General features: G+C 47.9%; 3 protein-coding genes and 1 pseudogene across 5 annotated transcripts; all 4 read left to right on the top strand.

Moving 5' to 3' along the window:
• Nucleotides 1–1316: 1316 nt before the first annotated feature.
• Nucleotides 1317–14947, top strand: DVL3 (dishevelled segment polarity protein 3). The gene is made up of 15 exons (XM_037839502.1): nucleotides 1317–1477; nucleotides 6551–6620; nucleotides 7142–7263; nucleotides 7384–7493; nucleotides 7687–7822; nucleotides 7996–8089; nucleotides 8303–8372; nucleotides 9014–9153; nucleotides 9332–9408; nucleotides 9498–9565; nucleotides 9719–9868; nucleotides 10464–10595; nucleotides 10779–10946; nucleotides 14090–14305; nucleotides 14394–14947. Exons 1-15 carry the CDS (start codon nucleotides 1317–1319, stop codon nucleotides 14828–14830), a joined length of 2151 nt encoding a protein of 716 aa, XP_037695430.1. The 3' UTR covers nucleotides 14831–14947.
• A 3532-nt stretch (nucleotides 14948–18479) lies between these two features.
• On the top strand, nucleotides 18480–27511 carry AP2M1 (adaptor related protein complex 2 subunit mu 1). 2 transcript variants are annotated; one of them, XM_037839495.1, is made up of 12 exons: nucleotides 18480–18605; nucleotides 20646–20762; nucleotides 22553–22818; nucleotides 23536–23618; nucleotides 24006–24011; nucleotides 24208–24343; nucleotides 24440–24581; nucleotides 25086–25205; nucleotides 25308–25443; nucleotides 25545–25642; nucleotides 26115–26226; nucleotides 26891–27511. In XM_037839495.1, the coding sequence occupies exons 2-12, from the start codon at nucleotides 20689–20691 to the stop codon at nucleotides 27023–27025; spliced, it is 1308 nt and encodes a 435-aa protein (XP_037695423.1). In that variant the 5' UTR covers nucleotides 18480–18605; nucleotides 20646–20688; the 3' UTR covers nucleotides 27026–27511. The 2 variants fall into 2 exon arrangements, with proteins under 2 accessions (XP_037695423.1, XP_037695426.1); XM_037839498.1 differs by lacking the exon at nucleotides 24006–24011.
• Nucleotides 27512–29499: 1988 nt separating this feature from the next.
• On the top strand, nucleotides 29500–37142 carry ABCF3 (ATP binding cassette subfamily F member 3). Of its 2 annotated transcripts, XM_037839485.1 has the most exons (21): nucleotides 29500–29572; nucleotides 29788–29935; nucleotides 30072–30151; nucleotides 30594–30640; nucleotides 30851–30948; nucleotides 31056–31178; nucleotides 31341–31607; nucleotides 31838–31918; nucleotides 32013–32072; nucleotides 32172–32228; nucleotides 32341–32363; nucleotides 32465–32520; nucleotides 32628–32828; nucleotides 32923–32999; nucleotides 34543–34587; nucleotides 34668–34800; nucleotides 35282–35370; nucleotides 35488–35579; nucleotides 35765–35897; nucleotides 36044–36131; nucleotides 36221–37142. In XM_037839485.1, exons 1-21 carry the CDS (start codon nucleotides 29500–29502, stop codon nucleotides 36377–36379), a joined length of 2130 nt encoding a protein of 709 aa, XP_037695413.1. In that variant the 3' UTR covers nucleotides 36380–37142. The 2 variants fall into 2 exon arrangements, with proteins under 2 accessions (XP_037695413.1, XP_037695418.1); XM_037839490.1 differs by lacking the exons at nucleotides 29500–29572; nucleotides 29788–29935; nucleotides 30072–30151; ... (1 more) ...; nucleotides 30851–30948; nucleotides 31056–31178 and having other exon boundaries at nucleotides 31508–31620.
• Nucleotides 37143–60369: 23227 nt separating this feature from the next.
• LOC119520447 overlaps nucleotides 60370–60948 on the top strand; it is a 757-nt pseudogene continuing 178 nt past the window's right edge.

Raw genomic sequence — 60948 nt, 5'->3', positions numbered from 1 at the left:
TAGAAAGTCCTATATGATCTATCCCTGACCTACCTTTTCAACCTCATCTACCACTGTTCCTCCAGTCACAATGGCATTCTCCCTGTTCCTCAAATTTGGCAAGCTTATTCCTGTCATGAGCCTTTATATTTGGCTGGGCCCTCTTTCCCCAAATCTTCTGATCTGTTCCTCCTCATCAGTTAGGTCTTAGCTCAGATGGAAGAGGTCTTCTCTGATCAACTTATCTTGAATAGTCCTCTTTTCCCCATAACAATCATCACTTCGTTTTATCTTCTTGGTAGTGTTTATCACTCTCCAAAATTATTTACAAGCCTGTGTGCTTCCTTGAAGGTCCTGAAGGCACCCTTAACTGTCCTTATTACTGCTATATCTCATGCATGGCACCCTTGCCTTGCACATAGTAGGCACTCAATATTTATTAAACGAATTAAAAGCCAAGGGTGAAGCGATTTATTAGGAAACAGTTTAGACTTAACCTTCCCAATCATGCATGCATCCAGTCATTTGTCATTCAATCTATTTATGACACGACCGCTAAGCCCCTGACCCTGGCTAGGCCGACTGAGGTTATCAGGAAAAATAAGAACTGTCCAACCCTCAAGGAGCTCAACTTGGTGAGCTCAATGACAGCAGCTGTGCTTCTCAACTGATCCTAAAGAGCAAAGTTGAGGTCACTTTCCTCCAGCGATGCATCGTCAGAATAAACCCCCTCCCCCCGGATCATCTCCAGGGACCAAAGCGTCTCCTCCTTTCCACCCCTCCTTGACTGTAAAGGAGGCGTGGATCCCACTTGGGTCCAGAGACAGAACCTTGTAGGGTCCATAAACGCGGCCATCCTGGTCAGCTCTCCCCTTTCATTTCTGTGGGCCCCGGCCGGGCCTGGGACCAGAGCAAAGGAGCTGAAGCGGCGCCGGGAGGTCGGCGGGCGGGTGTCAGCGGGGCCCGGGCTGAAGGCCCGGCCATCTGCCGCCAGTCGAGCGTTTCTCGGCCGCCGCCGGGGGTGTGGCTGCGCCTGGGCGGGGCGGCGCCGGGGCCGGGGGAGGGGAGCGGGCCTGGCTGCAGCCCAGAGCCGGGAGGGCCGCGGCCACCGGAAGAGTCGCGGTCGCCAGCCGAGCCGGGAGAGTGGGGAGCGGAAGCGGCAGCGGCAGGCGGCGCTGGGACCCGGGAGCGGCCGGAGAACAAGGGAGCTGGCGCCGCGGCCGGCCGCGCAGCTGGGCTGAGCCGCTGGGCCGCCCCGAGCGCCGCCGCTGCCCAAGAGGCCCGGCCCGGCCGCCCGAGCAGGCCGCACACGGGCCGCCGGGCCCGAGGCCGGAGCCATGGGCGAGACCAAGATCATTTACCACCTAGACGGGCAGGAGACGCCGTACCTGGTGAAGCTGCCCCTGCCCGCTGAGCGCGTCACCCTGGCGGACTTTAAGGGCGTTCTGCAGCGACCCAGCTATAAGTTTTTCTTCAAGTCTATGGACGACGATTTCGGGTGAGGATGGCCCCCGCCCCGCCTCCTGGGACCCCACTGTGGCTTCTAGGGGTTTCTAGGGGACGACTCGGCCCGTTTGGACCGCCTTGGCTTTTTCAGAGCCTTGAAGTTACAGTCCCTCTAAGGACTCCCTGTTCACCTCTTGTGAGGGGGGCATTAGGGGGATGTCCAACTCCCCAAATGCATTCAGAGTTCCTACTAGTCAGCACCTTCACCTCCTCGGAGACCAGAGGCCCCCATACACAGAAACACACATCCCTCCACCCAATTCCACAGCCAGAGTCCCAGCCCTCCTCCTGCCAAGGGAGCCACCTCTTTAACATAGGCTTGAGATGTTTGGCACTTAACCTTTTCCTTCTCCATCTTTTCAGCTTCACAGCTCAGAACCATATTTGGAGTATCCCACATCTAAAGGCTATGCTGGGGGACTTTGAACTGGGGGGTGGGGGAACATGCTCCAGCGCCAGGCTGTATGCTGGGGCCTGCAGACCTGATGTTTATTTAGCTGCCTCTCCTCTCCCTTGTGGAGTGTTTAAGATGCTGTCAAGGGATTGGAGCACCTGACCCCTGTGGAGGACTCATCACTAAACCAGGTGCTGATCTCCCCTCAGAATTGGGGCCTGTTTCCTCCAAATGGTGGCTAAGGGGGAGACCTTGGGAAGGGCCTCTGAGTCTGGATGGGAAGGTCAGGAAGAATCTCTTGGTGTTCATCATCTTCCCCTCCCTAGCCGGGTCTTCCCCTCCACCCAGCTGCAGGGCTTTGGACGGGCGGAGTTTGGAAGCAGTGACTTCCCCTTTAAGAAGAGATGGAATGTTGGAGCCTGAAGGTTCTGTAGCAGCTGGCCTTGGAAGGGTAGCCTGGTGGATCCTCTCACCCCCACCTCCCCAACTCCCAGGGGACTAGGGGAGGGGGAGGCCCCACACCAGCCAGCCTCAAGGAGTCCAGTGCTGGGCCTGGAGGCCCATGGGGGAGGCCTCACCCCGCTGTCCAGGCCTGAAGGGTGCTTCTCCAGCCCTCACCCGGGGCCTGCTCTGTGCACTGGAACTGAGGCCCCAGAACTGAGTGAAGGGAGACATTCTTCTCCTAGGTGGTCATCAGTCTAGCTTCTCTCCCAGAGCCTCAGCCCTCCTTGCCCAGGAAGCACGCACCTTCTATCTTCTGCTTGGCATTTTTTTGCTGTCACTTTCCACCCTGGAACTCAGGGCTTGAAGAGCCCATGAGATCATGTGTGTGAAAGTGCTTTGTACAGAGGGAAGCACTATGTAGCTTCTAATTATTCTTGCTTCTGTTGTTGTTCCTATCCTGGGATGAGATATTCCTGCCGTGATGATGATTCTCTGGCTTCAGTTCAGAGACAGACACCCTGATTGGATGATTCTGAAGAGAGATTGATCTGGAAAAGGTGGGGTGGATAGTCTGGCCTGGCTTGGTAAGAAGAGGGTTAGAAGAGACTGATACTGCCTTGGGATATGGGATGTGGGAAAACCAGCCAGTATGCAGGGGCTACCCTGGGGCCACCCAGATGCCCTGAGGGGCTGGCATAGTTAAAATACATTAAAATAAATATATAACTATTGAACTAAGCAGTGTTCACCCAGGTACCATGTGAAGTCATGTTGCATACATCATTAATACCCTTTGTAAAATATCAGACTAGGCCATTTTAGCAGGGTTGAGAATAATGCTAAAAATGAAGTGGAAAAATTGATTTTGTTTTTATCCCCAGAAGGATAAATGAGCAGGAGACCTGGTAGAGCTATCTTGTCAGACACACACACACACACACACACATACACTAATAGTTGAGGAATATATATATATAATTTCATTTATTTAACAAACCATTTTGTAGTGCTTACAGAATGCCGGGCACTGATCTAAATGCTTTTCAAATCTTTCCTCTTTTTAACCTCATACAGCCCTGTGAAATGAGTAATACTATCCCCAGTTTACAGATCAGGAAACTAAAGCACAGAAAACTTAAGTGATTTGTCCAAGGTCACACAGTGAGTAAATGGCAGCGTTTGATTCGACGTCTGGCATCTGGTTGCAGGCTCCCCAAGGCATCTGGCTCCCCAAAGTCTATGGCCTTATCCACACAATTGTAAGCATGTATTATCCATATTTTACAGATGCATCCTCTCTGAGGGAGATGTTCTGCCTTGGCAAACTGTAGAGTTGATAGGGTTGCCACTTACCCAAGCCCCTTGAAAGGAGCGTGAGCAGAGGCTAGAGGCCCCTGCTGACAGATGGGAAAGTGGGGCAGCGGAGAAGGCTGCCATCTCTCCAGTCTCAACATGTGTGTGCAAGGTTCACCCTCTGAAGCTCCAGTTTGTGAGGCATCAGGACTCCCCAAGCCTTATCTGGGTTCCAGAAGTATTTGTCAAGCTCAGGGTAGGAGGAAGGATAAACAATTTTCAGCCCTGAGTTGATGGTGGATGGAAGAACAAGGTACCCACTAGGAGTCTGGCTTTGAGCTGTGAGAGGGAGCAGCATGGGAAGTTTGGTCACTTAACTGTGTTGCTCCCTCCTCCAAGTCACACACTATCCTGTCTCTGGGCCTTCTACCTGGAACACTCTTCCCTTATATCCCCCAGGTTCAAATTCTCCTGTCCTGGTTGAACTTTTCCATGGGAAGACTCATGGCACTTTATCCTATTTATCCTTACACCCCTACACAGCTCCTAGCCAGGACCTGACACATAAATAACACTCAGCAGATTCTGTCCAGTGAACAAATCTGCTGCTCTTACAGCCATTCCCACTTCCTGCTTGCAATTACTTACGTGAAGTATCCCCTGGACCGTAACATCTCTGAGGAAAAGTCAGGCTCTTGGCCTGATCTTGAGGACCATCCAATGGCAAGCACAGGACCTAAAACCCACTGGGCTCTCAGCAGAGGCTTCTGGATTGAATGAATGAATGACGAGCAGAAGATGTGTTTGGTCCCTGCCCTAAGAAACTTACACCTAGTTAGAAAGAGAATATGGACCCTGCTAAAAAAATGAGGAAGTTAATAACTAACTTTTAATAACTGGCATAGGCCATGCATTTATGAATTCCATTTACCAAGAGGAGACAAAGATTCGGAAAAGTTAAGTAATTTCTCTAAGATGGGAGGGCTTAACTGGCAGAATTGGAATTTGAACCCAGATTTGTCCAATTCCCCTTGGTGTGTGTGTGTGTGTGTGTGTGTGTGTGTGTGTGTGTGTGACGGGGGGGGGAGGGGGGGGGGACTATGGAACCCGGAGACATTCAGCTCTGCTGTAGGAGGTAGAGGCCTATCCGAGGTCCCCCAAGACTGCCGAAGATCAGCTGATCTTTGTGACTCAGCAGAGCCTTGGCAACCTGTTGGTGACCCCCAGAAAGAGAGGAAACATCTGTAGCATGGAGCTGTGTGGTGGGGCCTACTGGTGAAAGGGGAGGTGGGGACTCAGCAGTGGTTTCCCATTTCAGGGAGACCCTCCCTAAAGCAGGTCACAGAGTCCCTGCCATGCAACTTACACAAACCCTTTTTCCTTTGAGCACCCATTCCCACAGGGGGACTGCATGCTTGGGGGTACCCAGTTGCCAGACTGGCCAGTGAGTCTGAGCTACCTTTCTGTCCCTTCTTCCCAGCCTATTCTGTCTCCAGGCTTTCTGCCATGGTGGGCTGAGCAGGATGATGTGGGCTGCTTTTTGGGGTCGCTGTGGGACTAGAAATAGTGGAGGAGTCAGAGCTGGGTGGGAGGGAGGAGGGCAGGCTCAGCCTGCAAACTTGGCTGCAAGTCCAAGAATGTGAGCATCACAAGGAGCCAAGCACGTCCCCGGCTCTGGGAAGAAGCTGCTCCAAGAACAAGGGAGGACTGGGCTTCCCAGCCTCCTTCTTTGTTGTCTGCCCTTTCTGCTCAGAACTCCAGGCATGTGTCATCTTGCTCCTGACCACGTCTCCGCAGCTCTATACTACGGGGTGTTTGACACAGTCTGAGGGTCTTAAAGCTTTTCCATTTCCTTCCCTGGCCCCAAACCACAGTCTGTGTCTGACTTCTTGCCTCATGGCATGCCAGACTACAGGGCTTGACTGCTTCCCACCCCCCATTCCCCACATCACTGTCCCCCCACCTCCCATCCTCCACACAGAAACACATCAGCTGTATTCTTCCAGAAAAGAATGTGAAATACAGTGGAAAGAGTATGGGTTGGGGGTCAGACAAGCCTGGAGTCAAATTACAGCTCTGATGTCTTCTAGCTTTGTGACTTTGAACAAGTTATTGAATGTTTCTCAGTTTCCTTATTCAAAAATAAAGATCATATCCTTTACCTCATGAGGCTGATGTGAAGATCGTGTGTTATAACTATAGGAAGATAAAATGGTATAGTCGGTAAGAATTCAGGCTGGCCAGAATTCAAATTCCAACTCTTCACTTAGTTAAGTGGTGTCACCTCCTGACCCTTAATTTCCCTATCTATACCTACCTTTTGGCATTGTTGTGAATATTAGGTGAAATGATACAAGTGCTCAGCATAGTGCTCAGTCCATAATACGTACTCAGTAAGTGAGAGCAATTGTTAATTATAATGGCACATGGAGGATGCTTGGCAAATGCCTTCTCCCTATCCCTTCCCTAATTTCCCTGAATCCTTCAAGTCCATATCTTCCAGAAGAATGTCAGGATTCCTGTCCAATTGAGAAGGGAAGGGCAGTCATAACTGCATGCTTTTCCCTATTTGGGGAACAGAGGAAAAGAGAAAACCCGCCCAGGAGAGATTTGGAGATGGGTAAAGCACCCTCGAAAGTCTAGGGAGTGGGTGCCCCCAGGCAGAACAGCAATTTGTCAGGTGTAATTTACAGTTGCCTGTTGACAGAGAAGATGCCCCAGGAAGGTAGCTGGCCTGGGCAGGGTTGAGGTCTTCCTGATGGTGCTAAAGAGCTGTCCCTGGATCATCCCCCACCCCTGCTCCCATTTGAACAGGCTTGTACTGGTGATTTGTTTCCCAGTTTGGGGTGGAGGAGCCCCTGAGAGTTGGAATTGTGAGAACACCATTTCTACCCCGCAGACTCATTCTGTTACCACCACCCCCTTTTCCTGCAGAGTGGTGAAGGAAGAGATCTCGGATGACAATGCCAAGCTACCCTGCTTCAACGGCCGGGTGGTATCCTGGGTAAGGAGCCCTCCTTGGCCCCTTTCCACCTGCATTCCTCTGATGGGTTGGAGGGAGGAAAGGCATTGCTGAGACTATAGTCGGGCCCCTGGTAGTATTATACTTGAATATCTAACTCTTCCTTTCATTTTCTAACTGAGCCATTTCTCACTCCCCAGATGCTATAGCCCTGATGAAAGGGGGATAATAGTGTGGGGGTGGATGGGGGGGAAGAGACAGAAACACACACAGTAGGGGCAAAGTGTCTCCTTTGCCCTGTAAGAGACTTTGCCTCAGGTTCCCTCTTGACACCTGCTGACCTCTGCTTTGGGCCACTGACCCTTGTTTCCATCCCCACTTCTCCATCCGATGCCTCCCAGCTCCTCATCTCAGCTGCCCTTGTACAGTCCTGTCTTATCTCCCTCAGTGTTCCCTGTTTCATTCTTCTAAGGTGACCCCTTCACATCCTGACAGAAGTCAACTATCCCCCTTCTCCCTGCTGCCTCCTGTATCATACTACCCACCCACTTTGTCCCCATCAGCTGGTGTCAGCTGAGGGCTCACACCCAGAGCCAGCTCCTTTCTGTACTGACAACCCATCAGAGCTGCCACCTCCCATGGAGCGCATAGGAGGCATTGGGGACTCCCGGCCTCCATCCTTCCAGTGAGTATGACCTTAGGGTGCAAAGGGCTCTTGGGGGAGGGACACATTGACTCAGCCCAGGGCTGGGGGAGGGAGCCTCCAGCCTGCTCCACCCTGCATCAAGTCCTCTCTTCCCTGCAGCCCTCATGCCAGTGGGGGCAGCCAGGAGAACCTGGACAATGACACAGAGACAGACTCCTTGGTTTCTGCCCAGCGAGAGCGACCACGCCGGAGGGATGGCCCAGAGCACAGTATGTCTCCCCTGAATCTAGGCCCTCTCCACCCCCATGCCCTCTCCACAGCTTCCACTCAGCCTACTGCCTCTTTGCCGTACTGCCTGAGCTCTGGATTTGCCCAGCCCCAGTGCAGCCCCTGGCCTGCCCTTTTCTCCTTTCCTTTGTGCATCAGGCACTGTGTCAAAACAGCTGCCTCTGTCCCCTGCAGCAACCCGAATAAATGGAACTACTAAGGGGGAACGTCGGCGAGAACCAGGGGGATATGATAGCTCATCTACCCTTATGAGCAGCGAGTTGGAGACCACCAGCTTCTTTGACTCAGATGAAGATGACTCCACCAGCAGGTGGGGCTTTACTTTTATGTGTACTGTGGGGCAGGTGACCCCTGAGGAGCTCTGAACCCTGAGGCTGCAGGGCCCCTGGGAGGGATGTGGGCTTTGAGTTGGAGATCTGGGCCCTGCAGTGCCTCTGGGCAGGGCTGGGCCAGCCTGGTGAGGAACAACTATGGGCTCCACAGGTTCAGCAGCTCCACGGAGCAGAGCAGTGCCTCACGCCTGATGAGAAGACATAAGCGGCGGCGGCGGAAGCAGAAGGTTTCGCGGATCGAACGGGTATGGGGCATGGGATGCTAGGGATGGGTGGGGACAGACTGTGAGCCCTGCCCAGGCAGCACCAGAGCATCTCCTTCCCTTGGTTCTTTCCTTTTGGTTCAGTATTAAAACCTTGGAGGGTAGGTGCTGAGGGCTCACCTTGAAGAGGAGTTGGGTGGGAGCAGTGAGTTCCTGCCACCCCTACCTGCTACTTAAGGCCTCTGTCTATTCCAGTCCTCGTCCTTCAGCAGCATCACGGACTCTACCATGTCACTCAACATCATCACAGTCACTCTCAATATGGGTGAGTCTGTTGAAACAACACTCTTGAGCACCTGCTATATGTCAGATGCTGGGCAGACTCAAGGAGTTCAGAGAGGTGCAAGATATGTTCCCTGCCCTCAAGGAGCTCTCTTTGCATAAACTGATATACAAACTGATCATTTCAGTATCTCTTAATGAAAGCTATGACAGAGATGAACACAGAGAGCTGTGGAAGCAGAGAATGGTATCAGGGAAGGCTTCTGGAGATGGTGATTTCTGAAAATGTTAACCCCCCCCCTTCCCCTCTTTCAACCATTGTATCTTTGCTCTGTGATTTCAGTCCTTGGAACTATCCCTTAGGAGATAGTTAGACATGGCAGAAAGAGCCCTGACTTTGACATTTACAGCTGAGTTTGAATCCTAGTCCTGCCACTTACTGGCTTAGAAAAGCCACTTAAATTCTCTGAACCTCAGTTACCTGCTCTGTAAAATGGGACTTAAGGTCCTTACCTCACAACCAGAGAGGATTAAATAAAAGCATGTTTGATCATGCTAGACATAGTACCTGATTCATGTTCAGTAAATGTCAATCCTAGTTTCTTTCTACTCATTTTCTAATAAGGGACTGGGAATTTGGGTAGGAACCTTGCTTCCCTTTCAAGATCTTGTTACTCTCTCCAGAAAAGTATAACTTCTTGGGCATATCCATTGTGGGCCAAAGCAACGAGCGTGGTGATGGAGGCATCTACATTGGCTCCATCATGAAGGGTGGGGCTGTGGCTGCTGACGGACGCATTGAGCCAGGAGATATGCTGTTACAGGTACCATTGCCCACCACGGGTGGTGGTGTTGATAGGATTGGGGAGATGTCCTCACCATCTATACCCTGCTAATTCAGAGATCCCTCCTTGGTGGGAGGAAGGGTCCTGACCCACCAAGTTCAGTCCCCCACCCCCCAAGTCCAGCTGCTTATCCCCCTCCTCCCACCTTCTTTCCCAGGTAAACGAGATCAACTTTGAGAATATGAGTAACGACGATGCAGTCCGGGTATTGCGAGAGATTGTGCACAAACCGGGGTATGGATAGGATGGGGCACTGGGGAGGAGGGGCAGTCATTTCTAGCCATCAGGCATCCTGCCTTCACTAGGGATACCCTTGCTTTCAGGCCCATCACCCTGACTGTAGCCAAGTGCTGGGACCCAAGCCCACGTGGTTGCTTCACACTGCCCAGGAGTAAGTGGATGGGGGATTCGGCCCTAAAGCTGGTGCCTGGCATACATGAGCCTTGTCTCTTCTTTCTTCTAGTCACCCTGAAGCCCCATACCCACTCTATTGGGTCCAGCATTCGGCAGGGTGAGCACCTATGACTCCTTATCCTCCTTGCAGGTGAGCCCATCCGGCCCATTGACCCTGCAGCCTGGGTTTCCCACACTGCAGCCATGACCGGCACCTTCCCTGCCTATGGCATGAGCCCCTCCCTGAGCACCATCACCTCTACCAGCTCCTCTATCACCAGCTCCATCCCTGACACAGAACGTGAGTGTTTACCTCTGTCCCCAGCAGGCAGGGCCAGGTGGGAGGAACTGATGAGGGCCCACGTGGGGACTTTTGCTTAAGCAGCAGAGGGACTGGGAAGGGGACTCAGCTCATTCCAGTTACCAGGCACTGCATCTTCTTCTCCCATTGGACACCCTGACCCTCACCAAGCAGTGTTCACTTCTGAACTTGTATGAAATACCAAGTAAGCCTCAATTTCTTCTTATAAAATGGGACTAACAATATGCACTTTACCAGGTTTCTTTGAGGTTTAATGAGGATATAAGTGAAGCATCAATCAGTGTGTTGCATAAAGTAAGCACTCAATAAGTGGCTGCTGTTTTTATCATCGTAATATGCACATTGTATACTGCACTAAGCACCTTCATTTATACTATTTAATCTGCAAACATTGTAAAGTAGATACTAAATCCCTATTTTTATGGAAGGGGAAACTGAGTGTCCAAGAACTTAGTAATTTGCTTAGCATTGGTCCCATAATCATTAGGTGGTAGAGCTGGAATGCAAACTCCTATCTATTGAACCCTATAGCCCCCTTCTGTTTCAATATTCTTCCTCCCTCACCCTCCCCCAGGCCTAGATGACTTCCACCTGTCCATCCACAGTGACATGGCTGCTATTGTAAAAGCTATGGCCTCCCCTGAATCCGGGCTGGAGGTCCGTGACCGCATGTGGCTCAAGATTACCATCCCTAATGCTTTCATTGGTGAGAGTGGCCCCTTGGTGGGATGAGGGACAGGTGTTGGGGACTGATGAGTGGGGCAGCCCAGGGCCCAAGAACTCCCTTGGACCACTCCTTTGAGCTGAAATCAGTCCCAGCCTCATGGCTTCTGTGAGGTCAGGTGAGCCCAAGTCAGATGGGCCTCTCAAGTGGCAGCCTTGCCCCCAGGCTCGGATGTGGTGGACTGGCTATACCACAATGTGGAAGGCTTCACAGACCGGCGGGAGGCCCGCAAGTATGCCAGCAACCTGCTGAAAGCCGGCTTCATCCGCCACACTGTCAACAAGATCACCTTCTCTGAGCAGTGCTACTACATCTTCGGCGACCTTTGTGGCAGTAAGTGCCTCTCCTACCTCCTTGCCCTGTCTTTTGTCTGGGAGTGGAGAGGTGCCTGGGGATGTGGCAGCAGACTTCAGGGAACCCAGAGAGGGGAGCAGCAGAGCTAGTGGCCCAGCTTGAGGCCTGAGAAATCTGCAGGCAGGGCAGAATCAGTCCAGCCGCTTCACCTGCCCTGTGTCCCCCTCTTGGGGCTGGCATTTTCTAAGCACCTGCTCTGTGCCTAGCACTGGCCTGGTTATTTCTAAAGCATTATCTCTCTCAGTCCTCACAACTTCCTCCCCGCCTACAGGTGGGAGAGGAGTTGGGAGGTGGGGAATAGGGTGTGTGATTACTATCCCTGTTTTCAGGTGAGCAAACTGAGATTATGAATGTTAATAGTCCACCCTAGGTCTCACAACTAAAAGCAGAGGAACTAGGCCTTGGATCTGGATGCTCCTCACCACCTGGGTGTATGGTGCTATAGAAACCTTGTCTCAGTGAGGCCAGAGTTCCTACCCTTGACCCCTGCTCAGCCTCCCAGAACCAAGCAGGTTTCACCAGGGCAGGACCTGGCCCCAAGTCCACAGCCTCCTCAAACCCCTGAGGGTGGGATGAAGCTGGAGGATCTGCCAGGAACAAGTTGCAGAGGACTCTGCAAGCTGTACCAAGGAGTTTGGACTTGATCCTGAGAGAGCACAAAGCCAATGTGGTTTTATTGAGCAAGAGAGGCCTGCAAGGATCCGCCCTTCCCCTTCTGAGCCTGAGGACAACTCTGGGGATGGGAAATCCTCATTGCTCAGGACTGGGAGCTGAGGCCCACCCCAGCAGCTGCATCTGCTCTGAGGGAGTCTTCTCTCAGGGTAGAGGTGCTGGCTTCAGTCCCAAAGCTAAATCTTGAAATGTTTCAGATTGAATTCTAGGGACTAGAATGGCTGTCCAGCACAGCACACTTCTCAGAGTGTAGGGTGGGGTCCCTTGCCCTCAGCAGTTTCCATCACAGCCCCATGGAATGATGACAGATACATAGGCTTTTGGAGTTAGTTCTGAGTTCACATCCTAACTCCACCCTTACTGAGTGAACATGAGCAAGTGACACAGTGTCTCAGTGCCTTGATTTCTTGATCTGTAAGATGGAAGTAATAGAACTCACAGAGAGTTCTACTCTCAGTGAGTAAGAACCTCATAAAGCAGTTTTGAGGATAGGAGAACCTCATACAGCTGTTTTGAGGGCGATATAAGATAGTAAATATAATGCTCTTAGCACAGTGTTTGGCCCACAATAAGTGCTCTATAAAAGTTGGCCATTGTATATTTAATTAGTTCCAAGATGCACATTTTTTCACATTTTAATATCTCTGAAATTTGATTGCATCTTACAAAGCCTTCTTAAATTCAAAGAAATATGGTTATTATTTTCATTATTAATAATCCTTTTTAGCAGAAGTCAGCCCTGGTCCCAAATCTTGAGCAATACATATAGCCTCTAAGGGCAGCTGTGGCTTTTGCTCAAGAGATGTTGTTTCTTCCCTGGGGCCTCCTGGGTCTCTCACTCATGGACCAAGGCCACCAGAGGCCCAGCTGGAGGTGGGGGTGGGGGTGGAGGAGATGCTGACAGAACACGCCTTTATCTTGTCACTGGTTGAGGTCTCGTTAGTGTGAGAGTATGGCAAGCTCAAAAGAAAGAGTTGGGGTCTTGGGTAGCCCCAGAAGCACACAGTCACTTCCCTCAGGATGACACCCTAGAGGCTAAAGTAGTTTTTTGGGCAGGAAGCAAGGCAAGTCCCTGCTTCCCCCTAGTCCCCCATCCCCTCATACACATAAATAAACATATATGTTTGCCAGACTCTTAACATCTTAATGGCTTGGCTAATAGAGTACAGGTTGCCTCAGCCTGCTCACAGCCCCCTCTTCTCACCTATTCTCCGCTGGAAAGCTGGACTGGTTCATCTCAGGGCTCAGAGGAAAGGGCACACCTGTATTTGACAGGTGACCCCCCCCCAAGGCAATTACAGCTCCCTAGGAGTTCTGGGACCTAGTACAGATGGGGTGTTAACAAGGGGTATCCCAGGCAGGTAGTCAGTCCTAGAGACCCCTTTCCCCCTTCAAGGTAGTTCTAATGTAGGTGGGGGCAGCCTTGCCCTTGAGGAGTGCTCAGTGTACTGGGGAAGCCAGAGTCATGAAATAAGTGATGTTAATACAGTAAGACAGATGCTATGAAGAGCCAGGCCTGGCTGGGAGTGGGGTGGAGAGCACAGAGGAGGCACCTAACTGGTTCCTTCTGGCCCCTTCCCTTTCCACTCCCACCCTCCCCAGCAGCACCAGGAAACTGTGGTCAGGGCCAAGGGCCTTCCCAGATATTCACTAAATGGGGAGGCTCTGAAAGGCTCTATGTTGATTCTGGGCTTTTAATGGATATTTCTTCTAGTCCTAGATTAGAGGGGAGGGCAACATTTCACTTAAATTTCCCCCAAACTGCCTCCTGCTCCTAACTAACAATCTCATCTAGAAAGGTAAGGAGAAGCTGAACAACTCTTAGCTTCCGTCCTGGCTACAGATTGAGTTAACCTCAAGCTGATCATATAACCTCTCTGGACTTCACTTTCCTCATCTGGAAAAATGTGAATAATACCTTCCTCATAGGGTGGCCATAACCTTTGCATGGGATAAAGCACTTTGTACTGTGTTTCAGAAATTGTAGGTATGAATACCTGGTGACTCTCTGGCATTTCAGCCTTCCATATTCCCCCAACTTCTTATGCTCTGAGTGAACAGAAAAGAAAATGGTCAAATACAGTTTGACCACTGAGCACAAAGGAGAATCTGCCAGAAGCTTGGTAGGGGGGCTCCAAGGGATTGGAAAATGGGTGTCAGAATCGGCACTGAGCATCTTAAATGGTGGCTCATGGCCTTCCTGAAGAGGGTTTTCCCCGGGGTTGTCTCTGCCAGGTCTCCCACTCCATGCTTCCAGCAAGTGGGAGAAGGTCCAAAGTAGGCATGAGATCTGTCAGGTGCCTCCTCCTATTCTGATCAGAAATACCACTACTGTTGCAGTCATCCAAAGCAAACCCACCAGACTAGGCTGGGACCCCTTCTCTCCTGATTAAGGGGTGCAGGGGCAAGGGATAGACCCAGCTCACCAGGCCCGCCCCTCCCCTCCACAGACATGGCCAACCTGTCCCTCCATGACCACGACGGCTCCAGCGGCGCCTCTGACCAGGACACACTGGCCCCTTTGCCACACCCGGGGGCTGCCCCTTGGCCCATGGCTTTCCCTTACCAGTACCCGCCACCCCCCCACCCTTACAACCCGCATCCTGGCTTCCCGGAGCTGGGATACAGCTACGGCGGGGGCAGTGCCAGCAGCCAGCACAGTGAAGGTAAGGCGGAGGGAGCCGTGGAGCGGAGCAGCAGGTGGGCTCCAGGCTTGCTCTGCAAGATCTGAGCGTCCCCACTCGGTCCCTACAGGCAGCCGGAGCAGCGGCTCCAACCGCAGCGGCAGCGACCGCAGGAAAGAGAAGGACCCGAAGGCCGGGGACTCGAAGTCCGGCGGCAGTGGCAGCGAGTCGGACCATACAACACGCAGCAGCCTGCGGGGGCCGCGGGAGCGGGCTCCCAGCGAGCGCTCGGGCCCGGCAGCCAGCGAGCACAGTCACCGCAGCCACCACTCACTGGCCAGCAGCCTGCGCAGCCACCACACGCACCCGAGCTACGGGCCCCCTGGCGTGCCCCCGCTCTACGGCCCCCCCATGCTGATGATGCCCCCGCCACCCACCGCCATGGGGCCCCCGGGGGCTCCCCCGGGCCGCGACCTGGCCTCGGTGCCCCCAGAACTGACCGCCAGCAGACAGTCCTTCCGCATGGCCATGGGAAACCCCAGTGAGTTCTTCGTGGATGTGATGTGAGCTGGGCCCCTCCCTGACTTCCAGTCCACCCTCACCCTGGCCGGCTGCCTCCCTCTCTCCATCCGTCCATCTTTTTAACTTTGGTACCTGAAAGGGAAATAAACGGAACTAAATCCAGGCACCCTAACTGCTTGCGGGGTGCCGGGAGGGCAGAGTGTACCCACGAGTTGGCTCTGCAGCCCCTAACCTGTCTCTGGTCCCAGCTTGTGCCACTTGCCCATGCCCCCTGCCCACTAACTCCTAGGCAGATCCTTCATTTCCCTGGCCTGCAGGTTACCAGACTTGCTGGTGCTGCTGTTTCCTCCCTTCCCCTCCACACACACACACTTTAGGAGCTGACCACAGCAGAGTCCTTGGATGCCTGCTGACCCCTTTGTTCCCTCCTTTTTCCCCTCAGTTCCCTTTCACCACTCATTCAGTTACATCATACCTCTGTTAACCCACCTCCTCGAGCATGTGTGCAAATCTCTTGACTTTGCCCCATAATACTGCCACCCCACCACCACCACCAAAAATTTTTTTTTCACTTCATCTGCCCCTCCTTCTAACTGTTCCCCTGCCTGCTGCCTCAGCCCTGCACTGTAGCGCTGTAGTCACCTCCGTAGCCATCCATGCTATCCTTGCCTATGCTCAGCCCTGACCAGAAAGGGTTTCTCAGTTGCCTGAGTTGCTAGTGCGTTCCAGGGAGCATCTCCTCTATCTCCCCCCACTTTCCGCCATGCCTGGCCTGTGTGCTGGTTCCTTCAGACTTCTAACCCTACTAACCAGCAGGCTTGCCTCACCTCTGGGCCTGAAACATTTCTTTTCTTTGTTTTTTCCTTCCCCAATTTTCCCTGGGCCTGGAGCAGCCAAGAATTTCGGGCTGTTTGACTTTCTGTGAGCCCACAGCGAGGGCCTCCGAGGAGACCAGGAGCCCTACTTCAGCAGCCCCTCACTGCTCCCCAAAGATGTCCAGCCCCCACACCCACATTTCAGCCTATTGAGTCACTAGGCTTCTTGGGGAGGGCCCCAGCCTCTCACCCATCCCCTTTCCAAAGTGAATGTTCTCTCTCTCATTCTCTCTAGTTCTGTTTCTTTCACACACACACAGACACACACACACAGCACATGCAGGTGCCTATGCAAGTTTGCTTAGTCTCAGGGCTGGTCCCTTCCAAAGGGCTGGATCCCTCTCTCCCAGTCCTCTCCCAGATTGTGGGGCTGGTCCCCTGATTTCCCTCTCCCTTCCTCATAGCCCTCAAGCTTCCCACACATTCTATCATCTTCCTACCTGGATAAAGCCCATAAGCTGGTTCTCAGACTGGGCTCAGCAGAGGAGTCCCCAAGCAACCGACAAAGGCCATTCTCACCATTCCCACCCTCCCCTCACCACACACACACACACCCTTCCCTGTTTTCACATTCACCATGACCCCAGAGCAAGGACACAGGAGCCCATGGGCCCGCTGAAGTTTGGCAGGGCAACTTTTGGGACTTCTAGACAGTGCCAGGTTTTCTTGTCTTTTACCTTAGTCTCTCCTTTAAACAAATCATGGCTTTCTTTTTAGACCTCTGCCGTAAAATCTCCTGGCTCACTGACTCTCACCTAGGTTGGGGGGTCAAGAGTGAGATGAAGTCCTTAGCCCCAGGCTTTGGGGCAAACTAGGGTATACATTCATTCATTTAACAGATACTTCCTGGGGTTTTGGTGAATAGAGGGCTGTGCTGGAAGTATGACTCAGTCTTCCCTGCCTTCTGGGAGCTCTGGGTTAGCTCCCATCCAGGGCCATGGCTTCCTATAGCCACGACTACAGAGCTATCTCCTATACTTCTCTTCCCTCTCTGACTCTGCCTTGTCTAACTCTCCTGAGAATTCCTCCACTATCACACAGAACTTGAGTGTCAGTGCTCCCCCAAGTCCCATCTTTGGTCCATTTCTCTTTCCTTTCTGTTTATTCCCAAAATGGTCTCATTGATCCTGATGTCCTCAGTAGCCATTGATATGCTGGTGGTTCCCAAATATATCTCTCCAGTCCCAACTTCCCCCCCTGAACTTTAGATCTGTATTTTTATTACCCACTGGACATCTCCATGGACATGTCCATGTGGACCCAAGTCATCATCTTCCCCACCAAGTGTGTTCTTAAATTCCATCTTGGTTATCTTCACAGTCTACACAGGCTCACAATCTAGAAACATTTATGGGCTTTAATTCCTTCAACCCGTATCTTACCAGTCAGTATACCATATCCACTCTATGCCAACAATCTTATTTGAATTTGACTCTCCTTCTCCCCGCTGCCTCTGCTTTAGTGCACTGGAGTATGGGATTTGGAGTCAGATTGTTCTGGGTTTGAATACCAGCTCTACTACTTGTCAGTTGTGTCATTCTAGGAGAGTCATTTAACCTCTGAGCCTCCATTCCCTCATATGTAAAATGACAATAATAATACCTACCTCACAGGGTTGTTGTGAGGATTTAAATTAGATATTGTACGAAAAGTGCCTAGCACAGTGCCTGGCACACAGTAGAGTAGGTGCTCAATAAATGGTAGCTATTATTATTACTATTATTGTTACTATTATTGATTAAATTGGCAGGAATTTAGGGTATGTATGGAAGATAAAGCTTTTGGAAAGGTGGGAGTGAAGCTTTGCTGGTTCAAGCATCAGAAGTCAGACTATGACCATGGTTTGAGAGAAGCCAAATCATCCTGCCACGTTCTAGCTTTTGGCAGGTGGATGCAAGGGATGGTAGGGTATGCAACCAGGTTTATCCTTTCTTGCTCTTCCTTCCCAGGAGGGGTTCATCCCTCCCCAGGAAAGGCAGGACACTATCTCTGCCATATAAAGAAAAGCCAACAGATTTCCATCAGGACCTGCAAGGGCCAGGCAGGCATTTCCCATTTGAGGGTTGTCTCTGTCTCCTCCTCTCAGCTTGGATGTGAATATTAATTGTCCATTAAAGTGGGGATTTCAAATCCCGAGTCCAGCTGAATTCAATTCACCAAATGTAACTAGAAAGAATACAGGTCCTGGCCTTGAGGAGCTCAGTCACATAGATATAGCTGAGGTAGAACAAGGACACATCCATGAAAAGTTTTAGCTTATTTCTTCCATGTATTTGCCCCCACTCTCCTTGTCCCACTTCTTGGTCTTGATTCCTGGGAAAAGGTTCATGACTGGAACAAATATATGATGAAAAAGCTTAGGAAATCAGATTCCATTGCATATTAGAAAGCAGTAAAATTCAACACCAACGCTTCTACTGCCAAGTTGTGTGTTTGTGTGTAAAGTAAGGACAGCCAGTCCTCGGACTCCGGAGATGGAAAAGGCCTACAGTAACGCGAGGCTTAACAGATGGGCTTCAACCAAACGGCACTAATTCTGAGAGACGCTCCAAAACACAGGGGGTAGATGCAGAGACTACAATTCCCAGAATGCCCAGCGGGGAAAATAAGGTGGGTGGAGCGGCGTACGCTTGGGATCTGTATTTCGGACAGGAGGCAATAAGGCCACACCTGCCCACCAGAGGGCGGGGCGATTTCCCGAATGCTGTCGGTAGTTATAGTTTTGCTAAACCTAGCGCGCCTACAATTTAAGCGAGATGGCCGAGGGTCCTGACGGGATGTGTAGTCTTGGCAGAAGACGAACGCGCACGCGCAGCTGAGTCCGGGGCGGGGCCGCGGCACTGCGGTGAAAGCCGAGGCAGCGGGCAGGAGAGCAGGGGGGCGGGCGGACATCTTGGGATCGCAAGAGTGGCACGGCTGGCCGAGCTGGGGGCCGCAGACACCAGGTGAGCGCGGGATCTGACCTTAAGGGGTGCGGGGTGGAGCCATGGGTCGCCTGTCCCGCCGCCCACCTTTCCCCTTGTCTGTACAGCGCTACGCGGAAAGCTGCCCCCTCCCGGGAGTGGCCTCAGCCTTCAGATCCCGGAGGGAGCTGACGGCGAGGCTCTGGCGCCCCGGGCGTGGTTGCGGGACAGTCAGGGAGCAGCGCCCTCCACCTGACCCGCCTGGCACTTCCTTTGAGAGGGAGACCCACTAGAATCTTCCCAGAGCAGGGACACCGCGCGGCCCCCCCCCCTCCCTAGGTCTTGACATATCCCCCTGCCTCTCGGCGCCTCCTCTTCTCAGCGCAAGGACATTTCCCCCATCGCCTAGGACAGAGACACCCCCTTGTACCGCCTCCGTGAACTGTGATAGGTCTCCCACCCCGCGGCACCCCCTCCTCCTATTGCAGTGACATCCCGCGGCTCTTCGTTCTCATTCCTCTAACAGACCCCGCACTCGGCGGCACCATCTTTTCCCGCGGCGGTCCCCACCCACCTCAGGGTGGAAAGCCCACCACCCACTCCTGCCTCTGCACCTGAACCCCAGAACAGAGTCCGTCTCCCCAGCTTTCTTTTATTCACCGTTGTCAGTCTCTCGCTGCCGGTTTTTCCCCCTCAGCCCTGACCTTTTCCTGACTGGAAACTCTTTCCTCTAGGCGCCCCCGCAGCCCTGTTTGCTGCTGTGCCTTCACCTGCCTATACTGCCTGGCTGTTGCTGCCAGTCTTTTCCCTTGACTGAATATTCCGTTCCTGTCCCGGGCCCCACCTCTGCTTCTCTGGTGCCCTGGAGCTACCTACCACTTGATACCTGTGAATTTGGTTCTTTGCCCAGGACTCCACGTCCATTTTGCATTTCCTTTCCCATCTTCTTTGGGACTAAGGGATGGGATGTGAACAGTACCCTGAGAGACCTCTCACTGGTCTGGTAGACCTTGATGGCCACAGTAAAAGTCTATTTTCCAGTTTGGAAAAGCCTGCTAAACTCTCCCCTATGAAATTAATACCAGGGTTAATCTAGGAAATCTAGAACGAAATTAACTCCTTTTATCCTCTCAAACTGTCTAAATTAGTTTGACCCAAATAACTTGGATAATTCAGGCATTTTTGACATCCCTGCCCCTTTCTTATAGGCACTCAGGCCTGAAGTGAGTTAGTTGGTGGGTCCAATCACAGAACTTCAGCTGAAAAGATCAAACCCCATCCCCACTGCCTTATTATTATTCCATCCTGGATTTGAGAGGGAGTCTCCCATTTTGAAAATAACTAATAAGCAGAGCATGGGTCATTGAAATGTGGTCTGTCAGGGCTGGGGCCCTTCTGCTTTGCTCTTTTGCCTGCTTATCTGACTGCCTGGGGGAAGTTGGGGCCACACTCTTAGGTCCATGTCAGGGCCTAAGGCCTCCCTTCTCTTCCTCCCCCCACACCCTTTTCTGGAATGTGTAGGCTTCCCTGGAATTAGAGAGCAGGTAGTTCAGGCCCTGCTGCTTTCTCAGAAGGGTATGTAAAGCCTGAGAAGCTGAATGCTCCAAAGGCTGTCCCTGGGGGGGCGGGGGGTGGGGTGGCCCATGCCTGAACCAGCTGGAGTAATTCCTACCGCCAGCCCTGCATCCTGCAGCCAGCCGCGGGCAGCCTTCACAGTGACTCACTGACTGGAGCCTGAGCGAGAATCTGCACAGGGCTGGGGAGACCAAAAAGGAGCCTCGCTGAGCTCAGTGCTGTCAAGAGGGGGAAGGGACTACTGTCTGGGCTCAGTCCCAGAAAACGGAGGGTCAAAATGGCCTTAAACTCCTAGCCCCAAGTCCCTCACCATCTCTTCCTTCCTTCCAGTGTGGAATAAACAGGAACTGGAGCCTGGCTAAGGGGAGGGGCATGCCTGGAAGGGCTGCACGGTCACTTGCTGAGGGTTGAGTCAGGGAAAAAGCCCTGCCAGTGCCCTGCACCACCACACAGGGGATGTGGCAGGAGTTCTAAGACCTTCCTTTACCCTGTCCCTGCCTGTCCTAGGTCTGTTCTCAGGGCGATGGGCTGTGGAGACTGAGCTGCCGCCATGATTGGAGGGTTATTCATCTACAATCACAAGGGGGAGGTGCTCATCTCCCGGGTCTACCGAGATGACATCGGGTGAGTCCCCTGGCTGAGCCATCTCTGCCCCCACTTCTCCTGCCCTTCTCCCCAGCATGCGGGGCTAGATCTGTTCCCAGCAGAGGCTTGACTTGGGCCACCTCCACCCCTTGCTGCATCCTGGAAGCTCAGCCAGTACAACCTGATTCCCGTTAGGTCTGCTGGTGGTGACCTGGCAGCCAGCTTGCAGGCTGCTAGGTGGGGCTTGTAGGATGACATGGCCCCCACACACTTAGGGTTTCCTGCCCTTCATGTCTCCTTGTTTCCCTTACTGACAGGTCTGGTTGCTGGTGGAGATGGGTGTTTGTTCCCAGGAGGTTGAGTCCTCCTTTGAGTGGAATGAGTGGCCAGACTGCAAGTACTAATCTACCTAAGTCTTGTTCTCAAAAGCCCTTCTCACGTCTCATAGTAGTCTTCACTGGATTCTCTTTAAAACCTCCCTAGGCTGCCAAATCCTCCCCCAACTCCCTTTCTCAGAAGGCATCAGGCTGCTGATTCAGCTGTTTACAGTTCCTCTAGGCCATTCCTAGAGGAGAGATCCTGAGCAAGCCTGAGGCACTCCCCAGTCACTGACGGAAGGTCAGAAAGGCCACGCTGCCCTTTCTGGCCTATCAGAGGAGACCCAGAACAGTTGGTTCCTTGTCCTTGGAGGAGCCACAAGCCTCACCTCTGATTCTGCCTCACCCTGCTCACCACAGGCTAGATATCCTAGCCTCACACATCTAATGAAACTAGGCGATTCTAGTTCCTCCTGCCCCATTTTCCTTCCTCAAAGAGCTTGGGATAAGCAGTGACAAAATGGGCCTGTTGCAGTGGTCCCAGCTCTTTGATTTCCCACCTGATGGGCTAGCCTGGCCATGGTGGCTGTTTATCCATTGGCTAGTGGAGGGGCATGAGCTGGAGCTGTGGCAAAGCCTGGCCTGCCTGAATCTGGCTGGCTACATCCATCCATCCCATCTTCCTACCTTGGATGGACCCAGTTAAGCTAAGTCCAGGGCACATGCCACCTTGCATGCCTTGCCGTGCTCTTCTCCCCTTGCCTGTCACTTGTCTGCTTCTACCTCATGGCGCATTCCACTCACCCCAGTGTGTTGTGTGTCTAACCCTCTCTCTCATTGCTGTCACTCTCCTCGTCTTGCTGGCGTCATTTCTCTCATCCCATCTCATTGGCTGCCGTAGTAATAGGTAAGCGGCTTGTCAAGTTGCCGCCTAGGCACAGGTGGGTGGGGGACCCTGCCCCCCATCATTGTTTTCCTGCATCCTTTTTCATTCCCTGAACTTTCCATGGAATTGTACTTCTCCCCAAATAGATTAGAGCCTTCTGTGAAGTCATGCCTTCTTTGTCTTAACTTCTGAAGGAGTTGGCCTTCCCCACTGGTGGGATCACTAGTGGGAGAACTTGAGAAGTAGCAAAGTCTCGTATCTGGGCCTGGAACTTACCAGGAAGCTAGAGGGGTAGTAGTTAGGGTATAGCAGTTATATTCAAGTCATGAACATACCTCCCTAAACCTGATGGACCCCACTTTATTGAGGTTACATCTGTCCTCCATCATTGCCACTTGACTTCCCTTTTTCTCTTGGCTCTCAGACACCAACCCAGTTCTAGTCCTCTGCCCATGCCTGCACTAGAAGTCATAAGGAGGGAACCACCCAGTGGTTTAGATCTTGCTTTAGAGTACATGCCAGACTTCAGCACTGAGGAAGTTGGGGCCGTTAGCAGCTGCAGTTGATCCCCATGGAGTGAGGTTTGCCTGGGTGCTGAACAGCCCCTGTGCACTCTTTTCCCTCAGGAGGAATGCAGTGGATGCCTTTCGGGTCAATGTTATCCATGCCCGGCAGCAGGTGCGCAGCCCCGTCACCAACATCGCACGTACCAGCTTCTTCCATGTTAAGCGGTCCAACATCTGGCTGGCAGCTGTCACCAAGCAGAATGTCAATGCTGCCATGGTCTTCGAATTCCTCTACAAGATGTGTGACGTAATGGCTGCCTACTTCGGCAAGATTAGTGAAGAGAACATCAAAAACAACTTTGTGCTTATATATGAGCTGCTGGATGGTGAGGCTGGTGGGGCAATGGGCCTAGTGGGGGTTGAATCTGACTGGTCCTGGCCTGGAGGTGGGAGCAGGTCTGAGGCTTCAGTGCCCTCTCAACTTTTTTTACTGAGTGTCTGATCTCTCAGGCTAGTGTTTCTATGCCCCTGAGAAGGCCAGTCCAAATCCACACCTAAAGGCTGCTCCACAGTAGAACACAGAGGTGGACCAGTGGGTGGGGTAGGAGGAGTTTTGGTCTGTTGGGGCCTAGGAACCTGACTCTGGGGTTTGATGGCTGGGCCTCCTGCAGTTAAACAGACTTCACCCTCTTATTTTTGTGGTTTGGTCCTTAGTTTACTGACTATCCTCCCAACTTCCCATCTTAACAGTTGCCCCATAGCCTGGGGGCGGGTGAGATACAACAGGCTATTTGGGGGTTGTGTTGTTTTCTCTGTTTCTCTTTAGGGTTTGATGGGTAGGTCCTTCACCTTCCAACCATCTCTTTGTTTCCTAGGGACCCAGGGCTTCTTGACCTCTCACCCACTGGCTATGTAGCTTTTATGTTGATTTTCTCTATTTGAAAAAAAAATCAACATTTTAATTGTTTTCTTTTGGAAGCATGATTCCCAGAGTAAATGCTGCAAAGCACTGTCCACTGGATATGTGCTGGTCAGACATGCCCAGGCCAGGGGAGGAATTGGCACTAGAGAGCTTTCAGCTGATGGTTCCCTTCTTTTTACAGAGATCCTGGACTTTGGCTATCCACAGAACTCTGAGACGGGGGCGCTGAAAACCTTCATCACCCAGCAGGGCATCAAAAGCCAGGTACCAAGTTGTGTAGGCCACAGTCAGAATGAAGCCCAAACTCCCTTCACCCAGCTGGCCCCCAAGCCCTGTCCTAGCTGACATAAGTGCTGGCCTGAGTCTACCATGTCTGCAGGCCTGTTCTGCCCTGTGTGGCCCTCTCCCACCCCAAGAGCAGCCAACCCAGCATCTCTGTTACTGGAAATACAGCTCAAGCAGTTTCCTTCTGCACTGGGGGAAGGGAGAGTGTGGGGCTGCTCTGGAGGCCTGCTATTCTTCAGGAGTAGAGAGCTTTGGCCCTCCTCTAGGATCCAAGCCTCACATCCTTCTCCTTCTTTCCTGCCTGTCTCTTCCCATCTGCTCCCCTGCTGTTTCCTGTGGGCACCTTGTTGGCCTTGTGGCCTCCAGCATCAGGTAAGCTGCTCCCTCAGCTTCCACCCTTGCAACTTTGCCCTGTTTTCTCCAGGCTCTGCCCCATGGTGCTTGTAGGGGAAGATGGAATACAGGGTGGGACTAGAAAGGAGGGGAGCAAGGGTGGAGTGGGGAGTGAGGATGATTGAAGGGGGCGAGGAATGAGGCCATTGCTGTTTTGTTTCTGCCCCCACTGTAGACGAAAGAAGAGCAGTCCCAGATCACCAGCCAGGTGACAGGGCAGATTGGCTGGCGACGGGAAGGCATCAAATATCGCCGGAATGAGCTCTTCCTAGATGTGCTGGAGAGTGTGAACCTGCTCATGTCCCCACAGGGTATGGACCTTTCATGGTGAAGCTGGAGGGGCATGGGGCAGGATCCTGGTCCTGCCAGTCTGACCCAACAACTCCCCCATCTCTGTCCATCCCCAGGGCAGGTGCTGAGTGCTCACGTGTCAGGCCGGGTGGTGATGAAGAGCTACTTGAGTGGCATGCCCGAGTGCAAATTTGGGATGAATGACAAGATTGTCATTGAGAAGCAGGGCAAGGGCACAGCTGATGAAACAAGCAAGAGGTGCTTCAGGCAGGGGAGTTGGTGGGAGGGGTGGGCTTTGGAGGGCTGAGTGGGGCCCAGTGAACTGTAAGTTCCTTCTAGACTTCATTTCCATAGTAATACCAGCACCCTTTTCCCAAGAGAGTGCTTGGCTGGTTGTTTTGGCATCCATGCTTCAGAGGAGGCTGTCTCCAGGCAATTCTTCTCACAGAGCTAGCCCCTTTTTTGGTCCCCAGGACCAAGGCCTGTTCTGTACATACTGATGGCCTTGCTCAGTATGCCTGAAATATCTGAGATCCAAGCAGCAGGAGAAGATGATGAATTTGCCCAGCTCCCACTCAACTCATCCCTAACTCTGAGGCAAGGACCCCTGAGTCAGAAAGCTACTTTCCTGGTGGTTTTCCATGGTTCATGGTGCAAGCTTTGTCCAGGCCCTGGCAGCCTTTGGGGGTGAGGTAGTCTCACAGCTCAACACCTGCTACTCTCCTGTGCCAATGAGGCATTCTCTTCTGACCCGGCTTACAGCGGGAAGCAATCAATTGCCATCGATGACTGCACCTTCCACCAGTGTGTACGGCTCAGCAAGTTTGACTCTGAACGCAGCATCAGCTTCATCCCACCAGATGGAGAGTTTGAGCTCATGAGGTGCCACCGGGATGTGAGAAGGAAGGGGTGCTGCTGGCAGAGAGGGAGGAGAGGGAGTGGGACAGGTTCTGCTGTGCCAACCTTGCTTCCCCATTTCCAAAGGTATCGCACCACCAAGGACATCATCCTTCCTTTCCGGGTGATACCACTAGTGCGGGAAGTGGGGCGCACTAAACTAGAAGTTAAGGTGGTTATCAAGTCCAACTTCAAGCCCTCACTACTGGCCCAGAAGATTGAGGTGAGGACAGATGCTTGGGGAGGAGGAAGAACTTATCTCCAGGGGTGAGGGCAGCTCATTTGGGGCTTCACAGAGTTCCCTGATAGGTGTGCCACTTCTAGGTGAGGATCCCAACCCCACTGAACACAAGTGGTGTGCAGGTAATCTGCATGAAGGGCAAAGCCAAGTACAAGGCCAGCGAGAATGCCATCGTGTGGAAGTGAGTCTTTCCTTCATGAGGCTACAGCAGTTTAACCTTTTATCTGGGGCAGGGGATGAGGGTGGAAGAGGTGAGGGAGGGGAGGGAGATGGGGTGGGGAGAGGTCCCTGTTTGCTTCTCCAGGAGCCTCTGCTTGTGCCATCAGCCCTTACACCTCTCTGTGATTGTGTACATGCTTATACATGGGTTCATGCATGCCTTCATTTTCCAAGATGGTTTAACGTTTCCCCATTTGCCAGAGTAGACCAATAGAGAGCAAGGCTCGGAGACAGAGCATGCCCAGGTATCTAAGCAGAAACCATGGTCCTCTAAAGGAACAACAGACCCAAGGTTGCATAGCAAATGGTCGGCAGAATTCTGCCACCTCCCACAAGCTCCTGGGCTCTCTTTCCCCCTAGCCCAAGGGCAGCCCCCCTTGAAACTCCTCCAGGCTACCAGGGGTACTTGCTGCCCATTGCCCCTATATTACCAGGATAAAGCGCATGGCAGGCATGAAGGAGTCGCAGATCAGCGCAGAGATTGAACTTCTGCCCACCAACGACAAGAAGAAATGGGCTCGACCCCCCATTTCCATGAACTTTGAGGTATGGCAGAGGAGGGGCTAGAGCCATGGCAGGGTGTGCTGGGAAAGATCTTAGAGGTCATTCAGATCAAAGTGTGCACCTTACAGATGAGGAAACTAAGTCCTAGAGAAGGAAGTGACTTTAATTCATAGACCCATTTCTTCCCCTTTCAAGCCCCTTAATAGAAATTGCTATTCCCGCTGATAAGAATCTTTGACTTGGCTTGGCCTGCTGTAAAACCATTCTTTGAAAAAATTTAGATTGTTTGAATGCCAGCTCCAGGACACAAAGTTTACAAAGACAGGGAAATGCACTGACTTTACTTTGTGCATGTTGGACATATAATTTTCTACACTTTATTTTTTAGCATAATATGAGCAGGTTAAGTATGTGCTAAGGCAGTTCTTTGGCTGCTGCCTCCTGCTGATTAAAAGAACTGATTCAAGTTATCACAGGCAGGGCCTGACTTCTAACCCCAAATGGTTGCTACTTATTCTTGGCTATGCTTTCTTCTTTAGTAACTTACAGGTCCCTCACTACCCCAGCTTCCCCCAGCTTCTTTTAGGACCCCAACCATTCAAACACCTGTCCTGTAGATGAGGTAGGGCAGGGCTATGGACTTTCCCAAAGTAGAGCAGCTGTGAGAAGAAGGCTACATTCCTAACTGGAGCTGTCCCTTGCCCAGGTGCCATTCGCGCCCTCCGGCCTCAAAGTGCGCTACTTGAAGGTGTTTGAACCGAAGCTGAACTACAGTGACCACGATGTCATCAAATGGGTGCGCTACATTGGCCGCAGTGGCATTTATGAGACCCGATGTTAGCTGCCTGATGGCGTCTAGCCCACCTTTCCACCCTCCTTTTCCACAGGCCAGGGTGCCCCTGGCCAGCACACATCGGTGTCCCCTCCTCCCTTCTGCTTTGCTGTCTTCCCTTTGCACCAACCCCTGAATCTAGGTCTGGACCAACCCCATCGCAAGCAGGACTGGTGGCGCAGTCCCTGGGCTTCCTGGGCAAGGGTAGAGGGGGTTGCGGGAGCTTTTGCTCCTCCATCTGTCTTATCTGTCCTAGCCCCGCGCCAGGCTCTGAGTTCTGTGACCAAAGCCAGGTGGGCCCCCTCTGCTCCCCATCCCTGTGGCCACACCTCTCTGAAGTGGAAGGGTCTGCTGCCCCTCACCTCAGAGCTCCCCTGAAGGCCAGTAATGGATTTCCAGCCCTTCATCTCTACTCTGCTTTGGGATAGTGTGAGCTTCATTTTGTACATGTGTGACTTTGTCCAGTTATAAACCCAATAAACTCTGTAGAGCGGAGTTGTTGGCTAAGTGTTGATGTAGGAACTACATGGTGGGGGAACTGGTGGGACTGCTCTTCCCATGTTTTTTTTTACAGTGCCTGCTTTGAGTCAGATTTTCTGTATGGACTTTTAGTAGCCTTCCGTGTCTTGTCTCAATTGCTAGGCCCCTCCTGGGCCATCCAAGCCTTTATCCTCATTGCTGTTGACCCCAGGTCTCCTGGCTCCTCTAAGAAGAAAACAGCTGCAAGGGTAGGTAGCTGTACCTGAACCCAGTTCCCCAAGGGTAGATACTCTTTCACTAATTCACCCAGCCTTAGGCAGGTATTTTCTAAGGAGTGGGGGAGTAAGCAAGGTTTACATTAGGTCTTTCCAGCCATCCTGAAACACTGATTGACTTTTTACTCCATCCTTTTCACTTCTACCTAGGCTTCCCAAACCTTAATGGGGGTGGTAAGAGCAAAGATTTGATTCTCCTCAGGCCTCTTAAAAAAACTCCTTCCCTTGATATTTCCAACCCTCCAAAGAAGCATGTTGAGGTGAACACCTCCCTAAAGGGACTGTCCCATGTCTTGCTCTAGTGTGTTGGGGCAGATGAAGAGAGCAGATTTGCCCTTAACCAGCTTTCCCATGCTTGGTTTCAGCTTTTTTAAACCTAAACCATCTTTCATAGACATAAACAGAAGTAGAATAATAAATCAGCCCCATGTCCTATCACCCAACTTCAACAATTAGCAACTCATAGCCAGTTCCTTAATACCATATTGAATCTGTGTTCACAGATCATCCTATAAAATCAGATCTACCTATAAAATGTTTTACAACTTGCTTCTGGATCCAAACCAGGTCCGTTCATTGTGATTGGTTAATGCAGCTTCTTAAGTCTTAACAATAAGTTTCCCCTTAGCTCTTTTTTTTTCTTGCAACTTTGTTCTGTCAGAATTTTGCAGATTGCATCATCAGTGATGTCACTTAATACATTCCTTTTCCCCTGCATTTCATGTAAAATGGCTTAGATCGAGCTCAAAAACTTAACTTTAAATCAGGGATTGTTCCCTCACAATGGCAGTGCTTAATCTAAAAGGATGGATAATGATGCAATTTTAAAGCAGAGTTGGAAAATATTCGTGTTAAATATAAAGCAGTAGTGTCATTTTGGGGAAATTCCTACCTTCTACCTGGGGGAATCAACGAAAGGGAATAGAGCCTTTTACTTTGATTCAGGGTACAGAGAAGTCTGCTTTGGGTGTTAAGTAAGGAATACAAAATACCGGAAACAAGTCGTTGGGAGACCGAAGTGTTGTCAATCTGGTTTTGGCCAGGAATGAGGCTATGCCCTGGGGTTATGGAATAACTGAATGGGCATAATTCGCTAGATCCGGCTGAGCTGTCAGAGGGAAAGGACTGAGCTTTGGTCACGAGCAGGCTGGCCACCAGGTACGGACAAGAAGCCTGTAGGCCCAGGGAGCAGAATAAGACGTGGCCACCTACAAAACCACTAAGGGGTTCAAGAGGGATCGAGAACGAGCGTGAGTCAGCAAAGCTCTCGGCGGGTCCCAAAATGGACCGGGTTGGGCGCGCACTAACAGACGCGCTTCAAGGGAGCGCATAAAATCTAGCAAGACCAATGTGCTTTATCATTGAGGTTTCCACCCGGCTGATCGCTGCCGTCTCACGCCCTGATAAACCTCGAGTTGTCCCACGCCCTACCCCGGAAGGCATATCCCATATCCCAGAAGGCAGTGAAAACAGCACATGTGGCTCATCTTTCAGCGCAAAAAGCGTTGCGCAAGCGCCAGAGCGCAGCTCTGGTGTGGCCCTTGAGCTTGCGCACTACTACGCCAACCCCGTTTACCCCGCCCACCGGGTTCCCCGCATTCCGTTCTTTTCTTACGTCACCGCTACGCATGCGCTTTAGCAGGAGGGGCGAGATTTCGGGGGAAAGGCAGAGGGCGGTCCTTGGCTGAGGTCTCACGGCGGCTGCGCGGACGGGAGCCCAACTGGAACATGGCGACTTGCGCCGAAATCCTGCGGAGCGAGTTCCCCGAGATTGACGGACAGGTCTTCGACTACGTGACCGGTGAGCCGAAGGGAATCAGCGGGCTAGGGAGGCATGAATGGAGGCCAGAGGGAGAGACTAAGGGAGGGCAGTTCTGGGGACTGCTGCCAGGCTCCTCATCTACGTGGTCTGTCGTCCTGAGGGCCGGTTGGGTCAGGATCCCGGACTAGGGGACTGAAATTGTTTATATGTCCACCCTACCCGGTGTCCTCCTCGTTCTGCCACTCCCTGGCCAGGCGTCTTGCACAGCGGCAGCGCGGACTTCGAGTCTGTGGATGACTTGGTGGAAGCGGTGGGGGAACTGTTGCAAGAAGTGTCCGGGGACAGCAAGGATGACGCGGGTATCAGGGCCGTGTGCCAGCGCATGTACAACACCCTGCGCCTGTACGTGCCGGGGCATGGGGGTTGGCGGGGGCGATGGGAGAGGGCGGACACTCCGGAGATAAGAGGTGAGGGAAGAAGGTCTGACGACCACAGAGCTTCATCAACTAATTCTGTCCTTTCTATCCCTGTCCTCAAGAGCTGAGCCACAGAGCCAAGGAAACAGCCAGGTGTTGCTGGACGCCCCCATCCAGTTGTCAAAGATAACGGAGAACTATGGTGAGAGTGAGCAAAGATTGAACTAGCTGCTCTCTGCTTTTTTCAGCCTCCTCGCCTTCCACCCCCAGTCACCTGTCACCTAGAGCTCAGGACTCCTACAACTAGAAGGTTGTAGAAGCTAGCTGATGTCTTTAACTGATAAAGAGAGTAGGGTAGGAGAGTTCTCTTAAGTCTTGGGTATGGTAAGAAGTATATGGGCCTTTGATCTGGATAGACTTGGGTTCAACCTCCCATTTTGCAATTTACTAACTGACTACATGATCTTGTAAGAGTTGTTTATCTGCCCAATCTCTGTATCCTTATCTGAAGTGGGGGGATCTATCCGTAGGATCATAAGGCTTTCTTGAAAATGTCTGTGTCTGTGCTTATTGCGTATTAGTCACTCAAAATGTTAGTTCCCTTCCCTCAGGGAGAAGGTGACTGCTTTTCTTATTGCCTACAGACTGTGGCACCAAACTTCCAGGACTGCTAAAGCGAGAACAGTCCTCGGTGAGAAGGAAGAAAGGGAGGAGGCTGAACCTATGGGGTGGGGGAAGCGGGTAACTGTCTCTTCTTCTGGGGGACTTCTGATTGTCTTTTCCTTGAATCTGTGAGTCTGTTCATCATGGGTAGGTTTAAAAGGTTAAATTGGGGTGTTCTCTCTGGGGGTTCCTTTCTGAGCCTATACCTTAGGTTAAATTGGCTTCCTTGGATCCTTAGACAGTGAATGTGAAGAAACTAGAGAAGGCTGAGGCTCGACTGAAGGCTAAGCAGGAGAAGCGCTCAGAGAAAGACACACTCAAGACCAGCAACCCTCTGTGAGTTTAGGAAGAGTGGCTCAGAACAGAGGAGAGAAGAGCTGCCTCTGGTGAGATGGAGGCTGTGGTTGGACATCCTAAATGACATCCATTTCTCCTTTTCAAAGAGTCTTGGAAGAGGCATCAGCCAGCCAGGCAGGCAGCAGAAAGGAGAATCGGTTAGAATCATCTGGCAAGAACAAATCCTATGATGTGCGAATTGAGAACTTTGATGTGTCTTTTGGAGATAGGTGAGGGAACGGCAGTGGGGGTGGCATTCTCTTTCTCTTTCCCATTAAAAGAGAACTTGGAGGAATGAAATGGGGCTAAAAACAATGTCAGGTTTCTGTTTTTAAACTTGCTGAGCACCGATCTCTAGAGCACCCTTTATTTTCTTCCCACGACTCTTGCAGGGTATTGCTAACTGGAGCAGATGTGAACCTGGCGTGGGGCCGCCGCTATGGGCTGGTGGGGCGGAATGGGCTGGGGAAAACGACGCTGCTGAAGATGCTGGCCACCCGGAGCCTACGGGTTCCAGCCCACATTTCCCTGCTGCACGTAGAGCAGGAGGTTGCTGGAGATGACACCCCTGCCTTACAGAGTGTGCTGGAGAGTGACACGGTGCGAGAGGATCTCCTACGTCGGGAGCGTGAGCTCAGTGCCCACATTGCCTCTGGGAGGTGAGGGCTCCAGGTTAGGGAATAACTGGCAAAATTAACTAATAGAGTGCCTGCCTTACTGTCACAATCCATAATTCTCATGCCACTTCTAGTAAACAGCAGAGCTTGGAACTTGGCTCTGTGGGACTCTAAGGGCCTTGCTTCTTCTACGGTGCCCACTGCCCTCACTACTTGGGGCAAGTCCATCTTCCTAGACTGCCCCCCACTCCAACTAATTACTCTTCCCCCAGGGCGGAAGGCTCAGATGCTGCACAGCTGGCAGAAATCTATGCCAAACTGGAGGAGATTGAGGCTGACAAGGCACCTGCCAGGTATTTGAATTTCCCTCTCCCTCCTTCACATTTCACCTTTTCCTTCTGACACTTGTTCCAAGTGGGTCTTCACCTCAATTTCTTCACTCCCTAGGGCATCCGTCATTCTTGCTGGGCTCGGCTTTACCCCTAAAATGCAGCAGCAGCCCACTCGGTAAGTGGCCCTTGCCATTCTTGTCTCTGAGCACTGTTGGCTTTGCTCATGCCTGCCCTGGTGAACACCCCACCCTGAGGTGGCTCTGTCTTTCATTAGGGAGTTCTCAGGTGGCTGGAGGATGAGATTGGCACTGGCCCGGGCCCTATTTGCCAGGTGAGTTTCCTGAGCCTGTGTCTGGAGCCCCATGGAGGATGGGCCTTGGCTCTAGGGAAATGGCAGTGAGTCACTGTCCTAGTCTCATGCTTTGAATTCTTTTTTAATATAGGCCAGATCTTCTGTTGTTAGATGGTGAGTTTGAAATGGGGCTTGGGATAGGGAGGAGTAGCAATATCCAAGTTCCTAGTTCTCCAGCCCTTGACTCCCAAATGCATGCTCCCCCTCTTCTCCAGAACCCACAAACATGCTAGATGTAAGGGCCATCCTGTGGCTGGAGAATTATCTGCAGGTGAGTGCCTGTGGGAGCTGGAGTGGCCTGGGGGAAAGTTTGCCTCCAAAGACACTTATAGGCTGACTACCCTCCCAAACTGGGTCTGCCATCCTGTGACCCCTCAGACGTGGCCCTCCACAATCCTAGTCGTCTCCCACGACCGCAACTTCCTGAATGCCATCGCCACAGACATCATCCACCTGCACAGCCAGCGACTGGATGGTTACCGGGGTGACTTTGAGACCTTCATCAAGAGCAAGCAGGAGCGGCTGCTTAATCAGCAACGTGAATATGAGGCACAGCAGCAGTATCGGCAGCACATCCAGGTGTGGGAGCAGGCAGTGCCGGGATTCCTACCCCCTGGGTGTCAGGTCAGGGAGTGAGGGAGCCTGGCCAATACCTGTATTCCTCCGCCCTCAGGTTTTCATTGACCGGTTTCGCTACAACGCCAACAGGGCCTCTCAAGTGCAGAGTAAACTCAAAATGCTGGAGAAGCTGTGAGTACGATACCCTTGGCCAGGCCCTAACTCCAGTTCCTCTTAATTTCTTCCCTCATTTTGCAGGCCACCCCTTGTCCTCCCATTCTCCATCTCTCCTTTACTAAAATCTAACTTTGACTTCCACCTCTGCAAGCAAAGCAGAATATTCTACACTGCTCTTGCCCAGCCTTAGGGAACCACTAATTTACTTTCTGTCTCTGTGGATTTGCTTATTCTAAACACTTCACATAAATGGAATCATACAATATGAGGCTTTCTGTGTCTGACTACTTTAGTTTAGCATAATGTTTTCAGTGTTCACCTGTGTGTAGATCAGGACTTCATTCATTTTTATGACTGAATAACATTCTGTTGTACAGATATACCACATTTTGTTTATTGATCCATCGGTTGATGTACATTTGGTTTGTTTTAGTTTCCATGTCGCTAAAGCAAACACCATGTGATGGAGTGGCTTAACAATGGGAATTTACTGGCTCACGGTTTTGAGGCTAGAAGTCCAAATGAGGGCATCATCAGGACAGTGCTTTCTTCCCAAAGACTGGCGTTCTGAGCCTGGCTGCCAGTCATCCTTGGTCCCGGGCTCACTTTTCACATGGCAATGCCTTGGCAGCCTCTTTGCCTCTCCCTTCTCTTCCAGGTTCCATTTGGACTTCAACTTCTTACTTCCCTTGGTTTTCTCTATCTGAATTTCATTCTGCTTGCAGATGTTTCCAGTAATAGGATTAAGACCCATCCTGATTGAGGTGGGCCCCACCTTAACTGCAGTAAGCTCATCAGAAGGTCCTATTTACAATGGGTTACATCCACAGGAATGGATTAAGTTTAAGAACATGTTTTTCTGGGGTACACACAGCTCCAAACCACCACAGGGTTGCTTGCATCTTTTGGCTATTATGAATATTGCTGCTGTGAACATTCACATGAAAGTCTTTGTGTGGACATATGTTTTCATTTCTCTTGGGTATATTCTTAGAGTGGAATGGCTGGGTCACATGATAACTCTATGTTTAACATTTTGAGAAACTGCCAGACTGTTTTTCTAATGTGACCGCATCATTTTATATTCCCACCAGCAGTGTATGAGGTTCCAGTTTCTCTATGTTCTCGGCAACACTTTTCTGTCTTTAATTTTCGCTGTCATAGAGGGTGTGAAGTGATATCTGATTGCAGTTTTGATTTGCATTTCCCGAATGACTAATGATGTTGAGTACTGGTAGTTTAATCTTTTAAGTAATCTTTCTAGAGGTGTGGGGGCAGGAAGCAGGGAATGCTTAAAATCATAGCGCTTAGAACTTTGTGACATGGAAACATATTCTCGAAAATTAACTAGGGGAAAAAAGGCTATGAAAAGGATGACCCTATTTTTCAATATATAATGAACTTAGAAGAATGGACTCTAAAATAAGGATGTTGTTTGGATGGTGAGATGACAGGCTTTTTCCCTAAGTTTTCTGTAAACATGTGTTACTTGTGCAATAAGAACAAACAAAGTTACCTTTTAAAGTCATAAATCTAGTCCACCCCTCTTTCCCCTCAGACCGGAGCTGAAACCTGTGGACAAGGAGTCAGAGGTAGTGATGAAGTGAGTGCTGGGCTAGAGGGGCTGGTGTGGGGGCTCTCCATTCTGGCCTCCCCCATGCTTCTCACCTCCACTTCCTGCAGGTTCCCTGATGGATTTGAGAAGTTCTCACCACCAATTCTGCAGCTAGATGAGGTGGATTTCTACTATGATCCTAACCATGTCATCTTCAGTCGTCTCTCCGTCTCTGCTGATCTTGAGTCCCGCATCTGTGTGGTATGGTTGCCATTCCCCTTTCTCTGGTCCCTGAGGTGTGGGACTCTCTACCACAATAGGTGGTATGGATTGGCCCAGATCCGCCAGCTACGAAGGGTTCTCGACCAAGGACTTGGCTATACTTGTACTGCCCCATCCTCTAGCCTCACAGGGATACTCCTGCGTGTGCTTCAGGGTCAGACTTCAGATCCAGACTCTGCCATTTCCTAGCTTGGCTACTAAGCAGTTTCCTCATCCTTAAAATGGAAGTAACATCTCCCTCACCTGCTTAGCGGGAGAATTAAATCCCATGCACTTAGCAGGTACTCAAGTATTGGTCCCCTTTTTAGCTTTAACTTCTCTATTTTTCTCTGTAGTTGCTTAAAAGTATGTTTTTGGTATTTGATGGAGTCATTGGAGTGACCTGGGACCGATTCTCATCTCCTTCCCTTCTATGTTACACACACATGCATGCTTTAACATTCCTGTGTTCTTCTTACAGGTTGGGGAGAATGGAGCTGGGAAGTCTACCATGCTGAAGCTGCTAATGGGGGACTTGACACCTGTTCGGGGCATCAGACATGCTCACAGGCAAGTGCCCCCCACCACCACCACCACCATGCACTCTTTACACTCAGACGGTGGCTCCACACCTTTGTGGCCATCAGCCTTCCATTCCCTCTTCTCTACCTTCATTTCTTCCTGTAGGAATTTGAAGATTGGCTATTTCAGCCAGCACCATGTGGAGCAGCTGGACCTGAATGTCAGCGCTGTGGAATTGCTGGCACGGAAGTTTCCCGGTGCGTAGGGATTCAAGTTGAGGAAAGAGGGCTAGGGCCAAGCCCCTGCAGCTAGGCCCACCTTGGGATGGGTGCTGAGCAACCCACCCAAGTCTAGGTCTAAGGACGTGGGCATTCGGAGGTGGGGCTGGAGGGTGAAGGGAGTTGGGCCAAGGACCCACGTGATGAGGTAGGGCCTTTTCTAGGGCGGCCCGAGGAGGAGTATCGTCACCAGCTGGGCCGGTATGGCATCTCTGGAGAACTGGCCATGCGCCCTGTTGCCAGCTTGTCTGGGGGCCAGAAGAGCCGGGTGGCCTTTGCTCAGATGACAATGCCCTGGTGAGGCCTGATTTGCTAGAGCTTCTGCCCTCCCATTTCCCTTCTTGCCCAGCCCAGTAGAAAATGATCTTCTTGCCTTCATATCCGAGAGGTTCATTTTCTCCCATACCCCATAACTGTCTGCCTTCTTGGATGCTGCCTTCCAGCCCCAATTTCTACATTCTGGATGAACCGACAAACCACCTAGACATGGAGACAATTGAGGCTCTGGGCCGTGCGCTCAGCAGTTTCAGGGTGAGTGTGCCTTCACACTAACCAGTCCCCCCAGGCCTCAGCACCCCCACAGGGCCTCCCTAAGTGTCCCTCGGTCTCTTCTGTTTCAGGGAGGTGTGATCCTGGTCTCTCACGATGAGCGTTTCATCCGACTGGTGTGTCGGGAGCTGTGGGTGTGTGAAGGAGGCGGTGTCACCCGGGTCGAGGGGGGCTTTGACCAGTACCGCGCCCTCCTCCAGGAACAGTTCCGCCGTGAGGGCTTCCTCTAGGAACATCAGGCCGAGGACTGTGCCCAGGACGTGGACTGGTCTCTCAGACCCCTGGGCCACCATGTACGCAACTAACTCCAGGCCGTTGGACTTACCCCAGCTGGGGACAGCCTTATTCCCAAATCCTCTCTCCTTTTGATGGGAGCATTCTGTGCACAAGCCAGGAGCCCCATCCAAGGGTCTGTGAGAACTTGTCTCCTAGGGTGAAGGGGTAGGGGGGCCCTCTCAGGTTACAGGTGTCCCTCCTGCCCCAGCTCTGGTTAGGCCCTGCGTGGCTGCTGTGTAAATTAAATCTCTCCATGTATCTCCCTTGCCTCATCTCTGCTGCTCCCCAGGCAGGGCTGCAGGGATTTGCCTACTGTTGAGGGGCATGCACGCTCTGATCTGTGTTTTCCTGTGACACTGTGATCAGTCACATGGAGGAAGCAGTGATGGCACCAGCCTTGTCCCTAGGAGGAGACATTATCATGGCTCCTGGGCTTGGAGGTCATTTGCCTGACCTTGAAGTGGGCTGAGCTGGTGGAGTGGAAGGGCAGTGTATTGGCATCAGTGTGATGCTGTTTGCCCTAGTCTGGGCTCAGCCGCAGCCTAGAGGGTCCTGGGCTCTGCTCTCCCAGCCCCCGCTGCTTGGGTGTTGAACTGATTCTGCAGCCTCACCTCAAATACGATTTCCCAACTGCTTTCTCCAGTGTTCTCCGGCCCAAGCTTATCTCACTTCTCTGAACTGGACCCTTAGGGCTGAAAAGAAACTATTTTGGCTCCATTTTGTTTGGATGGTCTCATGTCCTTTATTTTTCCTCCAACTGTGTAGGAGGGACCTGGGCAGTGGGGAATTGAGAACAGAGTCTAATGGGGAAAGATAGGACACTTATTTTCAAATTAAGCAGTCTTTAGGAGGGGAAAAGAGATGTTTAATGGAGGTAATATGATTTATACATTTCTTGAGGTCTCAGCTGCTATATGTAACTGTTAGGCCGAAGACACTAAAATAGAGACCCTGCTTTGCTTTCAATTTGACAGTGGAGAAACCAGAGTTAGCAGAAGGAGCTTGCTGGCTACATGCAGAATAGATATAAAGTTCAACCAAGGAATCTTGAAACTGCTGAGGTAGTGGTGGGGAGAAAAACCTGTTTGGAGGGTAAAGGAGAATAATGACAGGTAGACTTGTTTTACCACAGAGCAGGTGATGGACTGATGAAGCTGGCTGAAGGGCTGTTAATTGGCCCCCTCTGCCTCCCTCCCTCTCAAAAATACAGAGGAGGTAATCCTCTAGCCACGTGTGTGGCCATGTGCACTCGACACTCCTAAGAGCTTTCTCAGCCCCTGGTATTCTCTTTCAGCTTCACACCTCCAGATGGGCAGGCCAGGGAGCAATCTTTAAGAATCTGCCTGTTTGCCAGGCTGTCATCCCTGTATCCCCTTACCAGCTTGTGAACTTTACAGGAGTTCTCTCAACTCCTTGGAGTCCCTGGACATGCTGCAGAAGGGGTCTGTGACACCGAATCTGCTTTTCTGGAGGTGGCTTTGTGTATGAAGAACACTGGAATTGAAGGGTCTGTGATCAAATCCCACCTCTATTACTAGAAATAGAAGAGTTTACCAATATTAGCTGGATAACCGTAGCAGATCTCTTTCAACAGTTCTTGATAGGATTTTTGTGAGGATTTGCTGATAAGCACATGACAGATATGTAAGCACTCAGAAAGTGATTCCTGTGGGGCCAGTCTGATTTGAAAGTCTATCACATGGGAAAGGAAGTAGATTTTCTTTGAGTGACTCCAAAGGGTAGCCCAGTTTGGGAGGAGAAACTTGAATAGCTCAAGCTGCGCTCTGAGAATGAGTTCCCAGTCACTGGGACAGTTCCAGCCTGTAAGGCCTCTAGAAAGGGATCTCTCTGGGTTGGGAGGCAGCACACACAGATGGTCTCCACATTGGCTTCCAGTTTTACAGTTCCATGAAAGAAGTGTGAAGAGCCTGTATATATGACAATCCAGGCTTATGCTGCAGGACTGCAGAGAGGTGGCATGATTGAATTGCAGCAGCTGAGAAAGGTTCACAATAGGTGCATGAGGTGAACTTTTGGAGGAGCATTAGGAGGGGGGGGGGAGTTGGCAGCAGCAGGTGGGTATCTTGAGGGATAAAACAATGTGGGTCATGTCAGCCAGCATCATTCCAGAAGACACAGGGCAAAGAGAAGTGTTTGACATAGAAAGTCGTTCTTGATCACTCCAGACCCCTCATCATGGCAGCAACTACTTCATGCCACAGAGAGTCTGTTTAACCCCACCCAGGTGGAAAACTGATGCCTCCACAACAGCTGACCCAGGCTAATCCTAAACTTCAGACCTTTAAAGCAATCAGGAGCTGGCCAGGTTGAAAGGCCTGAGTGCGGTATTTTCTCTTCCCGTTCTTCTCTGCTTCTGCGGCCCTGACTATACTCACCAACACTTTCTCAAGCAACCCAGCTGATCCCCAGGAGGCAGAGTGCAGAGGTGCAGAAGGGGTCATGGGTCTCTGCGTACCAGTCTCAGAGGCACTCAGACATGCCAATCAGAGGATTATTTCAATGTGGTAATATTCTTTATATTTATCGGACACAGATAACATTTTGCTAAGTTCTCACTTATCTCCAGGCAAATTCTAGCACAGAATAGGAGGGAAGGTGCTGTTTATCCTTGCTGGCCCTGCCCCAGCCTAGTCTGTCATTTTGGGATATAACATTCTGTTCTGCTAAGAGCCACTCCCCAGGATCCATGAGGCCAGGGCCTGGACCTGTCCACCCACAGATGTAAACTAAACACTCCTGCCAGTGTCAGCACCACAGCTCTGCGTGTGAGCGTGCCACACTGGCTGGAAGAGCCCGTGAAAAATCCCAGCAGGCAAATGGGGTGAGTCCAGGCCATGGAAGGCTTTCACAACGTGGTTTAAGAGCCCCCAAACTGGGAGTGATGGGTTCCTTTCAATCCAGCTGCCCTCCTGCTGGGCTTCCGTGGCACTTGGTGTTTACCCCATTAGAATTTATATGCTGCATGCCATTACTAAGATTGTAGTCCCCAAATTGTCTTGACATCCTTGAAGGCCAGACCATGGCTTACTCATCTTTGCATCTTCTGTGCCTGCCTTGGGTTGGGTTTCCTGGAAAGCAGCTTGAGGAGATTAGCCTGCAAAGTGTTTATTAGGGGGTGCTCTTGGGGTCAACACCTGTGGAAGGGAGGGGCAAGAAGAGAAGAGAGAGCGACAGGGCAGATCCAATGAGAGCCTCAGGCCACCCCCCAGAGAGGTCTGTACTGGGATAGTCCTGCAGAGTTGCCCTGAGTTGGGGACAAGGAGCCAGGCCTCCGTATTGCTGAGTTGAGACTTTGGATGCTGGCTGCTGTGGGAAGGAGGCATGACCTTGGGTGAGGACATTTTCCCCAGCTGAGGCAGTCCCCCCGTAGTGGGTTGAATTGTGTTCCCAGGAGAAAATATGTTGAAGTCCTAACCACAGGTACCTGTGTATGTAACCTTATTTGGTCACATTGAGTGTCTTTGCAGATGTAATCAAATTAAAATGCAGTCATACTTGGTTCTAGTGGGCCCTAAATCCAATGACTGGTGTCCTTATAAGGAGAGAGAGATTTGGAAATACGCAGAAGGGAGGCTGTCATGTGATCAAGAAGGCAGACATTGAAGTGATGCAGCTACAAGCCAAGGAATACCAGAGATTGTCAGCAACCACTAGAAGCTAGGAAGAAGCAAGCAAGGCCTCTCCCCTAGAGCCATAGGAGAGAATGTGGCCCTGCCAACACCTGGATTTCAGACTTCTAACCCCCAGAACTGTGCGAGAATAAATTTTCTTAAGCCACCCAGTGGTAATTTAAGGCAGTCCTTGGAAACTAGTACACCCCCTAAGTAGCAGGTAGCTGAAAGCTTTCTGCTGGCAGCCTTCTCAGCAGCCAGGGCAAGTCCTTCATTCCTAAAAGGGATCTGGGCAGCTCATCACGGCACCTGCCACAGTGCCTGGCACATCCTAGGTGCTTGTGTTGGTTTGAAGCTGTATGTACCCACATTCTTGGAGCTAGTCCATTCCTGTGGGACCTTTCGATTAGATTATTTCATTTGAGGCTTGCCCCAGGTGGGTCTTAATCCTCTTACTGGAGTCCTTTCCAAGAGATGAAGTTCAGAAAAGCACACAGAGAAGCTGAGAGGCAGAGAAGCTGTGAGAGAAGGACACACAGAAACAGAGAGGAAGCCACTGAAGCAAGAACTGAAAGCAATGAAACCAGGGAGGGAAGGACCAGCAGACACCGCCATGTGCCTTGCTAGCTGACAGGAGCCCAAGATCGGGGGTAGCCAGTCTTCAGGAAGAGAGCATTGCCTGTTGATGTCCTGACTGGGACATTTTCAGAGCCTCAGAACTATAAACTTGTAAGTTAATAAATCCCTGTTGTTAAAAGCCAACCCATTTCTGGTGTATTGCATTTTGGGCAGCTTTAGCAAACTAAAACAGTGCTCAATAAAAATGTTTGGTAAATATTTTAGGGTAACTAATTTGAGAAAAAGTAGAAAATGGCATCAAAGGAGGAGAGTAGAAGCCAGGAGATCAGCAAGGAGGCCATTATCAAAATCCAGCCCTAAGGAGGTAGAGGTAAGACTGGGGATGATGGTGTGCAGACTTGGTAAGGATTTGTGAACTGTGCCCAAACTAGAAAGTCTCCCTTTTCTGGGCTAGCATCTTTAAAAGTAAAGTAAATGAAAGCTTTGGAATACTAAGAGACAGGTTGAAGGGTTCTTTTTCTTTTTTGTTTTTTTTTAAACCTCCCTTTGTTTTCTCTCAAGATATTCCTAAGGAACATGCAAGCAATAACAATATTTATTAGGCTTTTATTGCTTACCAGGCAACTGTATTAACTGAGTTAATCCTCACAACAGCCCTATGAAATGACCCTCATTTTATAGATGAGGAAACACAGGGAGTTTCCATAGTTAGTGGGTAGCAGGGCTAGGATTCAAGGCCAGACAGTCTGGCTCTAGATCACAGCTCTTAGCTGCCACACTGTACTAATGGACTGGCTATTAATGTGACATGCCAAGTAGCCATAGTTAATTCCATCACTTAAAATCATTAATTGCATGAGAGAGGGGGTAGGATTTGAACAAGCTTCTCCCGGGAGAGCAAGCTGATGAGTAAGAGAACCTGGCACAGTAGGTGACACACACTAGGTGTTCAGTGGGTAGTTGTCCATTAAATAAATGATCCCAAGAAGCACAGTGTAGTGGAAAAGTCATGCTCTGGAAATTAGCCCAGCTCTACCACTAACAATGTCTCAGGCAAGATGTTGCTTGAGACAACCTCTCCCGAGTAAATTATCCTTATCCATATCCAAATTGGTGTGATGCAGTTTGCTTTGCCTGCTTCTTGGAGTTTTAGAAGGATTTAATGAGACAAGGGCCTCTGTAAATTGAATAAAAGTTTTTATGAACTTGTGAAGTGCTATAGAGCCAAAAGAGGTCACCCCATTGGAGGAGTGACAGGGGAGCAGCCTGGAGCCTCCTTTCAAGACACACACATGTGCACATACACGCTCTAGGCCACCATCAAGATGATCACACCAGGAGGGCCAGCCCACGCTCTCCACATCCGTTGAGCCAAGCATCAGAAAGCATGAATGTGGGAGCACAGCAGGAAGGCTCTGCTGGCACTAGCTGAGTTGTATAGGGCAAGCAGAAATCACCATGCAATTTAAGCCCATTCTAATAATAGGTATAGGTCATGCCTGTTTGAAAATTTTAGGTTTTTGTTTTCTTTATATTAAATAAATGGGTGGTTTGAAAGTGATTTCTGCATTACTGGGTATAGAGAGATCTCGAAACCCTAAATTAGAATAAATATTTGTTAACCCATGCTACAGCATTTTTAACACTAAGGAATGCTTTTGCAAACATTTTCCTTTGGTCTTGACCTCTCAATAATCTTGTGTGTAAGACAGGTGGCTCCTACTGAGTTGTTCCCATGTTACAGAGGAGGGAGCTAAAGGCAGAAAGGTGTTAAATATCTAGCTTAGGTTTATATACCTTCATATGTGCAGAGATGGAACAAGAACCTAGGTTTCTGGGTCCCCAGGCTACTCAGATCTCTCCAGATTGACTGTTCTCAACTTTGTTCCACACTGTACATGCAATGAGTGATATTCTCACATCACACGTGCCCCGGAGCATACCCAGTGTCGTGCCCTCCTGTCTCTTTAGGAAAGTATTCTGAACTTGGAGTGAGGGAGCATGACATTGAATCTGATTTCATTTCTTTTTAACTTGTAAATTAGGAAGCCAACTCTGGAGTCAGAAAGAACTGCATTTGAGTCAGAATTCTACTCTCTAATAGCTATGTGACCTTGGCAAATTAAGCACCGCTGCACCTCAGATCTGTTGATTCGTAAAATAGAAATTATAATGGTCCTTACATTGTAGAGTTGTGAATATTAAATAATACAAGCAAAACTCTCAGAATGATGTCTAATAGTTCCAAAACTGTTAGCTGCTACGGTATTTATTAGTACTTGTTGCAATTCTCACTGTTCCATTGATTTTTAGTAGGAGATTGTTTATGTCAACCTGTGGCTGAGAACAGCTGTGTTTCGTCATGGTGCCTCAGTCAAAATGACAGGTATCCACTCTTCCCACTTTGCTTCCTTGGGCTCAGAAGTTTTCACCCTTCTTGGGTCCTTTCCCACTGCAAAGACATTTTCTTCAGATCCTTCTACACACACTCAATTCCACCACCACCCCTAGTTCTTTCTGGGTGTTCTATGCTCCATCTGTTCATCTCTCAATACTTTGTTCCTGAGTAGCAACTCTCTGTCAGTGGAGAAGTCCAGGTTTTTCTTGACTGCTAGGGACCCTTGAGCATAGTCATTCTAATCTAAACCTTCTTACCATCAAAAATCTCTTCTTCTTCCTCTCCCATGAACTCTGAAATCAGGACATAGTTATGGCACAACCAGAACTTGGGAATAGAGTTACCTTAGGGTAAAACTAATAAGAACCAGGGAGGTGGGGCAAGATGGCAGACTGGTGAGCTGTATGTTTTAGTTACTCCTCCAGGAAAGTAGGTAGAAAGCCAGGAACTGCGTGGACTGGACACCACAGAGCAATCTGACTTTGGGCGTACTTCATACAACACTCATGAAAACGTGGAACTGCTGAGATCAGCGAAATCTGTAAGTTTTTGCGGCCAGGGGACCCGCGCCCCTCCCTGCCAGGCTCAGTCCCGGGGGAGCAGGGGCTGTCAGCTCCGGGAAGGAGAAGGGAGAACTGCAGTGGCAGCCCTTATAGGAAACTCATTCTGCTGATCCAAACTCCAACCATAGATAGACGGAGACCAGACACCAGAGAATCTGAGAGCAGCCAGCCCAGCAGAGAGGAGACAGGCATAGAAAAAAAAACAACACGAAAAACTCCAAAATAAAAGCGGAGGATTTCTTTGTTGCTCAGATGTGGCCCTGTCTCTCTGGCTAAGCCAACTTGAAAGGTGAAATCACTGCCCTCCCCCCTACGTGGGATCAGACACCCAGGGAAGTGAATCTCCCTGGCAACGTGGAATATGACTCCCGGGGAGGAATGTAGACCTGGCATCGTGGGACGGAGAACATCTTCTTGACCAAAAGGGGGATGTGAAAGGAAATGAAATAAGCTTCAGTGGCAGAGAGAATCCAAAAGGAGCCGAGAGGTCACTCTGGTGGGCACTCTTACGCACACTTTAGACAACCCTTTTTAGGTTCTAAAGAATTGGGGTAGCTGGTGGTGGATACCTGAAACTTTTAAACTACAACCCAGAACCCATGAATCTCGAAGACAGTTGTATAAAAATGTAGCTTATGAGGGGTGACAGTGGGATTGGGAATGCCATAAGGACCAAACTCCACTTTGTCTAGTTTATGGATGGATGTGTAGAAAAGTAGGGGAAGCAAACAAACAGATAGAGGTACCCAGTGTTCTTTTTTACTTCAATTGCTCTTTTTCACTCTAATTATTATTCTTGTTATTTTTGTGTGTGTGCTAATGAAGGTGTCAGGGATTGATTTAGGTGATGAATGTACAACTATGTAATGGTACTGTAAACAATCGAAAGTACAATTTGTTTTGTATGACTGCGTGGTATGTGAATATATCTCAATAAAATGATGATTAAAAAAAAAAAAAAAAAGCGGAGGATTTTTGGAGTTCTGGTGAACATAGAAAGGGGAAGGGCAGAGCTCAGGCCCGAGCTCAGGCCCTGAGGCGCATATGCAAATCCCAAAGAAAAGCTGATCTCTCTGCCCTGTGGACCTTTCCTTAATGGCCCTGGTTGCTTTGTCTCTTAGCATTTCAATAACCCATTAGATCTCTGAGGAGGGCCCTTTTTTTTTTTTTTTTTTTTAATCCTCTTTTCTTTTTCTAAAACAATTACTCTAAGAAGCCCAATACAGAAAGCTTCAAAGACTTACAATTTGGGCAGGTCAAGTCAAGAGCAGAACTAGGAGAGCTCTGAGACAAAACGCAATAATCCAGTGGCTGAGAAAATTCACTAAACACCACAACTTCCCAAGAAAAGGGGGCTGTCCACTCACAGCCATCATCCTGGTGGACAGGAAACACTCTTGCCCATCGCCAGCCCCATAGCCCAGAACTGCCCCAGACAACCCAGTGTGACGGAAGTGCTTCAAATAACAGGCACACACCACAAAACTGGGCGTGGACATTAGCCTTCCCTGCAACCTCAGCTGATTGTCCCAGAGTTGGGAAGGTAGAGCAGTGTGAATTAACAAAGCCCCATTCAGCCATCATTTCAGCAGACTGGGAGCCTCCCTACACAGCCCAGCAGCCCAGAACTGCCCTGGGGGGACGGCACTCACCTGTGACATAGCACAGTCATCCCTCAACAGAGGACCTGGGGTGCACGGCCTGGAAAAGGGGCCCACTTGCAAGTCTCAGGAGCCATACGCCAATACCAAGGACTTGTGGGTCAGTGGCAGAGACAAACTGTGGCAGGACTGAACTGAAGGATTAGACTATTGCAGCAGCTTTAAAACTCTAGGATCACCAGGGAGATTTGATTGTTAGAGCCACCCCCCCCCTCCCTGACTGCCCAGAAACACGCCCCATATACAGGGCAGGCAACACCAACTACACACGCAAGCTTGGTACACCAATTGGACCCCACAAGACTCACTCCCCCACTCACCAAAAAGGCTAAGCAGGGGAGAACTGGCTTGTGGAGAACAGGTGGCTCGTGGACGCCACCTGCTGGTTAGTTAGAGAAAGTGTACTCCACGTAGCTGTAGATCTGATAAAGTAGAGATAAGGACTTCAATTGGTCTATAAATCCTAAAAGAACCCTATCAAGTTCAGCAAATGCCACGAGGCCAAAAACAACAGAAAATTATAAAGCATATGAAAAAACCAGACGATATGGATAACCCAAGCCCAAGCACCCAAATCAAAAGACCAGAAGAGACACAGCACCTAGAGCAGCTACTCAAAGAACTAAAGATGAACAATGAGACCATAGTACGGGAGACAAAGGAAATCAAGAAGACCCTAGAAGAGCATAAAGAAGACATTGCAAGACTAAATAAAAAAATGGATGATCTTATGGAAATTAAAGAAACTGTTGACCAAATTAAAAAGATTCTGGACACTCATAGTACAAGACTAGAGGAAGTTGAACAACGAATCAGTGACCTCGAAGATGACAGAATGGAAAATGAAAGCATAAAAGAAAGAATGGGGAAAAAAATTGAAAAAATCGAAATGGACCTCAGGCATATGATACATAATATGAAACGTCCAAATATAAGACTCATTGGTGTCCCAGAAGGGGAAGAAAAGGGTAAAGGTCTAGGAAGAGTATTCAAAGAAATTGTTGGGGAAAACTTCCCAAATCTTCTAAACAACATAAATACACAAATCATAAATGCTCAGCGAACCCCAAATAGAATAAATCCAAATAAACCCACTCCGAGACATATACTGATCACACTGTCAAACACAGAAGAGAAGGAGCAAGTTCTGAAAGCAGCAAGAGAAAAGCAATTCACCACATACAAAGGAAACAGCATAAGACTAAGTAGTGACTACTCAGCAGCCACCATGGAGGCGAGAAGGCAGTGGCACGATATATTTAAAATTCTGAGTGAGAAAAATTTCCAGCCAAGAATACTTTATCCAGCAAAGCTCTCCTTCAAATTTGAGGGAGAGCTTAAACTTTTCACAGACAAACAAATGCTGAGAGAATTTGCTAACAAGAGACCTGCCCTACTGGAGATAATAAAGGAAGCCCTACAGACAGAGAAACAAAGAAAGGACAGAGAGACTTGGAGAAAGGTTCAGTACTAAAGAGATTCGGTATGGGTACAATAAAGGATATTAATAGACAGAGGGGAAAAATATGACAAACATAAACCAAAGGATAAGATGGCTGATTCAAGAAATGCCTTCACGGTTATAACGTTGAATGTAAATGGATTAAACTCCCCAATTAAAAGATATAGATTCACAGAATGGATCAAAAAAAATGAACCATCAATATGTTGCATACAAGAGACTCATCTTAGACACAGGGACACAAAGAAACTGAAAGTGAAAGGATGGAAAAAAATATTTCATGCAAGCTACAGCCAAAAGAAAGCAGGTGTAGCAATATTAATCTCAGATAAAATAGACTTTAAATGCAGGGATGTTTTGAGAGACAAACAAAGAAGGCCACTACATACTAATAAAAGGGGCAATTCAACAAGAAGAAATAACAATTGTAAATGTCTATGCACCCAATCAAGGTGCCACAAAATACATGAGAGAAACACTGGCAAAACTAAAGGAAGCAATTGATGTTTCCACAATAATTGTGGGAGACTTCAACACATCACTCTCTCCTATAGATAGATCAACCAGACAGAAGACCAATAAGGAAATTGAAAACCTAAACAATCTGATAAACGAATTAGATTTAACAGACATCTACAGGACATTACATCCCAAATCACCAGGATACACATACTTTTCTAGTGCTCATGGAACTTTCTCCAGAATAGATCATATGCTGGGACATAAAACAAGCCTCAATAAATTTAAAAAGATTGAAATTATTCAAAGCACATTCTCTGACCACAGTGGAATACGGTTAGAAGTCAATAACCATCAGAGACTTAGAAAATTCACAAATACCTGGAGGTTAAACAACACACTCCTAAACAATCAGTGGGTTAAAGAAGAAATAGCAAGAGAAATTGCTAAATATATAGAGACGAATGAAAACGAGAACACAACATACCAAAACCTATGGGATGCAGCAAAAGCAGTGCTGAGGGGGAAATTTATAGCACTAAACGCATATATTAAAAAGGAAGAAAGAGCCAAAATCAAAGAACTAATGGATCAACTGAAGAAGCTAGAAAATGAACAGCAAACCAATCCTAAACCAAGCAGAAGAAAAGAAATAACAAGGATTAAAGCAGAAATAAATGACATAGAGAACAAAAAAACAATAGAGAGGATAAATATCACCAAAAGTTGGTTCTTTGAGAAGATCAACAAGATTGACAAGCCCCCTAGCTAGACTGACAAAATCAAAAAGAGAGAAGACCCATATAAACAAAATAATGAATGAAAAAGGTGACATAACTGCAGATCCTGAAGAAATTAAAAAAATTATAAGAGGATACTATGAACAACTGTATGGCAACAAACTGGATAATGCAGAGGAAATGGACAATTTCCTGGACACATATGAACAACCTAGACTGACCAGAGAAGAAATAGAAGACCTCAACCAACCCATCACAAGCAAAGAGATCCAATCAGTCATCAAAAATCTTCCCACAAATAAATGCCCAAGGCCAGATGGCTTCACAGGGGAATTCTACCAAACTTTCCAGAAAGAACTGACACCAATCTTACTCAAACTCTTTCAAAACATTGAAGAAAATGGAACACTACCTAACTCATTTTATGAAGCTAACATCAATCTAATACCAAAACCAGGCAAAGATGCTACAAAAAAGGAAAACTACCGGCCAATCTCCCTAATGAATATAGATGCAAAAATCCTCAACAAAATACTTGCAAATCGAATCCAAAGACACATTAAAAAAATCATACACCATGACCAAGTGGGGTTTATTCCAGGCATGCAAGGATGGTTCAACATAAGAAAATCAATCAATGTATTACAACACATTAACAAGTCAAAAGGGAAAAATCAATTGATCATCTCAATAGATGCTGAAAAAGCATTTGACAAAATCCAACATCCCTTTTTGATAAAAACACTTCAAAAGGTAGGAATTGAAGGAAACTTCCTCAACATCATAAAGAGCATATATGAAAAACCCACAGCCAGCATAGTACTCAATGGTGAGAGACTGAAAGCCTTCCCTCTAAGATCAGGAACAAGACAAGGATGCCCGCTGTCGCCACTGTTATTCAACATTGTGCTGGAAGTGCTAGCCAGCGCAATCCGGTAAGACAAAGAAATAAAAGGCATCCAAATTGGAAAAGAAGAAGTAAAACTGTCATTGTTTGCAGATGATATGATCTTATATCTAGAAAACCCTGAGAAATCGACGATACAGCTACTAGAGCTAATAAACAAATTTAGCAAAGTAGCGGGATACAAGGTTAATGCACATAAGTCAGTAATGTTTCTGCATGCTAGAAATGAACAAACTGAAGAGACACTCAAGAAAAAGATACCATTTTCAATAGCAACTAAAAAAATCAAGTACCTAGGAATAAACTTAACCAAAGATGTAAAAGACCTATACAAAGAAAACTACATAACTCTACTAAAAGAAATAGAAGGGGACCTTAAAAGATGGAAAAATATTCCATGTTCATGGATAAGAAGACTAAATGTCATTAAGATGTCAATTCTACCCAAACTCATCTACAGATTCAATGCAATCCCAATCAAAATTCCAACAACCTACTTTGCAGACTTGGAAAAGCTAGTTATCAAATGTATTTGGAAAGGGAAGATGCCTCGAATTGCTAAAGACACTCTCAAAAAGAAAAACGAAGTGGGAGGACTTACACTCCCTGACTTTGAAGCTTATTATAAAGCCACAGTTGCCAAAACAGCATGGTACTGGCACAAAGATAGACATATAGATCAATGGAATCGAATTGAGAATTCGGAGATAGACCCTCAGATCTATGGCCGAATGATCTTTGATAAGGCCCCCAAAGTCACTGAACTGAGTCATAATGGTCTTTTCAATAAATGGGGCTGGGAGAGTTGGATATCCATATCCAAAAGAATGAAAGAGGACCCCTACCTCACCCCCTACACAAAAATTAACTCAAAATGGACCAAAGATCTCAATATAAAAGAAAGTACCATAAAACTCCTAGGAGATAATGTAGGAAAACATCTTCAAGAGCTTGTATTAGGCGGCCACTTCCTAGACTTTACACCCAAAGCACAAGCAACAAAAGAGAAAATAGATAAATGGGAACTCCTCAAGCTTAGAAGTTTCTGCACCTCAAAGGAATTTCTCAAAAAGGTAAAGAGGCAGCCAACTCAATGGGAAAAAATTTTTGGAAACCATGTATCTGACAAAAGACTGATATCTTGCATATATAAAGAAATCCTACAACTCAATGACAATAGTACAGTTGGCCCAATTATAAAATGGGCAAAAGATATTAAAAGACAGTTCTCTGAAGAGGAAATACAAATGGCCAAGAAACACATGAAAAAATGTTCAGCTTCACTAGCTATTAGAGAGATGCAAATTAAGACCACAATGAGATACCATCTAACACCGGTTAGAATGGCTGCCATTAAACAAACAGGAAACTACAAATGCTGGAGGGGATGTGGAGAAATTGGAACTCTTATTCATTGTTGGTGGGACTGTATAATGGTTTAGCCACTCTGGAAGTCAGTCTGGCAGTTCCTTAGAAAACTAGAAATAGAGTTACCATTCGATCCAGCGATTGCACTTCTCGGTATATACCTGGAAGATCGGAAAGCAGTGACATGAACAGATATCTGCACGCCAATGTTCATAGCAGCATTATTCACAATTGCCAAGAGATGGAAACAACCCAAATGTCCTTCAACAGATGAGTGGATAAAGAAAATGTGGTATATACACACGATGGAATACTACACGGCAGTAAGAAGGAACGATCTCGTGAAACATATGACAACATGAATGAACCTTGAAGACATAATGCTGAGCGAAATAAGCCAGGCACAAAAAGAGAAATATTATATGCTACCACTAATGTGAACTTTGAAAAATGTAAAACAAATGGTTTATAATGTAGAATGTAGGGGAACTAGCAATAGAGAGCAATTAAGGAAGGGGTACAATAATACAAGAAGAGCAGATGGGCTGTTTGGTGTTCTGGGGATGCCCAGGAATGACTATGGTCTGTTGATTTCTGATGGATATAGTAGGAGCAAGTTCACAGAAATGTTGCTATATTAGGTAACTTTCTTGGGGTAAAGTAGGAACATGTTGGAAGTAAAGCAGTTATCTTAGGTTAGTTGTCTTTTTCTTACTCCCTTGTTATGGTCTCTTCGAAATGTTCTTTTATTGTATGTTTGTTTTCTTTTTAACTTTTTTTTTCATACAGTTGATTTAAAAAAGAAGGGAAAGTTAAAAAAAAAAAAAAAAAGAAAAACAAGGAAAAAAAAAAGATGTAGTGCCCCCTTGAGGAGCCTGTGGAGAATGCAGGGGTATTCGCCTACCCCACCTCCATGGTTGCTAACATGACCACAGACATAGGGGACTGGTGGTTTGATGGGTTGAGCCCTCTACCACAGGTTTTACCCTTGGGAAGACGGTTGCTGCAAAGGAGAGGCTAGGCCTCCCTATGGTTGTGCCTAAGAGCCTCCTCCCGAATGCCTCTTTGTTGCTCAGATGTGGCCCTGTGTCTCTAGCTAAGCCAACTTGAAAGGTGAAATCACTGCCCTCCCCTCTACGTGGGATCAGACACCCAGGGGAGTGAATCTCCCTGGCAACGTGGAATATGACTCCCGGAGAGGAATGTAGACCTGGCATCGTGGGACGGAGAACATCTTCTTGACCAAAAGGGGGATGTGAAAGGAAATGAAATAAGCTTCAGTGGCAGAGAGATTCCAAAAGGAGCCGAGAGGTCACTCTGGTGGGCACTCTTATGCACACTTTAGACAACCCTTTTTAAGTTCTAAAGAATTGGGGTAGCTGGTGGTGGATACCTGAAACTATCAAACTACAACCCAGAACCCATGAATCTCAAAGACAGTTGTATAAAAATGTAGCTTATGAGGGGTGACAATGGGATTGGGAAAGCCATAAGGACCACACTCCACTTTGTCTAGTTTATGGATGGATGAGTAGAAAAATAGGGGAAGAAAACAAACAGACAAAGGTACCCAGTGTTCTTTTTTACTTCAATTGCTCTTTTTCACTCTAATTATTATTCTTGTTATTTTTGTGTGTGTGCTAATGAAGGTGTCAGGGATTGATTTGGGTGATGAATGTACCACTATGTAATGGTACTGTAAACAATCGAAAGTATGATTTGTTTTGTATGACTGCGTGGTATGTGAATATATCTCAATAAAAAGAAGATAAAAAAAAAAAACTCAGTGAAATATAATAAGAAATTTGGTTACTTTAAAAAGTTGGGTTATATGTAATTTTTACTTTTTCTCATTGAAACTTTTATATGTTTTCCAAATTTTATTCAAGGAGCATATATTTGTGTTGTAATCAGAAAATAATAAACATTATTTTTACTGTTATCTCTAAAAAAAAAAATTAGTATTGTTGATATTCTACCTTTGCATCATGCTCTTAAATGGCTTGGCATGGCACCATTACCAATGTTATCTGTATTTGAAATTTTGATATTTTGTTCACCATGGACTTTTTGCATTACTTTTGATTTTTTAAAACCTTGCATTCAAATACTATTTCCTGAGTTTTTTGGTGCCCCTTAAATTTGGGGCCCAAGGCAAATGCCTCACTATCCTTCCCTGCTTTAAAACCTGAAGCACACTTTTTCACTTTAATTATTATTCTGGTTATTTTTGTGCATGTGGTAATGAGGGTGTTGGGGATTGATTTTGGTGATGAATGTACAACTATGTAACAGTACTGTGAACAATTGAATGTATGATTTGTTTTATATGACTGTGTGGTATGTGAATATATCTCAATAAAATGAATATTAAAAAAGAAAAAGAAAAAAAAAAAGAAAAATAGGGGAAGAAAACAAACAGACAAAGGTACCCAGTGTTCTTTTTTACTTCAATTGCTCTTTTTCACTCTAATTATTATTTTTGTTATTTTTGTGTGTGTGCTAATGAAGGTGTCAGGGATTGATTTGGGTGATGAATGTACCACTATGTAATGGTACTGTAAACAATCGAAAGTACAATTTGTTTTGTATGACTGCGTGGTATGTGAATATATCTCAATAAAATGAAGATTAAAAAAAAAGAAAAGAAAAGAAAATGGAGGAAGCAGAGTGAGCTGTTATGAAGCTATTGCAATCATAAATGGGAAACTAATATTGGCTTAAAAAAATTTTATATAATGGTAGAGCCACACTGAGGTGTAAAGCTATTTTCTTTCATATTCAATTTATTATATGTATGGCTCCATTTGTCTCTTTGGTAGCACCTTCTCTGTGTAAGTAATTAAAATCCTTTGAAGCAAAAAAAAAAAAAAAAAAAAAGAACCAGCAAACAATGGTTGAGATGTAGAAGTCATTCTAGAGATTGTAACAGGTGGCCTGGTGGGTGGTGTGTGTATATGTCAGAGTTGGGGGGACAGTTAAGAACCATCAGGTTGACTAGGACACAAAAAAACAAGGAAGAACACACGAAATATGATTGGAATCAAGAATGCCAGAATCCTGCAATGGAGGGGAGAGTGGTCAGCATGGAGTATAGGAAGATGGTATAGAGAGCAAGCACTGGGGGAGGAAGACTCCCTCTGGTGACTTGTTCCTTTAGCAGGTCTTGCCCTTCAGAGGCACTGGATACCTCAAGCCCCTGAGCTCTATCCACTAACTTTCCCCAGCTCCATTCCACTCCTGTCTCGTGCTTTGGTTTCTTTTGTGGCCTTTCTCACCCAAAGAGGATATGCTGACCAGCAGAGATGGATTTTTTCAGGCCACCTGTCAGCTGCATTTCTAATGGTAAATTAATAAACTGACAGTCTCTTGTAAGTTTGGTCTTCTAAGTTTCAACAGCACAAGACAGAATCCCTTAGCTTGACCCAGTACTAATAATAATTTACTGAGTGCTCTGTACCAAGCATTATTCTAAGTGTTTTACATGAATAACACATTTAACACACATAAACCAATGAGGTCAGTATAATCCACATCTTATCAAGGAGAAAAACAAAGCCCACAAAAATTAAATAACTTGCTTAGGTCCCCCCAGCTAACAAGACTCAGAGTTGGGGCCTGAGATAAGGTTGTGTTGGGTCCAAAGCTCAAGCTTGCTGTCTCCACCACAGCTGGCACACCAGCCATGCTGACCTTCTGGACCTGAGACACTGAGAAGCATCTCTGTGTCTCAGGTCCCTGGAGGGCCACATCTGAGCAGCCTGCCACCTCCATAACAGCCTCTCCACCTGGGGTATATCATCTTGCTTCAAAAGATTCTGTGCTGGTTTGGATGTATTATGTCCCCCAAAACGCCATGTTCTTTGGTGCAATCTTGTGGGGGCAGCTGTATTAGTGTTGATCAGGTTGGAACCTTTTGATTAAGTGTTTCCATGGAGATGTGACCCTCCCAACTTTGAATGACAACTTTGATTAGGGTGTGACCTCTTGACTGAATGTTTCCATGAAGATACGGACCCCATCCATTCAGAGTGGGTCTTGATTTAATCACTGGAGTCATATAAAAAGCTCGCAAACAGAAGGACCTGAGAGCAGCTCAGAGAGACATTTTGGAAACGCTGCTGAAAGCTGACTTTTGCTGACACTTTGGGGATGTTAGCCCAGTGTTCGCTCTGGAGAAGCTAAGAGAGGACAAAACACCCCAAGAGCAACATTTTGAAGAAAGCACAAGAGCTGAGAGAGGTGCTGGAACAAAACCCAGGATCAGCAGATGCAAGCCACATACCTTCCCAGCTAACAGAGATTTCCCAGACACCATTGGCCTTCCTTTGGTGAAGGTATACTTGTGTTGATGCCTTAATTTGGACATTTTTATGGCCTTCAGACTGTAAATTTGTAACCAAATAAACCTCCTTTATAAAAGCAAATCCATTTCTGGTATTTTGCATGACAGCAGCCTTAGCAAACCAGAACAGATTCTATCCATGATACAAACCTAAATTTGTTAAATAGTAATTGTTTTCCCATTAAAAATTTAATCAAAGACATATTATGGTACTAATCTCAGTTTCTGATCAGCCTTAAATAATCACAGATGCCTCACTGAATTATTTTAATTCCAGCCAGAAGAAAAGAAATGATGTTTCATTTAGCTTAGGCATCCTTCACTGATAATATCTCCAGGCCCCTCTTACTGCCTTTTCAGAACCCAGGTTGGAGTGTTAGTGCCCTGGGAAATTTTAGACTGTTACCTTCTTTATACTGGCTGCTTCTCTGTGGACAATGGCTACTTGACCTTGAAATATCTGAACAACAGATTTGTTGGGACTCTAAACCTCACTGATATGCCCATGAATGGGGACAGCTGGAAGGTTGGTCTGGGGTGAGTTTTGGGTGTCTTTCCACTTGACTTGGCATTTACTCAATGGCCACCCTTGAGGCTTAGCCTTTCCTTCTATAAAATGGGCATGCCAAACCCTGTCCACTGCCTGACTTATTGAACATGCGCTGAAATGAATGCTCTCCAGAGGTGAAGATTGGCGAGATGCCCCTTTAAGTGACATTGTAGAGGGTCCTTCACAGAATAAGGTCCACATCCCCTCATTGGGTACCTGCAGCTGCGGGTTGCTAGGGAGGGGCTGTTTGGGAGCAATGAGCTCAGTACCACGAAATACCACCGAAGATAGCTGATCAAGGTAACCCCAAGTACCTTCCAAGAACTCGGGAAGGAGGGTCGTAAGCTGCCTTCTGAGGGTCAGACTGCGAGGTCAGCCCCTAATGGGTCAGAGAAAGTGAGTGGGACAGAGTGTGGCCGAACCAACTTGCCTAAAAGAGGGAGATGTCAATCCCCAATACCCATCCCAGCACCACTCAGGAGACAGGGGACCCTGGAGGCTGCTTGATGCAGATCCCAGAGCTCCTAATCGGAGACCCTTTCTTGTGGAAATGAGTGGATCAGAGCCTGGTGCTATCAACATTCTTATCACAGAACTGTCACCCTTGGAACGTGATTCTGAGTTTGTGAGCCCACCCCTTGAGGTTCCCACTCCCCCGGAGCTGACCTACAGAAGGATAGCCACAGCCTGAGCCCTGGACCCGGATAGACCTGGCTTCCCCACCTGGCCCCACCCTTTCCCAGCTTGGTGCCCTGGACCATGTTTTGTAACTCCTCAGAGTACAATTTTCCTCTGGATAAGGTGAGGTGGGGATTTGCATAAGGTTATTGGAAAGATTAAGAGAATTAAACTTCATGGGAAGGGAGGAATGCCTTTTAAGGAGGGTGGGTTCTGCTAAATGAAAAGCCCTAATGATCTTCTCCTTGGGTGGGTTCAGGGATGGAGCGAAGGGCTATATGGTTTTGCCAAATGTGGTGGGAAGACTGCTGTTGGGATGTCATTGGGGAGGGAAGGGGAGAGAAGAGATGTGTGTGTGTTCTGAGGCTGAGGCTCTTCCAGGGGAGAAGTGAGCAGTGCCAGCCTTCCGGAGGTGGGGTAGCTAAAGGACACTGAAGAACAATGAGGTTCTATTCATCGATATGAAGTTTATTGCAGTTGGGACATGCAAAACCCTTCTTCAATTATGTCAAATATTTTAAATAAAGTCTACCACACAAGTTGACTTAAATAAGTGATTTTGTTGTTGCTTCCCCCCACCCCACCCCCTGCACTTTTTGAAATCAAGGCAGGGGCTGCCCCAATGCAGTGTGGAACCAGATAAAATAAGGAAGCAGGAGTTCCAAGCCGAAGGTGACCAGGCAAATGAGCATCCCAGTGCCCCCCACTGCTGGGAACTTACAGGAAACTTGGAAAGGGTGTAGGCAATAAATACACTTCTTTCCCTGTATTTTCAGATATTTTGAACTCTCAGTCATGTGATTATTGCTTTTTTCTTTCAAATTAATTTGGACCTATTGTTTTAAGTTTAGAGGTACTTTACCTGACAAGGTGTCTCAAGGTTGAAGCAAAACATGTTGAGCATAGCATATGAAAATCTAAATAACAGATTGTTAAAAATAAGTTTATCTGATGTTTCTCATTCACATATCCAAGCAAACCCAGGAGAGGTATAGGCTAGAGATTTTTTTTTATTGTGACATAAATTTACATTTACATTCATAGATAACATAAAATTGTCATTTTAACCATTTTTAAGTGTATAATTCAGTGGCAACAATTACATTTACAATCTTGTGCTACCATCACCACCATCCATTACCAAAACTTTTTCAGTACCCGAAACAGAAGCTCTGTGCCCCTTAAACACTAACTCCCCATTCCCCTTCTTCCCAGCCCCTGGTAACCTTTAATCCACTTTCTATCTCTATGAATTTGCTTTTTCTAGATATTTCATAAAAGTGGAATCATATAGTATTTGTCCTTTTGTGTCTGGCTTATTTCACTTAGCATAATGTCTTTAAGGTTCATCCATGTGATAGTATGTAGTTCCTTTCCTTTTTAACATTTTTTATTGTGAAATATAGCATATGCAGAAAGGTAATAAATTTCAAAGTGCAGTTTAATAAGTAGATATAGAGGAAATTTCAAAGTATTGTTTGGGTTACAGTTCCACAATTTCAGATGTTTCCTTCTAGCTCTTCCAATGCATTAGAGACTAAAAAGAAATATCTATATAATGATTCATTGGTCATAATCATTGTTAAATCCTAACTTTTCTGTTACAATTCCTCCCTCTCATTTGATCATTCTCTCAATCTTAAGGGATATTTGGGCAATGACCATTCTAACTTCTTCTTGATGAAAAGGGTGTCAACATTATGGGGCAGAGGGATGAAACTGATTGATGTTCTGGGGGAGACTTGTACCTCTGGGTTTCTTAACTTATCTGGCATAGGAACTGTTCTAGTTTGCTAATGCTGCCAGAATGCAAAACACCAGAAATGGACTGGCTTTTATAAAAGGGGGTTTATTTGGTTACACAGTTAACAGTCTTAAGGCCATAAAGTGTCCATCAACGAAGGGTACCTTCACTGGACGAAGGCCATTGGCATCTGGAAAACCTCTGTTAGCTGGGAAGGCACGTGGCTGGCATCTGCTTGCTTCCAGGTTGCATTTCAAAATGGCAGTCTCCAAAATGTCTGCATCAGTTTCCAATGGCTGTCTTCAAAATGTCTGTCTCAGCTCCAGCTAGCTGTGAGCTCCTTCTGTCTGAGCCTATATAGTGCTCCAGTAAACTAAGCAAGGCCCATGCTGAAAGGGCAGGGCCATGCCTCCATGGAAATAATCCAATCAGAGTTATCACCTAAAGTTGGGTGGGTCACATCTCCATGGACACTGAACCAATAGGTTTCAAGCCAAACCACACTAATACATCTGCCCCCACAAGAATGCATTAAAGAATATGGCTTTTTCTGGGGGACATAAATATACAAACCGGCCCAGGAACAATCTGCAGGTTTTAAGTTTCTGAAAAATAAACTTAGTGAGTGAAACTTTATAGCGTCTCAGAACCTGGGTATTCTTTAGGGTTTTCAGGAATACTGTTGGTTGGGGCTTGGCATACCTTTGCAATTCGCAATACCTAGCTGAAGTTTACATAAGGGTAACCTGCAGAATAACCTCGCCACTCTATTTGAAATATCTTAGCCACTGGCCCCATATTTTGGTACATTTCTCTTCCTCCTTTTGATCAAGAAAGCATTGTCAATCCCATGATGACAGGGCCAGGTTTATCCCTGGGAGTCATGTCCCATTTGCCAGGAAGACTTACACCCCTGGAAGTCATGTCCCACATAAGGGGAATGGTAATGATTTTATTTTCATAGTTGGGCTTAGAGAGAGAAAGACCACAAAAGAGGTTCTCTGGAAGTGACTCTTTGGTATAACTATAAGTAGGCTTAACTTCCCCTTACAGAAATAAGTTTCCTAAGAGTAGGCCTCAAGATTGAAGGCTTGGCTTATTGAATTGGGAGTCCCTAATGCTTGAGAGAGTATCAGGAATTTCCCAGGTGGGGAATTTTAATAGAACTTCATTCCTTTTTAAAGCTGAATAATATTCCATTGTGTATGTGTATGTGTGTATATATGTGTGTGTGTGTCACATTTTATTTATCCATTCATCTATTGATGGGCAGAATATTCTTTTAAGTGTATGTTCTGTCTAGTGATTCTTCGATGTTGACCATTTTGGTTGTTTCTGTTCCTTACTATTTATTCAGTAAACAATTACCGACTCTCTACAACATAAAAAGCCCTGTCCTAGACTTTGGAGCTGTTTCTGTGAACAAGAGAAACATTATATTCTGTTTTATCAATTTTGTCCTTGAATGCTGTTTTCAATATTTTATACCCATCTATGGAGAGGTACCCCCAAGCTCCAGGAAATGAGGGTGATAAGAGTTCCCTGGGAGAGTTAGATGGTAAGAGCCACATTTAGAGAGCAGAACAGAAATGTGCAAAATTACCTGAAGGAGACAAAAGCAGACTCAAGCCAGTGAGTCTTCAATTACCTGAAAATGTTAGTTAGAAGGGCTGGGCATCCTTGGAAGCATGAAAGGGGAGTCAAGGGGTGAATATTGCCAGCGCCCAACCCAGTACTGGGCAGGGCTGAGGGCATCCCTGCCAATGGATTTCAGCAAACCATCCCAGCAGGGAAGTGAATACACCAGGCTAAGCCTAAGGCAATCAAACAATGAGTCCATGTAACTACTCTGGCTGTGTTCTGCTCATCTCTCAAAGAACCTGACCTTAAGGATAGATCATTCAGAATTAGAGAATTTGTGCATCCTGTGACAGGAAATATTACAGTAGCTCAACTTCTTTTGACTTGGTTTTCTTTCTGGCTTGACTATAGAGAACAAATGTACCAATCATGAGGACCCAAGTGTGTTTCATAATTTGTGAGGTAGTACTCTCCTTATAAACAAAAAGATGACATGGTGATGTCTCCTGTGCATGTTTGCTGTGCACTCATGAGTCTCTGGCCCTTCAGAGTTCAATGACTCTGGAAACACACCTACCACGTTCTGAGCTTGGGCTATGATCATTGAAAAAAATTATTGTGGTAACATGCATACAACATGAAATTTCCCATTTTAACCACTTTCAATGTAAAATTTAGTTGTGTTAATTACATTCAAAATGTTGAGCAGTAAGTGATGTCATCAACATGGTGACATAAGACATCCTATGAAAAAAAACTCCCCACAGAGTCAGTGAATAAAAGGACAAATCCCACTTGCTTAGGACTCTGGAGGATGTTAGAGACTGGAGAAGGACTCTGCAAATATTGAATCAAAGAAGAAGAAAAATTTCAGGTATGAAACATTTGATCTGCTGCTAATCCTTTTCCCTCCCCCTCAGTCAGTCCTGTACAGCTTGGGAGTTGCTCAGAGGCAGCAGCCCAGATCCCTCCCACCTCCCAGCAAGGACACACAGACTATAAAGCCACTCAGAGCAGTGACTTAAACCCCCACATATAACCAGGCACATGAACGCAAGTCCACAGAGACCCACAATGGACCATAAGCTGCTGAGGAGTGCTGAATACAATAGGGTCCCTGAGGGAGTAATGGGGGGGAGAGAAACCACAGTAGAACTGCAGCTGGCAAGAGGTGTGTGCTCACTCAATCCAGTTTCTGTTGGTTGGACCACCTAAATGCAAAATGGATTTTTCTGGGCATTCTGGGAATGGCGGAGGGTGGCAGTCGGCTGGGAGAGGTAAACCAAGATTTCATCTGCAAGATGCGAAGTCCATCAGACTCAGCTGTGATGTTACCTAGCACACCACAGGCATGTGGGAATCAGTCTCCCAATACCAGCAGTTCAAGGCAACAACCCATGAGCGCAACACTTAGAGAACGATTAAGGAGGACAAGATCTTCATTTAATTCCTCATATAGCGTGGTAAAATGTCTTAAAGTTGAGAATGAAGAAAATGATCAGAACCTTTTGGAGCAGCCAACGTCTTCAACAGAAGAAAACTGTTTGGAATTTCAAGAAAGTTTTGAACAGTGAATTTGAAAAAAGCACATATTTCAAGAATTGCAATGCATGTGAATCTAAATCACTTGGTTTTGGGTCATGCATTACTCTCCAAAATGATTTTGTGAATGAGAATCATCCCAAACAAGGATTCAGTGCAGAAATAGCAAAATTGGTGAAGCAGGTTGAGGAGAAAGAAGACCTTCTTCGGAGGCTAAAACTAGTCAAAATGTATAGATCAAAGAATGACCTGTCTCAGTTACAACTGTTAATAAAGAAGTGGATAAACTGTAGCCAGCTGTTGCTTTATGAGTT

Source organism: Choloepus didactylus, chromosome 1 (assembly GCF_015220235.1).
Source record: "Choloepus didactylus isolate mChoDid1 chromosome 1, mChoDid1.pri, whole genome shotgun sequence".
In the NCBI taxonomy this organism is placed as follows: Eukaryota; Metazoa; Chordata; class Mammalia; order Pilosa; family Megalonychidae; genus Choloepus; species Choloepus didactylus.
The sequence above is the reverse complement of the archived record's forward strand: the minus strand, read 5'-3'. Positions and strand labels throughout refer to the sequence as shown.

Bases quoted from the DNA above. Each gene is read 5' to 3' on its own strand.
- DVL3 (XM_037839502.1), top strand. From the start codon at position 1,317: ATGGGCGAGACCAAGATCATTTACCACCTAGACGGGCAGGAGACGCCG. The intron at 1,478-6,550 runs GTGAGGATGGCC...CTTTTCCTGCAG, and splicing joins TCTATGGACGACGATTTCGG to AGTGGTGAAGGAAGAGATCT. The intron at 10,596-10,778 runs GTGAGAGTGGCC...CCTTGCCCCCAG, and splicing joins CATCCCTAATGCTTTCATTG to GCTCGGATGTGGTGGACTGG.
- ABCF3 (XM_037839485.1), top strand. From the start codon at position 29,500: ATGGCGACTTGCGCCGAAATCCTGCGGAGCGAGTTCCCCGAGATTGAC. The intron at 29,936-30,071 runs GTACGTGCCGGG...CCTGTCCTCAAG, and splicing joins ATGTACAACACCCTGCGCCT to AGCTGAGCCACAGAGCCAAG. The intron at 33,000-34,542 runs GTGAGTACGATA...CTTTCCCCTCAG, and splicing joins CTCAAAATGCTGGAGAAGCT to ACCGGAGCTGAAACCTGTGG.
- AP2M1 (XM_037839495.1), top strand. From the start codon at position 20,689: ATGATTGGAGGGTTATTCATCTACAATCACAAGGGGGAGGTGCTCATC. The intron at 25,444-25,544 runs GTGAGGACAGAT...TGCCACTTCTAG, and splicing joins TACTGGCCCAGAAGATTGAG to GTGAGGATCCCAACCCCACT. The intron at 25,643-26,114 runs GTGAGTCTTTCC...CTATATTACCAG, and splicing joins GAGAATGCCATCGTGTGGAA to GATAAAGCGCATGGCAGGCA.